The following is a 72,089-nucleotide window of genomic DNA, read 5'->3' on the forward strand; positions in this document are numbered from 1 at the left end:
ACTAGGGCTGCTGAGAAATATAGGAAACTCAAGTGCTTAAGGGGAGAGGTTCCAATAGAAGGTCTTAGACCCAAAGGTAAGTCACAAGCATCAACATCGAGGGAGCTTCCTGAGGTAACGGCGGAAGTAATTGAGAAGTTAAACGAATCTTTAAGCAGCCTGTCAATTCACCTTGCACAAGCTGTAGGTCCAAAGGGACAAGCAAAGAAGTCTGAAGAGCGAGATCCACGACCTAGGAGAGTCTTGCAATGTTGGAATTGCGGAGAGTCTGGACATGGGATGTATAATTGTCCTTGGCCCCGTGGAGAGCCAGGGAGACCTAACTTGAATTACCCAGTGATGAATGCAAGAGAAGGAGCTGGTCAACAACCAAGGCTTCTACAAAGGCCAAATGGACCAAGACCACCTCCACAAGGGGTAGAAGGAGTTCCACCTTTGCCAGATCCAAATGTGCATGTGGTAGAGGTGACAAACTCAAATGAGGTTGACATGGAAGCAAATGGCATTAAGCGTGGCCGAGGAAAAGGTAAAGAGAAAGAGGGTGTCCCATCACAGAGTGACCATGGACAAGGCAAGAAGGCAAAGGAGACCAAGGAAGCTAAGAGGACTCGACGTCGTATCAATCTCCAAGACTTCCCTCTTGGACATGGTATGGCTCCATACAACCTGTTGGAAGACATGCGAGGTAAGGGTCCTGATATCTCATGGCCTCAGTTTCTTGCATTATGCCCACAAGTTAGGAGGGATTTAACAAAGGCAGTTAGCACTAGGAGAAAGGTAAAAGAGAGTTTTCCTGTTGTAAAAATTGCACATGCTGAAATGAACGAGGATATTACACCTGTGCTAGATTGTTACATAAAAGGAAGATTGGTTAGGAAAGGTCTGGTGGATGGGGGTGCACAAATTTGCATCATGACAGAAGGGCTCATGCAAAGACTAGGCATGCACATCCATGAGACACCTGAAATCAAAGTGAAAATGGCAAACAATAGCAAGACTAGGTGCGTAGGCATTTGTAAAAATGTTTTTGTGGAGGCCTTTGGCATTAAGAAGGCAGTGGATTTCTATGTCATGTCGACCAAGGGAAGTGGTTATCCATTTATCCTAGGAAGACCATGGCTAATGAAAATGCGAGCTTTGCAGGATTGGGAGAGTGGAAAGCTAATTTGCAGGAATGACAATCACAAGAAGGTTGTCTTTGACATGAAGGAGCAACGCCAAGAGGAGCTCCATGAAGAATCATCTCGAAGTGAGACGGAAGAAGATTGGACTGAAAACACTTCAGAAGAAGAAAGTAGCGGCAGCATTACTGAAGAGGAGTCCTCCATTGAAGTCATGGGGGTAAGGTTTAAGCCAAACAACCAGGAGACCTCTTCTCGAGGTTTGGAAGAGGTAGGCTCCCAAGAGAACCAAAAGGTGGAAGATGAAGGAATGTTAGAAGGTATGTTGTCTACAACACTTACAAAGGATGAAAGAGAGGAGTTCAAATGTGTGCTAAGGAAATTTCCGAGGCTTTTTGCTAAAGACTACACCGATGTGCGTGGAGTAGATGTTGTTCAACACAAGATTGAGTTGAAGCCAGAGGCCACACCTAAGGCTCAAAAGCTACGAAGGCTAGGAGACATTAAGGAGCAGGCTCTACTCAAGGAGGTAAGAAAGCTTCTAGCAGCAGGTTTCATTTATCCAGTGGAGAATTCAGAGTGGGTCTCTCCCGTTGTTGTCACTCCTAAGAAAAACGGAAAGTGGAGGGTGTGTGTGGATTACCGTCCACTCAATGAGGCAACAAAAAGAGATCACTTTCCCCTCCCATTTCAAGATGAGATACTAAATGAGGTAGCTGGTCATGAGAAGTACACTGTGTGTGATGGCTACTCAGGCTACTTTCAAATAGGTATCGCATTGGAAGATCAATTGAAAACAACCTTTATCACTCCTTGGGGTTGTTATGCTTTTAGAGTCATGCCATTTGGTCTGACAAATGCTCCTGCAACATTCCAACGTTTCATGAACATGGTGTTTCAAGCATTCTTTGGAAAGTCAATTAGGGTGTTCATTGATGATTTCTGTATTTATAGCTCAAAATCATTGCATCTACAAAGGGTAGAAGAAGGTTTAAAGAAGCTCTACGACATGGGAGGTCAACTCAACCCCGACAAGTGCCATATAGGTGAGGATGAAGTAATCTTGCTTGGTCATAAAGTTTCTTACAAAGGCATTGAAGTGGATCCTTCGAAGGCAAAGGCTCTTATTGAGCTACCATCACCCAAGAGTCTTAAGGAGGTTATCTCTTTCATTCAGAAGGTGAAGTATATGTCACGCTTCATTCACTTAGCCTCGGAGTTTCTTCATCCTTTGCAAAAGTTGACACAACAAGTAGAATTTGCATGGTCTGATGAGCTTGAAGAGTATTTTTGTAACATTAAAGTCATTTTGTCAGAGCTACCAACACTCATGCCTCCTTGTTGGGAGTACACATTCTTTGTTAGCTCTAGTGTTGGAAGGGAAACAATTGGTGCTGTGTTGCTACAACAAGATCCCCACAGTACAAGGATGCGACCCATCTACTTTGCTAGTAGGGTCATGAATGCTTTGGAGAGAGACTACACAGAAGCAGAACTCATGATGCTTTCTCTCATGTTTGCGGTGAGAAAGTTTAGATCCTACTTACTACCAAAACCTTTTGTAATTCTCACTGCAGAAAATTTGTTCCCTTGGGTGTCTTCTCAAATGAATCTTAGTACTAGGATCTCAAAGTGGATTATGGAGTTGCAAGAGTTCCAATACTCTTTCAAGGTAGAAGATAGTGTGCGTGCACAATTGGCAGGGATTCTCACTTATAGGGTACATGAGAAGGAAATTAAGGTGCCTCAAGTAAAGACCCTACCATTGCCACCACCAAAAAGTATTCCCAATGCTTTTACCTTGTTCTTTGATGGAGCTTTTCGACGAGCCACAGGGAAAGCAGGGGGAGGGCTAGTGTTGCTCAACCCAAGTGGAGAGGTGGTCATGAAAGAGAAGGTCAATCTACCAGGTTCAACTAGCAACAATGAAGCAGAATACGACACACTACTTCATGGTTTGAAGATGTGCATTGGCCAAGGGATAAAACGTCTCATGGTAAAGGGAGATGCACTTCTCATTGTTAAACAGATTTTAGGCATTTGGGCATGCAAGAATGAAAGCTTAAGGACAAAAGTTCATGCCATTCGTAAGATGTTTAATCAGTTTGAAGAAGTGCAACTATATCATATTCCGAGGAAACAAAATGAAGATGCCGATTTACTTGCACAACAAGCAGTTACATGTGTTGAGAGAGAAGTGCAGGTCATCATGGTGGCAGCAGCTGTCAAGCAACCGAGATACCAGGGATTGGAGTCATTGGCTCCCATTATCGGCTACATTTTGGAGGGTGAGTTTCCACCAGACTTCACAAAAGCTCAGAAGAGGAGACTCATGAAGAAGGCAAGCGTCTATCTCTTCCTAGAAGGCTCCCTCTATCAAAAAGGGAAGGATCAAGTGTGCAGAAGAGTACCAACTATCGAGGAAATTCCAGCCATTCTAAAAGGTTTGCATGAAGAGGCATGTGGTGGTCATTTTTCCCAAGAATCAACTGTGAAGAAGATTTTGCTTGCGGGGTATGTTTGGCCAAGCTTGCATGTGGATGTTCAACATTGGTGTAAAAGCTGTCACAATTGTCAGGTAAATGGAAATAGAAGGTTGGTGCATGGCTCGAGGCAAATAGTGCTTGCAAATGGACCCTTTGAAAAGTGGGGCATTGATGCTATGGATCCTCTGCCTAAGACAAAAAATGGTAAACTCTACATTCTAGTGGCTGTAGACTATATGACTAGGTGGGTGGAAGCTCAAAGTGTGGCAAAGGTAAATGAGAAGACAGTGAGCAAATTCGTCTACACTCACATTTGTTGTAGATTTGGCACACCTTTGGAGATTGTTTCTGATAATGGTCCAGGGTTTAGAAAAGGATTGCTCACAGAAGTTTGTGAAGAGCTTCACATTCTACATCGTCATAGCACACCATACTACCCACAGTCAAATGGTTTGGTGGAGAAGGCTAATGGTGTCATTGCAGGAATCATTAGAAAGATGGTGCAAAACAAGACAAAATTATGGGATGACTTCTTGGATGGTGCCTTGTGGGCATATCGAACCACATATAGGGAAGCCACGGAGTTCACACCATTTCACTTGGTCTATGGTCAAGAGGCTTTGCAGCCTATCGAGCTCAACATTCCAACAATGCGACTTCATGGCAAAGGAGCACAAGATGATCAAGAGGTATGGATGGATCGACTTCTTACGTTAGTGGAGCTTGAGTGGAAAAGAGAAGCAGCATACGAGTGCTACAAGAGGAAAGCCACACAAGCGAAAGAAACGCACGACAAGAAACTGAAGGACAAAGGCATCAAGGAGGGAGAGCTTGTGCTAAGGTATGACAATCGACTTGACAATCGTTTTGATGCCAAGTTTGAAACTAGATGGCAAGGGCCATACATAGTCAAGAAGGCTTTCAATTCTAGTTACTATCAGCTTATGGACTTGAATGGTAAAGAGCACTCCAGGAAGGTAAACGGGTATCGCTTGAAGCCCTATTTGAGTCGCCTTCTACCAAAGGATCTACCAAAGATCTGTCCAAAGGCCGCTGTCTCATGTAAGTATTGTTACATGAAGCATGAGTGTAACTCCAGCCAAAATTCTGAGGGGCCAAACATTGAAGATCTCGTCAAGGACTCTGAAGCACTCTCTTTGGAAAAGATGCTCTATGATGGTACATGAATATACCATCATCCTGGGGGAAGGGCTAATGATAGCCATTTTTCGGCTCTCCATAATTGCCATACTAGATTACTCCACCCTACCAAATTCACCCAAACGCTATGGCTATCCCTACCATTTCACTGTACATAGACGTGTGTGAGTTAGGGGGCTTTTCCCATATCTTCTTAAAAACCCTCAGCTAGCTAGTCACTGGGCTAGTTGAGCCAAAAAAATTAAAAAAAAATTAAAATAAAAGTATATTATGGCCTCTTTGTGTGTAAATATTTCATTGTATATATGGCCTAAATATAGGGATTTTTTATAATTATTTTGATATTTTATTTAAATATTTCTACTTAGGTGTGTGTTTTATTAAACCTATGTACACCTTCTTTCATCCTCTTACACCATAATTATATTTTTTGCCAATATGTACATACTCTAACCTCATATTTTTCTTTTATACAAATCACTCTCACATTTTCACCCTCACCCTCGTGAAAACAAAAAATTGATTTCTACTCATTGGTTACTTTTATTATATTATTTACTTGCATACCTTTTCCTCTTTCACCCAAAATAATTCAAGGAGGGACCATATCATATGATTCCAATATCTTTCCATATCCATAACTCCTCCATATTTTTATTATTATTTTTACTCATTATTCTAACACCATGTGCTCATTGAGCTAAAGTCCATGAATAGTCCATACACTAGTCCCACCATGTATATATTTCTTATTTCACCAATAATCCTCCTCCATGCATGGGTCAAGGGCAACTTGAATGCTTTGTATTATAATATGACAAAGGAGGGGCTCACTCTTGGATGCATTGTACAAATTCAACAAAGGAGGGGGCCACTAAAAGACTTTTGCAGGCATAAAAAATAGGCTTTTTGGTGAGAATTTTGGCACCTATCTCCACTCCGAATTTGGAGCGGTGGTCAAAAGAGAAAATGTAGCCCACGCTCTGAAATATCATCTCAAATTTTTTCATGATTTTTGGAGCTACCAGCGGTGAGCTATGATTTTTTGAGTGGACCCCAGTCTGCCCACTTTTCTCACAAGTAGCCCTTAGTCTTCTCTCACCCTTCCACACACCTACTCACTCTTACACATCCCTCCCTCTCCTTCCCTCACTCAAACCTGCAATTTCCATGGCTTCTCCCACCCTCTTCACCATTACCCTTCTCTCTCATCCCTATAGTTCTTTTATGAACCTCTACATACATACACCCTCTCCATGTCTCTCTCTATTGCTTCTATGTTACAATTTCATTTACCTCTCCTAAAATATCTAAAATTCAGCATCTTAACCATGATAACTTCTGCAAATTGAGGAATTTTCATCAACAAATCCTCTTTTCATCGTGGTGGTCAACCGTGGCGGCGGCGTAAAGAAGCGAAGAAGAAGAAGAAGACCAGCGGTCATTTTTTCCACAATCTACACAAGGGTGAGTTCAAGCTTCTTCAAAGCTTCACTATCTCAATGATTCTCTTTTAATTCACCCTCTTCCTTCATCAAATCAACTCACTCTACCCATTGTAAATGTAACATTAACTTTCTAGTGATTACTAACGACTAACATACTAACACAAAATAGCATTGACCTAACCATAAAAGACACCTCACCTCAAGACATGTATAGTAACTCTCTCTCTCTCTCTCTCTCTGTCTCTCTCTCTCTCTCTCTCCCCTTCCTTAAAACTTACTTTCACCTTATCTACCATCAATAATGCTCTCTTTTGAGCCCACACCCATGACTCAAGCAGACAAAGAAGGCCCGCAATGTTTTGATATTCAAAAAAATCATAATCCTGATTTGTTAGCTTGTAAATTAGGATTTCCAATAATCTTAATGAGGGGTCTCCAACCTATAAATAGGCCCGTCTCCTTCTTGTAAAACAACCTCCAATATCTCACATAGCACCCCAACACTCTATGCGTGAGGAGAGACTTAGGTGTAGCAACCACTTGTGAGCTTCACTCTTGGTGTGAGAGAAGCCTTCAAGCTACACATTGTAAGTGAGAGAGCGTGAGTTCCACAAATCTCAAAACCACTATTGTATATGCTCCTTCATCATCAATAAATTGAGGTTTGGTGCATCAAAGGCGTGATTCGACGTTCAAATCTTCATCCTTCCATTTGTGCAATACGGTTCGGTGAATTCAAGGTGACTTGTGTATTTTGAGTTTTTATCGGTTGATCTTGATTTAGAAAGTGTTTTAGTGTGTTTTTTCATTGCCATTTTTTGTCCATTGTAAGAGGGTATTGTGGTGAGAGGTCTCCCACAAATACCCCCTTGAATTCACCAAACCGTATTGCACAAATGGAAGGACGACAGATAATGATTTGAACGTCGAATCACGCCTTGATGCACCAAACACCTCAATTTATTGATGATGAAGGAGCATATACAATAGTGGTTTTGAGATATGTGGAACTCACGCTCTCTCACTTACAATGTGTAGCTTGAAGGCTTCTCTCACACCAAGAGTGAAGCTCACAAGTGGTTGCTACCACCTAAGTCTCTCTCACCATAAGAGTGTTGGGGTGCTATGTGAGATATTGGAGGTTGTTTACAAGAAGGAGAGGGGTCTATTTATAGGTTGGAGACCCCTCATTAAGATTATTGGAATCCTAATTTACAAGCTAACAAATCAGGATTATGATTTTTTTGAATATCAAAACATTGCGGGCCTTCTTTGTCTGCTTGAGTTCATGGGTGTGGGCTCAAAAGAGAGCATATTGATGGTAGATAAGGTGAAAGTAGTTTTGAAAGTGAGAGAAGAGAGGAGCGAGAGAGACGAGAGAGAGAGAGAGGTGTTTACTATTACATGTCTTGAGGTGAGGTGTCTTTTATGGTTAGGTCAATGCTATTTTGTGTTAGTATGTTAGTCGTTAGTAATCACTAGAAAGTTAATGTTACATTTACAATGGGTAGAGTGAGTTGATTTGATGAAGGAAGAGGGGTGAATTAAAAAGAGAATCATTGAGATGGTGAAGCTTTGAAGAAGCTTGAACTCACCCTTGTGTAGATTGTGGGAAAAAATGACCGACTGGTCTTCTTCTTCTTCTTCGCTTCTTTACGCCGCCGCCACGGTTGACCACCACGATGAAAAGAGGATTTGTTGATGAAAAATCCTCAATTTGCAGAAGTTATCATGGTTAAGATGCTGAATTTTAGATTTTTAGGAGAGGTAAATGAAATTGTAACATAGAAGCAATAGAGAGAGACATGGAGAGGGTGTATGTATGTAGAGGTTCATAAAAGAACTATAGGGATGAGAGAGAAGGGTAATGGTGAAGAGGGTGGAGAAGCCATGGAAATTGCAGGTTTGAGTGAGGGAAGGAGAGGGAGGGATGTGTAAGAGTGAGTAGGTGTGTGGAAGGGTGAGAGAAGACTAAGGCTACTTGTGAGAAAAGTGGGCAGACTGGGGTCCACTCAAAAAATCATAGCTCTCACCGCTGGTAGCTCCAAAATCATGAAAAAATTTGAGGTGATATTTCAGAGCGTGGGCTACATTTTCTTTTGACCACCGCTCCAAATACGGAGTGGAGATAGGTGCCAAAATTCTCACCAAAAAGCCTGTTTTTTATGCCTGCAAAGTCTTTTAGTGGGCCCCCTCCTTTGTTGAATTTGTACAATGCATCCAAGAGTGAGCCCCTCCTTTGTCATATTATAATACAAAGCATTCAAGTTGCCCTTGACCCATGCATGGAGGAGGATTATTGGTGAATATAAGAAATATATACATGGTGGGACTAGTGTATGACTATTCATGGACTTTAGCTCAATGAGCACATGGTTTTAGAATAATGAGTAAAAATAATAATAAAAATATGGAGGAGTTATGATATGGAAAGATATTGGAATCATATGATATGGTCCCTCCTTGAATTATTTTTTGGGTGAAAGAGGAAAAGGTATGCAAGTAAATAATATAATAAAAGTAACCAATGAGTAGAAATCAATTTTTTGTTTTCACGAGGTGTGAGGGTGGAAAATGTGGGAGTGATTTGTATAAAGGAAAAATATGAGGTTAGAGTATGTACATATTGGCAAAAAATAATTATGGTGTAAGAGGATGAAAGAAGGTGTACATAGGTTTAATAAAACACACACCTAAGTAGAAATATTTAAATAAAATACCAAAATAATTATAAAAAATCCCTATATTTAGGCCATATATACAATGAAATATTTACACACAAAGAAGCCATATATATACTTATATTTTTAATTTTTTTTATTTTTTTGGCTCTCCTAGCCCAGTGACTAGCTAGCTGAGGGTTTTTAAGAAGATATGGAAAAGCCCCCTAACTCACACACGCCTATGTACAGTGAAATGGTAGGATAGCCAAGCGTTTGGTGAATTTGGGTAGGGTGGAGTAATTAGTATGGCAATTATGGAGAGCCGAAAAACGGCTATCATTAGCCCTCCCCCAGGATGATGGTATATTCATGTACCATCATAGAGCATCTTTTCCAAAGAGAGTGCTTCAGAGTCCTTGACGAGATCTTCATTGTTTGGCCCCTCAGAATTTTGGCTGGAGTTACACTCATGCTTCATGTAACAATACCTACATGAGACAGCGGCCTTTGGACAGATCTTTGTTAGATCCTTTGGTAGAAGGCGACTCAAATAGGGCTTCAAGCGATAACCGTTTACCTTCCTGGAGTGCTCTTTACCATTCAAGTCCATAAGCTGATAGTAACTAGAATTGAAAGCCTTCTTGACTATGTATGGCCCTTGCCATCTAGTTTCAAACTTGGCATCAAAACGATTGTCAAGTCGATTGTCATACCTTAGCACAAGCTCTCCTTCCTTGATGCCTTTGTCCTTCAGTTTCTTGTCGTGCGTTTCTTTCGCTTGTGTGGCTTTCCTCTTGTAGCACTCGTATGCTGCTTCTCTTTTCCACTCAAGCTCCACTAACGTAAGAAGTCGATCCATCCATACCTCTTGATCATCTTGTGCTCCTTTGCCATGAAGTCGCATTGTTGGAATGTTGAGCTCGATAGGTTGCAAAGCCTCTTGACCATAGACCAAGTGAAATGGTGTGAACTCCGTGGCTTCCCTATATGTGGTTCGATATGCCCACAAGGCACCATCCAAGAAGTCATCCATAATTTTGTCTTGTTTTGCACCATCTTTCTAATGATTCCTGCAATGACACCATTAGCCTTCTCCACCAAACCATTTGACTGTGGGATAGTATGGTGTGCTATGACGATGTAGAATGTGAAGCTCTTCACAAACTTCTGTGAGCAAGCCCTTCCTAAATCCTGGACCATTATCAGAAACAATCTCCAAAGGTGTGCCAAATCTGCAACAAATGTGAGTGTACACAAACTTGCTAACTGTCCTCTTCATTTACTCTTGCCACACTTTGAGCTTCCACCCACCTAGTCATATAGTCTACAGCCACTAGAATGTAGAGTTTACCATTTTTTGTCTTAGGCAGAGGACCCATAGCATCAATGCCCCACTTTTCAAAGGGTCCATTTGCAAGCACTATTTGCCTCGGGCCATGCACCAACCTTCTATTTCCATTTATCTGACAATTGTGACAGCTTTTACACCAATGTTGAACATCCACATGCAAGCTTGGCCAAACATACCCCGCAAGCAAAATCTTCTTCACAGTTGATTCTTGGGAAAAATGACCACCACATGCCTCTTCATGCAAACCTTTTAGAATGGCTGGAATTTCCTCGATAGTTGGTACTCTTCTGCACACTTGATCCTTCCCTTTTTGATAGAGGGAGCCTTCTAGGAAGAGATAGAAACTTGCCTTCTTCATGAGTCTCCTCTTCTGAGCTTCGTGAAGTCTTGTGGAAACTCACCCTCCAAAATGTAGCCGATAATGGGAGCCAATGACTCCAATCCCTGGTATCTCGGTTGCTTGACAGCTGCTGCCACCATGATGACCTGCACTTCTCTCTCAAACATGTAACTGCTTGTTGTGCAAGTAAATCGGCATCTTCATTTTGTTTCCTCGGAATATGATATAGTTGCACTTCTTCAAACTGATTAAACATCTTACGAATGGCATGAACTTTTGTCCTTAAGCTTTCATTCTTGCATGCCCAAATGCCTAAAATCTGTTTAACAATGAGAAGTGCATCTCCCTTTACCATGAGACGTTTTATCCCTTGGCCAATGCACATCTTCAAACATGAAGTAGTGTGTCGTATTTGCTTCATTGTTGCTAGTTGAACCTGGTAGATTGACCTTCTCTTTCATGACACACCTCTCAACTTGGGTTGAGCAACACTAGCCCTCCCCTGCTTTCCTGTGGCTCGTCGAAAAGCTCCATCAAAGAACAAGGTAAAAGCATTTGGAATACTTTTTGGTGGTGGCAATGAATGGTAGGGTCTTTACTTGAGGCACCTTAATTTCCTTCTCATGTACCCTATAAGTGAGAATCCCTGCCAATTGTGCACGCACACTATCTTCTACCTTGAAAGAGTATTGGAACTCTTGCAACTCCATAATCCACTTTGAGATCCTAGTACTAAGATTCATTTGAGATGACACCCAAGGGAACAAATTTTCTGCAGTGAGAATTACAAAAGGTTTTGGTAGTAAGTAGGATCTAAACTTTCTCACCGCAAACATGAGAGAAAGCATCATGAGTTCTGCTTCTGTGTAGTCTCTCTCCAAAGCATTCATGACCCTACTAGCAAAGTAGATGGGTCGCATCCTTGTACTGTGGGGATATTTGTTGTAGCAACACAGCACCAATTGTTTCCCTTCCAACACTAGAGCTAACAAAGAATGTGTACTCCCAACAAGGAGGCATGAGTGTTGGTAGCTCTGACAAAATGACTTTAATGTTACAAAAATACTCTTCAAGCTCATCAGACCATGCAAATTCTACTTGTTGTGTCAACTTTTGCAAAGGATGAAGCAACTCCGAGGCTAAGTGAATGAAGCGTGACATATACTTCACCTTCTGAATGAAAGAGATAACCTCCTTAAGACTCTTGGGTGATGGTAGCTCAATAAGAGCCTTTGCCTTCGAAGGATCCACTTCAATGCCTTTGTAAGAAACTTTATGACCAAGCAAGATTACTTCATCCTCACCTATATGGCACTTGTCGGGGTTGAGTTGACCTCCCATGTCGTAGAGCTTCTTTAAACCTTCTTCTATCCTTTGTAGATGCAATGATTTTGAGCTATAAATACAGAAATCATCAATGAACCCCTAATTGACTTTCCAAAGAATGCTTGAAACACCATGTTCATGAAACGTTGGAATGTTGCAGGAGCATTTGTCAGACAAATGGCATGACTCTAAAAGCATAAAAACCCCAAGGAGTGATAAAGGTTGTTTTCAATTGATCTTCCAATGCGATACCTATTTGAAAGTAGCCTGAGTAGCCATCACACACAGTGTAACTTCTCATGACAGCTACCTCATTTAGTATCTCATCCTGAAATGGGAGGGGAAAAGTGATCTCTTTTTGTTGCCTCATTGAGTGGACGGTAATCACACACACCCTCCACTTTCCGTTTTTCTTGGAGTGACAACAAAGGGAAGAGACCCACTCTGAATTCTCCACTGGATAAATGAAAACCTGCTGCTAGAAGCTTTCTTACCTCCTTGAGTAAAGCCTGCTCCTTGATGACTCCTAGCCTTCGTAGCTTCTGAGCCTTAGGTGTGGCCTCTGGCTTCAACTCAATTTTGTGTTGAAACATCTACTCCACGCACATCGGTGTAGTCTTTAGCAAAAAGCTCTAGAAATTTCCTTAGCACACATTTGAACTCCTCTCTTTCATCCTTTGTAAGTGTTGTAGATAGCATACCTTCTAAATCCTTCATCTTCCACTTTTTGGTTCTCTTGGGAACCTACCTCCTCCAAACCTTGACAAGAGGTCTCTTGGTTGGTTGGCTTTAAACCTTACCCCCATGACTTCGATGGAAGACTCCTCTTCAGTAATGCTGCCGCTACTTTCTTCTTTCTGAAGTGTTTACGGTCCAACCTTCTTCCGTCTCACTTTGAGATGATTCTTCATGGAGCTCCTCTTGGCGTTGCTCCTTCATGTCAAAGAAACCTTCTTGTGATTGTCATTCCTGCAAATTAGCTTTCCACTCTCCAATCCTGCAAAGCTCGCATTTTCATTAGCCATGGTCTTCCTTAGGATAAATGGTAACCACTTCCTTGGTAGACATGACATAGAATCCACTGCCTTCTTAATGCCAATAGGCCTCCACAAAAACATTTTTACAAATGCCTACGCACCTAGCCTTGCTATTGTTTGCCATCTTGACTTTAATTTCAGGTGTCTCATGGATGTGCATGCCTAGTTTTTGCATGAGTCCCTCTGTCATGATGCAAATTTGTGCACCCCATCCACTAGACCTTTCCTAACCAATCTCCCTTTTATGTAACAATCTAGCACAGGTGTAATGTCCTCATTCATTTCAGCTTGTGCAATTTTTACAACAGGCACACTCTCTTTTACCTTTCTCCTAGTGCTAACTGCCTTGTTAAATCCCTCCTAACTTGTGGACATAATGCAGAAATTGAGGCCATGAGATATCAGGACCCTTACCTCTCATGTCTTCCAACAGGTTGTATGGAGCCATACCATGTCCAAGAGGGAAGTCTTGGAGGTTGATACGACGTCGAGTCCTCTTAGCTTCCTTGGTCTCCTTTGCCTTCTTGCCTTGTCCATGGTCACTCTGTGATGTAACTCCTTCTTTCTCTTTACCTTTTCTCGGCCACGCTTAATGCCTATTGCTTCCATGTCAACCTCATTGAATTTGTCACCTCTACCACATGCACATTTGGATCTGGCAAAGGTGGAACTCCTTCTACCACTTGTGGAGGTGGTCTTGGTCCATTTGGCCTTTGTAGAAGCCTTGGTTGTTGACTAGTTCCTTCCCTGCATTCATCACTGGGTAATTCAAGTTAGGTCTCCCTGGCTCCCCACGGGGCCAAGGACAATTATACATCCCATGTCCAGACTCACCGCAATTCCAACATTGCAAGACTCTCCTAGGTCGTGGGTCTCGCTCTTCAGACTTCTTTGCTTGTCCCTTTGGACCTACGGCTTGTGCAAGGTGAATTGACAAGCTGCTTAAAGATTCATTTAACTTCTCAATCACTTCCGCCGTTACCTCAGGAAGCTCCTTAGATGTTGATGCTTGTGACTTACCTTTGGGTCTAAGACCTTCTATTGGAACCTCCCCCTTAAGCACTTGAGTTTCCTATATTTCTCAGCAGCCCTAGTTTCAGCTGCATCAAAGGTAGCAGGTGCACCCGCCTCAACTTTTACCTTAAGGTCAGGAAAGAGTCCGGCTATGAACCTCTCCTTCTTTAGAAATTCTGCAACCATCACCAGGGTTAGCAACATTTCGTATCCATAGAGCCCAAAGACGTAGGAACTCTTGCTTGTACAAGTAGTAGTCATCTAAGTCTTTTTTGCTTTATGAGAAAAATGTCTTGCCATAGTTTTGTGTGTTTTGGGGATCAAAGAAGTATCTCTTGAAACGATTCAAAACTTCCGTGTAATTCCCTTTAACTTCCTCAGGCAAAGAGTCAACCAAAGAGTCTTTCCTAAGGACCACCTCAAACATTTCTACACGTTCTTGATCAGTTACTATCCTCTTGATACGGCAAGACATCTTGAAATTCGCTAAAAATAATTCAGCATCCTCTCCAGGCTCTCCAAAGAAAAGAGGATATCCAGACATTTGGCGTTGGTTCTCCATTGAATTGATTTCAAAGTGACGCGTTTTGTTTTTTCTTTCTTTAAAAGATTTACACAATAATATTTTCTAAATTGCAATCTATTCTACAACAAAATAAAAATATTCACATCAAATGACCTATGATAATCAATAAGAGGTAGGATGACAGGGTTTGGTGACGCGAGATTTCTCCTACTCTTTGGGCACCAAACATGAACACCATACGTTGTTGAAAATGGATTTTTACTAATTGCAATGTTTATTCTAATGTGTGGAGTGAAATGAAAGGGGAAAACTCTATTCCTGGGCCATTATCATGGTCTATGCATGACCTTTGCTTAAAAACAAAACAAAAATATAGACGTCCAAACTAAGGTCGTACCTAATGAGAGGCAAAATAAAAGGATTTACTGATGCGATTTATCTCTGCCAACCTAAGAGGACCTAAAATTCTACGAATTACACGTTGAAATTGCAACTTAGTACTAACAATTATGTGTACCTTTTGCCTTGCAATGGGAATGAAGGGATCATACAAATTCTCGTGATTCATGCAAGCTACTTGATTATGCTAAAGGTTGAGCCTACACAAAACATACACAGCCTCGTCCTCAGTGGGGGCACCAAAATGAGGCGGTCCGGGGCGGGCAACAAGAGAGGCGACCTCTAAACACCCCTCAAGGCTCCCGTGCTGCTCAATTGCGGCTGGGGCAACACAAGCACAAAACAACAACAAACCCACAGCCAAACACAAACAAGATAGGGCACCACCTAGTTATGGTATGCGAACTAGGACGCAAGAGAGATTTGGCACAACCAAGAAGATGCACCACACAACACACACAAACAACCTCACACCAAGACACACACAAACTGGACCAGAGAGAGCTAGAGCAAAGGGAAGAGAGAGAGAAAGGATCTTGCGTAATACCTTATTTGTGACTTGCAAATGGAGATGGTTCGTTATGATGCTATCGTAGAACTTGTATAAAACTCACTCAATGCTTAGTGATTGCTAAACATTGCCAAACACACACACACACTGTCTTAGGGTGTGGGAGACCTCTCACCACAATACCCTCTTACAATGGACAAAAATGGCAATGAAAAAACACACTAAAACACTTTCTAAAATCAAGATCAACCGATAAAAACTCAAAACACACAAGTCACCTTGAATTCACCAAACCGTATTGCACAAATGGAGGACGAAGATTTGACCGTCGAATCACGCCTTTGATGCACCAAACCTCAATTTATTGATGATGAAGGAGCATATACAATAGTGGTTTTGAGATTTGTGGAACTCACGCTCTCTCACTTGCAATGTGTAGCTTGAAGGCTTCTCTCACACCAAGAGTGAAGCTCACAAGTGGTTGCTACACCTAAGTCTCTCCTCACGCATAGAGTGTTGGGGTGCTTGTGAGATGTTGGAGGTTGTTTTACAAGAAGGAGAGGGGCCTATTTATAGGTTGGAGACCCCTCATTAAGATTATTGGAAATCCTAATTTACAAGCTAACAAATCAGGATTATGATTTTTTTGAATATCAAAACATTGCGGGCCTTCTTTGTCTGCTTGAGTCATGGGTGTGGGCTCAAAAGAAAGCATTATTGATGGTAGATAAGGTGAAAGTAAGTTTTAAAGAAGGGGAGAGAGAGAGAGAGAGAGAGAGAGAGAGAGAGAGAGAGAGAGAGAGAGAGAGAGAGGAGAGAGAGAGAGAGAGTTACTATACATGTCTTGAGGTGAGGTGTCTTTTATGGTTAGGTCAATGCTATTTTGTGTTAGTATGTAGTCGTTAGTAATCACTAGAAAGTTAATGTTACATTTACAATGGGTAGAGTGAGTTGATTTGATGAAGGAAGAGGGGTGAATTAAAAGAGAATCATTGAGATGGTGAAGCTTTGAAGAAGCTTGAACTCACCCTTGTGTAGATTGTGAAAAAAATGACCGCTGGTCTTCTTCTTCTTCTTCGCTTCTTTACGCCGCCGCCACGGTTGACCACCACGATGAAAAGAGGATTTGTTGATGAAAAATCCTCAATTTGCAGAAGTTATCATGGTTAAGATGCTGAATTTTAGATATTTTAGGAGAGGTAAATGAAATTGTAACATAGAAGCAATAGAGAGAGACATGGAGAGGGTGTATGTATGTAGAGGTTCATAAAAGAACTATAGGGATGAGAGAGAAGGGTAATGGTGAAGAGAGGTGGGAGAAGCCATGGAAATTGCAGGTTTGAGTGAGGGAAGGAGAGGGAGGGATGTGTAAGAGTGAGTAGGTGTGTGGAAAGGGTGAGAGAAGACTAAGGGCTACTTGTGAGAAAAGTGGGCAGACTGGGGTCCACTCAAAAAATCATAGCTCACCGCTGGTAGCTCCAAAAATCATGAAAACATTTGAGGTGATATTCAGAGCGTGGGCTACATTTTCTCTTTTGACCACCGCTCCAAATTCGGAGTGAGAGATAGGTGCCAAAATTCTCACCAAAAAGCCTGTTTTTTATGCCTGCAAAAGTCTTTTAGTGGCCCCCTCCTTTGTTGAATTTGTACAATGCATCCAAGAGTGAGCCCCTCCTTTGTCATATTATAATACAAAGCATTCAAGTTGCCCTTGACCCATGCATGGAGGAGGATTATTGGTGAAATAAGAAATATATACATGGTGGGACTAGTGTATGGACTATTCATGGACTTTAGCTCAATGAGCACATGGTGTTAGAATAATGAGTAAAAATAATAATAAAAATATGGAGGAGTTATGGATATGGAAAGATATTGGAATCATATGATATGGTCCCTCCTTGAATTATTTTGGGTGAAAGAGGAAAAGGTATGCAAGTAAATAATATAATAAAAGTAACCAATGAGTAGAAATCAATTTTTTGTTTTCACGAGGGTGAGGGTGAAAATGTGGGAGTGATTTGTATAAAGGAAAAATATGAGGTTAGAGTATGTACATATTGGCAAAAAATATAATTATGGTGTAAGAGGATGAAAGAAGGTGTACATAGGTTTAATAAAACACACACCTAAGTAGAAATATTTAAATAAAATACCAAAATAATTATAAAAAATCCCTATATTTAGGCCATATATACAATGAAATATTTACACACAAAGAGGCCATAATATACTTTTATTTTTTTTTTTTAATTTTTTGGCTCAACTAGCCCAGTGACTAGCTAGCTGAGGGTTTTTTAAGAAGATATGGGAAAAGCCCCCTAACTCACACACGCCTATGTACAGTGAAATGGTAGGGATAGCCATAGCGTTTGGGTGAATTTGCTAGGGTGGAGTAACTTACTATGGCAATTATGGAGAGCCGAAAAAAACGGCTATCATTAGCCTTCCCCCAGGATGATGGTATATTCATGTACCATCATAGAGCATCTTTTCCAAAGAGAGTGCTTCAGAGTCCTTGACGAGATCTTCATTGTTTGGCCCCTCAGAATTTTGGCTGGAGTTACACTCATGCTTCATGTAACAATACCTACATAAGACAGCGGCCTTTGGACAGATCTTTGGTAGATCCTTTGGTAGAAGGCGACTCAAATAGGGCTTCAAGCGATACCCGTTTACCTTCCTGGAGTGCTCTTTACCATTCAAGTCCATAAGCTGATAGTAACTAGAATTGAAAGCCTTCTTGACTATGTATGGCCCTTGCCATCTAGTTTCAAACTTGGCATCAAAACGATTGTCAAGTCGATTGTCATACCTTAGCACAAGATCTCCTTCCTTGATGCCTTTGTCCTTCAGTTTCTTGTCGTGCGTTTCTTTCGCTTGTGTGGCTTTCCTCTTGTAGCACTCGTATGCTGCTTCTCTTTTCCACTCAAGCTCCACTAACGTAAGAAGTCGATCCATCCATACCTCTTGATCATCTTGTGCTCCTTTGCCATGAAGTCGCATTGTTGGAATGTTGAGCTCGATAGGTTGCAAAGCCTCTTGACCATAGACCAAGTGAAATGGTGTGAACTCCGTGGCTTCCCTATATGTGGTTCGATATGCCCACAAGGCACCATCCAAGAAGTCATCCCATAATTTTGTCTTGTTTTGCACCATCTTTCTAATGATTCCTGCAATGACCATTAGCCTTCTCACCAAACCATTTGATGTGAGGTAGTATGGTGTGCTATGACGATGTAGAATGTGAAGCTCTTACAAACTTCTGTGAGCAAGCCTTCCTAAACCTGGACCATTATCAGAAACGATCTCCAAAGGTGTGCCAAATCTGCAACAAATGTGAGTGTACACAAACTTGCTAACTGTCCTCTCATTTAACTCTTGCCACACTTTGAGCTTCCACCCACCTAGTCATATCTACAGCCACTAGAATGTAGAGTTTACCATTTTTTGTCCTAGGCAGAGGACCCATAGCATCAATGCCCCACTTTTCAAAGGGTCCATTTGCAAGAACTATTTGCCTCGGGCCATGCACCAACCTTCTATTTCCATTTATCTGACAATTGTGACAGCTTTTACACCAATGTTGAACATCCACATGCAAGCTTGGCCAAACATACCCCGCAAGCAAAATCTTCTTCACAGTTGATTCTTGGGAAAAATGACCACCACATGCCTCTTCATGCAAACCTTTTAGAATGGCTGGAATTTCCTCGATAGTTGGTACTCTTCTGCACACTTGATCCTTCCCTTTTTGATAGAGGGAGCCTTCTAGGAAGAGATAGAAACCTTGCCTTCTTCATGAGTCTCCTCTTCTGAGCCTTCGTGAAGTCTTGTGGAAACTCACCCTCCAAAATGTAGCCGATAATGGGAGCCAATGACTCCAATCCCTGGTATCTCGGTTGCTTGACAGCTGTTGCCACCATGATGACCTGCACTTCTCTCTCAACACATGTAACTGCTTGTTGTGCAAGTAAATCGGCATCTTCATTTTGTTTCCTCGGAATATGATACAGTTGCACTTCTTCAAACTGATTAAACATCCTACGAATGGCATGAACTTTTGTCCTTAAGCTTTCATTCTTGCATGCCCAAATGCCTAAAATCTGTTTAACAATGAGAAGTGCATCTCCTTTTACCATGAGACGTTTTATCCCTTGGCCAATGCACATCTTCAAACCATGAAGTAGTGTGTCATATTCTGCTTCATTGTTGCTAGTTGAACCTGGTAGATTGACCTTCTCTTTCGTGACCACCTCTCCACTTGGGTTGAGCAACACTAGCCCTCCCCTGCTTTTCCTGTGGCTCGTCGAAAAGCTCCATCAAAGAACAAGGTAAAAGCATTAGGAATACTTTTTGGTGGTGGCAATGGTAGGGTCTTTACTTGAGGCACCTTAATTTCCTTTTCGTGTACCCTATAAGTGAGAATCCCTGCCAATTGTGCACGCACACTATCTTCTACCTTGAAAGAGTATTGAAACTCTTGCAACTCCATAATCCACTTTGAGATCCTAGTACTAAGATTCATTTGAGATGACACCCAAGGGAACAATTTTCTGCATGAGTGAGAATTACAAAAGGTTTTGGTAGCAGGTAGGATCTAAACTTTCTCACCGCAAACATGAGAGAAAGCATCATGAGTTCTCCTTCTGTGTAGTCTCTCTCCAAAGCATTCATGACCCTACTAGCAAAGTAGATGGGTCGCATCCTTGTACTGTGGGGATCTTGTTGTAGCAACACAGCACCAATTGTTTCCCTTCCAACACTAGAGCTAACAAAGAATGTGTACTCCCAACAAGGAGGCATGAGTGTTGGTAGCTCTGACAAAATGACTTTAATGTTACAAAAGTACTCTTCAAGCTCATCAGACCATGCAAATTCTACTTGTTGTGTCAACTTTTGCAAAGGGTGAAGCAAACTCCGAGGCTAAGTGAATAAAGCGTGACATATACTTCACCTTTTGAATGAAAGAGATGACCTCCTTAAGACTCTTGGGTGATGGTAGCTCAATAAGAGCCTTTGCCTTCGAAGGATCCACTTCAATGCCTTTGTAAGAAACTTTATGACCAAGCAAGATTACTTCATCCTCACCTATATGGCACTTGTCGGGGTTGAGTTGACCTCCCATGTCGTAGAGCTTCTTTAAACCTTCTTCTCTACCTTTGTAGATGCAATGATTTTGAGCTATAAATACAGAAATCATCAATGAACACCCTAATTGACTTTCCAAAGAATGCTTGAAACACCATATTCATGAAACGTTGGAATGTTGCAGGAGCATTTGTCAGACCAAATGGCATGACTCTAAAAGCATAACAACCCCAAGGAGTGATAAAGGTTGTTTTCAATTGATCCTCCAAGTGCGATACCTATTTGAAAGTAGCCTGAGTAGCCATCACACACAGTGTACTTCTCATGACCAGCTACCTCATTTAGTATCTCATCCTGAAATGGGAGGGGAAAGTGATCTCTCTTTGTTGCCTCATTGAGTGGACGGTAATCCACACACATTTTCTTAGGAGTGACAACAACGGAGAGACCCACTCTGAATTCTCCACTGGATAAATGAAACCTGCTGCTAGAAGCTTTCTTACCTCCTTGAGTAAAGCCTGCTCCTTGATGACTCCTAGCCTTCGTAGCTTCTGAGCCTTAGGTGTGGCCTCTGGCTTCAACTCAATTTTGTGTTGAACACATCCTACTCCACGCATCGGTGTAGTCTTTAGCAAAAAGCCTAGGAAATTTCTTAGCACACATTTGAACTCCTCTCTTTCATCCTTTGTAAGTGTTGTAGATAGCATACCTTCCAGCATTCTTCATCTTCCACCTTCGTTCTCTTGGGAACCTACCTCCTCCAAACCCTTGACAAGAGGTCTCTGGTTGCTTGGCTTAAACCTTACCCCCATGACTTCGATGGAAGACTCCTCTTCAGTAATGCTGCCGCTACTTTCTTCTTCTGAAGTGTTATCGGTCCAACCTTCTTCCGTCTCACTTTGAGATGATTCTTCATGAAGCTCCTCTTGGCGTTGCTCCTTCATGTCAAAGACAACCTTCTTGTGATTGTCATTCCTGCAAATTAGCTTTCCACTCTCCCAATCCTGCAAAGCTCGCATTTTTCATTAGCCATGGTCTTCCTAGGATAAATGGGTAACCATTTCCTTGGTAGACATGACATAGAAATCCACTGCCTTCTAATGCCAAAGGCCTCCACAAAAACATTTTTACAAATGCCTACGCACCTAGCCTTGCTATTGTTTGCCATCTTGACCCTAATTTCAGGTGTCTCATGGATGTGCATGCCTAGTTTTTGCATGAGCCCTTCTGTCATGATGCAAATTTGTGCACCCCCATCCACTAGACCTTTCCTAACCAATCTCCCTTTGATGTAACAGTCTAGCACAGGTGTAATGTCCTCATTCATTTCAGCTTGTGCAATTTTTACAACAGGCACACTCTCTTTTACCTTTCTCCTAGTGCTAACTGCCCTTGCTAAATCCCTCCTAACTTGTGGACATAATGCAAGAAATTGAGGCCATGAAATATCAGGACCCTTACCTCTCATGTCTTCCAACAAGTTGTATGGAGCCATACCATGTCCAAGAGGGAAGTCTTGGAGGTTGATACGACGTCGAGTCCTCTTAGTTTCCTTGGTCTCCTTTGCCTTCTTGCCTTGTCCATGGTCACTCTGTGATGTAACTCCTTCTTTCTCTTTACCTTTTCGTCGGCCACGCTTAATGCCATTTGCTTCCATGTCAACCTCATTTGAATTTGTCACCTCTACCACATGCACATTTGGATCTGGCAAAGGTGGAACTCCTTCTACCCCTTGTGGAGGTGGTCTTGGTCCATTTGGCCTTTGTAGAAGCCTTGGTTGTTGACTAGTTCCTTCGCCTGCATTCATCACTGGGTAATTCAAGTTAGGTCTCCCTGGCTCCCCACGGGGCCAAGGACAATTATACATCCCATGTCCAGACTCCGCAATTCCAACATTGCAAGACTCTCCTAGGTCGTGGGTCTCGCTCTTCAGACTTCTTTGCTTGTCCCTTTGGACCTACGGCTTGTGCAAGGTGAATTGACAAGCTGCTTAAAGATTCATTTAACTTCTCAATCACTTCCGCGCAGAGCAATAGGCTTGCTCACAGAAGTTTGTGAAGAGCTTCACATTCTACATCGTCATAGCACACCATACTACTACCCACAGTCAAATGGTTTGGTGGAGAAGGCTAATGGTGTCATTGCAGGAAATCATAGAAAGATGGTGCAAAACAAGACAAAATTATGGGATGACTTCTTGATGGGTGCCTTGTGGGCATATCGAACCACATATAGGGAAGCCACGGAGTTCACACCATTTTCACTTGGTCTATGGTCAAGAGGCTTTGCACCTATCGAGCTCAACATTCCAACAATGCGACTCATGGCAAAGGAGCACAAGATGATCAAGAGGTATGGATGGATCGACTTCTTACGTTAGTGGAGCTTGAGTGGAAAAGAGAAGCAGCATACGAGTGCTACAAGAGGAAAGCCACACAAGCGAAAGAAACGCACGACAAGAAACTGAAGGACAAAGGCATCAAGGAGGGAGAGCTTGTGCTAAGGTATGACAATCGACTTGACAATCGTTTTGATGCCAAGTTTGAAACTAGATGGCAAGGGCCATACATAGTCAAGAAGGCTTTCAATTCTAGTTACTATCAGCTTATGGACTTGAATGGTAAAGAGCACTCCAGGAAGGTAAAACGGGTATCGCTTGAAGCCCTATTTGAGTCGCCTTCTACCAAAGGATCTACCAAAGATCTGTCCAAAGGCCGCTGTCTCATGTAAGTATTGTTACATGAAGCATGAGTGTAACTCCAGCCAAATTCTGAGGGGCCAAACATTGAAGATCTCGTCAAGGACTCTGAAGCACTCTCTTTGGAAAAGATGCTCTATGATGTACATGAATATACCATCATCCTGGGGGAAGGGCTAATGATAGCCATTTTTCCGGCTCTCCATAATTGCCATACTAGATTACTCCACCCTACCAAATTCACCCAAACGCTATGGCTATCCCTACCATTTCACTGTACATAGACGTGTGAGAGTTAGGGGGCTTTTCCCATATCTTCTTAAAAAACCCTCAGCTAGCTATTCACTGGGCTAGTTGAGCCAAAAAAATTAAAAAAAATTAAAATTAAAAGTATATTATGGCCTCTTTGTGTGTAAATATTTCATTGTATATATGGCCTAAATATAGGGATTTTTTATAATTATTTTGATATTTTATTTAAATATTTCTACTTAGGTGTGTGTTTTATTAAACCTATGTACACCTTCTTTCATCCTCTTACACCATAATTATATTTTTTGCCAATATGTACATACTCTAACCTCATATTTTTCTTTTATACAAATCACTCCCACATTTTCACACCCTCACCCTCGTGAAAACAAAAAATTGATTTCTACTCATTGGTTACTTTTATTATATTATTTACTTGCATACCTTTTCCTCTTTCACCCAAAATAATTCAAGGAGGGACCATATCATATGATTCCAATATCTTTCCATATCCATAACTCCTCCATATTTTTTATTATTATTTTTACTCATTATTCTAACACCATGTGCTCATTGAGCTAAAGTCCATGAATAGTCCATACACTAGTCCCACCATGTATATATTTCTTATTTCACCATAATCCTCCTCCATGCATGGGTCAAGGGCAACTTGAATGCTTTGTATTATAATATGACAAAGGAGGGGCTCACTCTTGGATGCATTGTACAAATTCAAACAAAGGAGGGGGCCACTAAAAACTTTTGCAGGCATAAAAAATAGGCTTTTTGGTGAGAATTTTGGCACCTATCTCCACTCCGAATTTGGAGCGGTGGTCAAAAGAGAAAATGTAGCCCACGCTCTGAATATCATCTCAAATTTTTCATGATTTTTGGAGCTACCAGCGGTGAGCTATGATTTTTTGAGTGACCCCAGTCTGCCCACTTTTCTCACAAGTAGCCCTTAGTCTTCTCTCACCCTTCCACACACCTACTCACTCTTACACATCCCTCCCTCTCCTTCCCTCACTCAAACCTGCAATTTCCATGGCTTCTCCCACCCTCTTCACCATTACCCTTCTCTCTCATCCCTATAGTTCTTTTATGAACCTCTACATACATACACCCTCTCCATGTCTCTCTCTATTGCTTCTATGTTACAATTTCATTTACCTCTCCTAAAATATCTAAAATTCAGCATCTTAACCATGATAACTTCTGCAAATTGAGGAATTTCATCAACAAATCCTCTTTTCATCGTGGTGGTCAACCGTGGCGGCGGCGTAAAGAAGCGAAGAAGAAGAAGAAGACCAGCGGTCATTTTTTCCACAATCTACACAAGGGTGAGTTCAAGCTTCTTCAAAGCTTCACTATCTCAATGATTATCTTTTAATTCACCCCTCTTCCTTCATCAAATCAACTCACTCTACCCATTGTAAATGTAACATTAACTTTCTAGTGATTACTAACGACTAACATACTAACACAAAATAGCATTGACCTAACCATAAAAGACACCTCACCTCAAGACATGTATAGTAACTCTCTCTCTCTCTCTCTCTCTCTGTCTCACTCTCTCTCTCTCTCCTCTCCCCTTCCTTAAAACTTACTTTCACCTTATCTACCATCAATAATGCTCTCTTTTGAGCCCACACCCATGACTCAAGCAGACAAAGAAGGCCCGCAATGTTTTGATATTCAAAAAAATCATAATCCTGATTTGTTAGCTTGTAAATTAGGATTTCCAATAATCTTAATGAGGGTCTCCAACCTATAAATAGGCCCGTCTCCTTCTTGTAAAACAACCTCCAATATCTCACATAGCACCCCAACACTCTATGCGTGAGGAGAGACTTAGGTGTAGCAACCACTTGTGAGCTTCACTCTTGGTGTGAGAGAAGCCTTCAAGCTACACATTGTAAGTGAGAGAGCGTGAGTTCCACAAATCTCAAAACCACTATTGTATATGCTCCTTCATCATCAATAAATTGAGGTTTGGTGCATCAAAGGCGTGATTCGACGTTCAAATCTTCATCCTTCCATTTGTGCAATACGGTTCGGTGAATTCAAGGTGACTTGTGTATTTTGAGTTTTTATCGGTTGATCTTGATTTAGAAAGTGTTTTAGTGTGTTTTTTCATTGCCATTTTTTGTCCATTGTAAGAGGGTATTGTGGTGAGAGGTCTCCCACACCCTAAGACAGTGTGTGTGTTTTGGCAATGTTTAGCAATCACTAAGCATTGAGTGAGTTTTATACAAGTTCTACGATAGCATCATAACGAACCATCTTCATTTTCAAGTCACAAATAAGGTATTACCCAAGATCCTTTTCTCTCTCTCTCTTCCCTTTGCTCTAGCTCTCTTTGGTCCAGTTTGTGTGTGTCTTGGTGTGAGGTTGTTTGTGTGTTTTGTGTGGTGCATCTTCTTGGTTGTGCCAAAATCTCTCTTGCGTCCTAGTTCGCATACCATAACTAGGTGGTGCCCCTATCTTGTTTGGGTTTGACTGTGGGTTTGTTGTTGTGTTGTGCTTGTGGTTGCCCCAGCCCCAATTGAGCAGCACGGAGCCTTGAGGGTGTTTAGAGGTCGCCTCTCTTGTTGCCCGCCCCGGACCGCCTCAATTTTGGTGCCCCCACTGAGGACAGGCTTGTGTATGTTTTGTGTAGGCTCAACCTTTAGCATAATCAAGTAGCTTGCATGAATCACGAGAATTTGTATGATCCCTTCATTCCCATTGCAAGGCAAAAGGTACACATAATTGTTAGTACTAAGTTGCAATTTCAACGTGTAATTCGTAGAATTTTAGTCCTCTTAGGTTGGCAGAGATAAACGCATCAGTAAATCCTTTTATTTTGCCTCTCATTAGGTACGACCTTAGTTTGGACGTCTATATTTTTGTGTTGTTTTAAGTATAAGGTCATGCATAGACAATGGATAATGGCACAAGAATAGAGTTTTCCCCTTTCATTTCACTCCACACATTAGAATAAACATTGCAATTAGTAGAAAAATCCATTTTCAACAACGTATGGTGTTCATGTTTGGTGCCCAAAGAGTAGGAGAAATTCTCGCGTCACCAAACCCTGTCATCCTACCTCTCATTGATTATCATAGGTCATTTGATGTGAATATTTTTATTTTGTTGTAGAATAGATTGCAATTTAGAGAATATTATTGTGTAGATCTTTTAAAGAAAGAAAAAACAAAACGCGTCACTTTGAATCAATTCAATGGAGAACCAACGCCAAATGTCTGGATATCCTCTTTTCTTTGGAGAGCCTGGAGAGGATGCAGAATTATTTTTGGCAAATTTCAAGATGTCTTGTCGTATCAAGAGGATAGTAACTGATCAAGAACGTGTAGAAATGTTTGAGGTAGTCCTTGGTTTGACTCTTTGCCTGAGGAAGTTAAAGAAAATTACATGGAAGTTGTCAATCATTTCAAGAGATACTTCTTTGATCCCCAAAACACTCAAAAGCTATGGCAAGACATTGTTTTTCTCATAGCAAAAAGACTTAGATGACTACTACTTGTACAAGCAAGAGTTCCTACGTCTTTGGGCTCTATGGATACGAAATGTTGCTAACCCGTGATGGTGCAGAATTTCTAAAGAAGGAGAGGTTCATAGCCGGACTCTTTCCTGACCTTAAGGTAAAAGTTGAGGCGGGTGCACCTGCTACCTTTGATGCAGCTGAAACTAGGGCTGTTGAGAAATATAGGAAACTCAAGTGCTTAAGGGGAGAGGTTCCAATAGAAGGTCTTAGACCCAAAGGTAAGTCACAAGCATCAACATCGAGGGAGCTTCCTGAGGTAACGGCGGAAGTAATTGAGAAGTTAAACGAATCTTTAAGCAGCCTGTCAATTCACCTTGCACAAGCTGTAGGTCCAAAGGGACAAGCAAAGAAGTCTGAAGAGCGAGATCCACGACCTAGGAGAGTCTTGCAATGTTGGAATTGCGGAGAGTCTGGACATGGATGTATAATTGTCCTTGGCCCCGTGGAGAGCCAGGGAGACCTAACTTGAATTACCCAGTGATGAATGCAAGAGAAGGAGCTGGTCAACAACCAAGGCTTCTACAAAGGCCAAATGGACCAAGACCACCTCCACAAGGGTAGAAGGAGTTCCACCTTTGCCAGATCCAAATGTGCATGTGGTAGAGGTGACAAACTCAAATGAGGTTGACATGGAAGCAAATGGCATTAAGCGTGCCGAGGAAAAGGTAAAGAGAAAGAGGGTGTCCCATCACAGAGTGACCATGGACAAGGCAAGAAGGCAAAGGAGACCAAGGAAGCTAAGAGGACTCGACGTCGTATCAATCTCCAAGACTTCCCTCTTGGACATGGTATGGCTCCATACAACCTGTTGGAAGACATGCGAGGTAAGGGTCCTGATATCTCATGGCCTCAGTTTCTTGCATTATGCCCACAAGTTAGGAGGGATTTAACAAAGGCAGTTAGCACTAGGAGAAAGGTAAAGAGAGTTTTCCTGTTGTAAAAATTGCACATGCTGAAATGAACGAGGATATTACACCTGTGCTAGATTGTTACATAAAAGGAAGATTGGTTAGGAAAGGTCTGTGGATGGGGGTGCACAAATTTGCATCATGACAGAAGGGCTCATGCAAAGACTAGGCATGCACATCCATGAGACACCTGAAATCAAAGTGAAAATGGCAAACAATAGCAAGGCTAGGTGCGTAGGCATTTGTAAAAATGTTTTTGTGGAGGCCTTTGGCATTAAGAAGGCAGTGGATTTCTATGTCATGTCGACCAAGGGAAGTGGTTATCCATTTATCCTAGGAAGACCATGGCTAATGAAAATGCGAGCTTTGCAGGATTGGGAGAGTGGAAAGCTAATTTGCAGGAATGACAATCACAAGAAGGTTGTCTTTGACATGAAGGAGCAACGCCAAGAGGAGCTCCATGAAGAATCATCTCGAAGTGAGACGGAAGAAGATTGGACTGAAAACACTTCAGAAGAAGAAAGTAGCGGCAGCATTACTGAAGAGGAGTCCTCCATTGAAGTCATGGGGGTAAGGTTTAAGCCAAACAACCAGGAGACCTCTTCTCGAGGTTTGGAAGAGGTAGGTTCCCAAGAGAACCAAAAGGTGGAAGATGAAGGAATGTTAGAAGGTATGTTGTCTACAACACTTACAAAGGATGAAAGAGAGGAGTTCAAATGTGTGCTAAGGAAATTTCCGAGGCTTTTTGCTAAAGACTACACCGATGTGCGTGGAGTAGATGTTGTTCAACACAAGATTGAGTTGAAGCCAGAGGCCACACCTAAGGCTCAAAAGCTACGAAGGCTAGAGACATTAAGGAGCAGGCTCTACTCAAGGAGGTAAGAAAGCTTCTAGCAGCAGGTTTCATTATCCAGTGGAGAATTCAGAGTGGGTCTCTCCCGTTGTTGTCACTCCTAAGAAAAACGGAAAGTGGAGGGTGTGTGTGGATTACCGTCCACTCAATGAGGCAACAAAAAGAGATCACTTTCCCCTCCCATTTCAAGATGAGATACTAAATGAGGTAGTTGGTCATGAGAAGTACACTGTGTGTGATGGCTACTCAGGCTACTTTCAAATAGGTATCGCATTGGAAGATCAATTGAAAACAACCTTTATCACTCCTTGGGGTTGTTATGCTTTTAGAGTCATGCCATTTGGTCTGACAAATGCTCCTGCAACATTCCAACGTTTCATGAACATGGTGTTTCAAGCATTCTTTGGAAAGTCAATTAGGGTGTTCATTGATGATTTCTGTATTTATAGCTCAAAATCATTGCATCTACAAAGGTAGAAGAAGGTTTAAAGAAGCTCTACGACATGGGAGGTCAACTCAACCCCGACAAGTGCCATATAGGTGAGGATGAAGTAATCTTGCTTGGTCATAAAGTTTCTTACAAAGGCATTGAAGTGGATCCTTCGAAGGCAAAGGCTTATTGAGCTACCATCACCCAAGAGTCTTAAGGAGGTTATCTCTTTCATTCAGAAGGTGAAGTATATGTCACGCTTCATTCACTTAGCCTCGGAGTTGCTTCATCCTTTGCAAAAGTTGACACAACAAGTAGAATTTGCATGGTCTGATGAGCTTGAAGAGTATTTTTGTAACATTAAAGTCATTTTGTCAGAGCTACCAACACTCATGCCTCCTTGTTGGGAGTACACATTCTTTGTTAGCTCTAGTGTTGGAAGGGAAACAATTGGTGCTGTGTTGCTACAACAAGATCCCCACAGTACAAGGATGCGACCCATCTACTTTGCTAGTAGGGTCATGAATGCTTTGGAGAGAGACTACACAGAAGCAGAACTCATGATGCTTTCTCTCATGTTTGCGGTGAGAAAGTTTAGATCCTACTTACTACCAAAACCTTTTGTAATTCTCACTGCAGAAAATTTGTTCCCTTGGGTGTCTTCTCAAATGAATCTTAGTACTAGGATCTCAAAGTGGATTATGGAGTTGCAAGAGTTCCAATACTCTTTCAAGGTAGAAGATAGTGTGCGTGCACAATTGGCAGGGATTCTCACTTATAGGGTACATGAGAAGGAAATTAAGGTGCCTCAAGTAAAGACCCTACCATTGCCACCACCAAAAAGTATTCCCAATGCTTTTACCTTGTTCTTTGATGGAGCTTTTCGACGAGCCACAGGGAAAGCAGGGGAGGGCTAGTGTTGCTCAACCAAGTGGAGAGTGGTCATGAAAGAGAAGGTCAATCTACCAGGTTCAACTAGCAACAATGAAGCAGAATACGACACACTACTTCATGGTTTGAAGATGTGCATTGGCCAAGGGATAAAACGTCTCATGGTAAAGGGAGATGCACTTCTCATTGTTAAACAGATTTTAGGCATTTGGGCATGCAAGAATGAAAGCTTAAGGACAAAAGTTCATGCCATTCGTAAGATGTTTAATCATTTGAAGAAGTGCAACTATATCATATTCCGAGGAAACAAAATGAAGATGCCGATTTACTTGCACAACAAGCAGTTACATGTGTTGAGAGAGAAGTGCAGGTCATCATGGTGGCAGCAGCTGTCAAGCAACCGAGATACCAGGGATTGGAGTCATTGGCTCCCATTATCGGCTACATTTTGGAGGGTGAGTTTCCCACCAGACTTCACAAAAGCTCAGAAGAGGAGACTCATGAAGAAGGCAAGCGTCTATCTCTTCCTAGAAGGCTCCCTCTATCAAAAAGGGAAGGATCAAGTGTGCAGAAGAGTACCAACTATCGAGGAAATTCCAGCGCCATTCTAAAAGGTTTGCATGAAGAGGCATGTGGTGGTCATTTTTCCCAAGAATCAACTGTGAAGAAGATTTTGCTTGCGGGGTATGTTTGGCCAAGCTTGCATGTGGATGTTCAACATTGGTGTAAAAGCTGTCACAATTGTCAGATAAATGGAAATAGAAGGTTGGTGCATGGCTCGAGGCAAATAGTGCTTGCAAATGGACCCTTTGAAAAGTGGGGCATTGATGCTATGGATCCTCTGCCTAAGACAAAAAATGGTAAACTCTACATTCTAGTGGCTGTAGAGTATATGACTAGGTGGGTGGAAGCTCAAAGTGTGGCAAAGGTAAATGAGAAGACAGTGAGCAAATTCGTCTACACTCACATTTGTTGTAGATTTGGCACACCTTTGGAGATTGTTTCTGATAATGGTCCAGGGTTTAGAAAAGGATTGCTCACAGAAGTTTGTGAAGAGCTTCACATTCTACATCGTCATAGCACACCATACTACCCACAGTCAAATGGTTTGGTGGAGAAGGCTAATGGTGTCATTGCAGGAATCATTAGAAAGATGGTGCAAAACAAGACAAAATTATGGGATGACTTCTTGGATGGTGCCTTGTGGGCATATCGAACCACATATAGGGAAGCCACGGAGTTCACACCATTTCACTTGGTCTATGGTCAAGAGGCTTTGCAGCCTATCGAGCTCAACATTCCAACAATGCGACTTCATGGCAAAGGAGCACAAGATGATCAAGAGGTATGGATGGATCGACTTCTTACGTTAGTGGAGCTTGAGTGGAAAAGAGAAGCAGCATACGAGTGCTACAAGAGGAAAGCCACACAAGCGAAAGAAACGCACGACAAGAAACTGAAGGACAAAGGCATCAAGGAGGGAGAGCTTGTGCTAAGGTATGACAATCGACTTGACAATCGTTTTGATGCCAAGTTTGAAACTAGATGGCAAGGGCCATACATAGTCAAGAAGGCTTTCAATTCTAGTTACTATCAGCTTATGGACTTGAATGGTAAAGAGCACTCCAGGAAGGTAAACGGGTATCGCTTGAAGCCCTATTTGAGTCGCCTTCTACCAAAGGATCTACCAAAGATCTGTCCAAAGGCCGCTGTCTCATGTAAGTATTGTTACATGAAGCATGAGTGTAACTCCAGCCAAAATTCTGAGGGCCAAACATTGAAGATCTCGTCAAGGACTCTGAAGCACTCTCTTTGGAAAAGATGCTCTATGATGGTACATGAATATACCATCATCCTGGGGGAAGGGCTAATGATAGCCATTTTTCGGCTCTCCATAATTGCCATACTAGATTACTCCACCCTACCAAATTCACCCAAACGCTATGGCTATCCCTACCATTTCACTGTACATAGACGTGTGTGAGTTAGGGGGCTTTTCCCATATCTTCTTAAAAACCCTCAGCTAGCTAGTCACTGGGCTAGTTGAGCCAAAAAAATTAAAAAAAAAAATAAATAAAAGTATATTATGGCCTCTTTGTGTGTAAATATTTCATTGTATATATGGCCTAAATATAGGGATTTTTTATAATTATTTTGATATTTTATTTAAATATTTCTACTTAGGTGTGTGTTTTATTAAACCTATGTACACCTTCTTTCATCCTCTTACACCATAATTATATTTTTTGCCAATATGTACATACTCTAACCTCATATTTTTTTCTTATACAAATCACTCTCACATTTTCACCCTCACCCTCGTGAAAACAAAAAATTGATTTCTACTCATTGGTTACTTTTATTATATTATTTACTTGCATACCTTTTCCTCTTTCACCCAAAATAATTCAAGGAGGGACCATATCATATGATTCCAATATCTTTCCATATCCATAACTCCTCCATATTTTTTATTATTATTTTTACTCATTATTCTAACACCATGTGCTCATTGAGCTAAAGTCCATGAATAGTCCATACACTAGTCCCACCATGTATATATTTTCTTATTTCACCAATAATCCTCCTCCATGCATGGGTCAAGGGCAACTTGAATGCTTTGTATTATAATATGACAAAGGAGGGGCTCACTCTTGGATGCATTGTACAAATTCAACAAAGGAGGGGGCCACTAAAAGACTTTTGCAGGCATAAAAAATAGGCTTTTTGGTGAGAATTTTGGCACCTATCTCCACTCCGAATTTGGAGCGGTGGTCAAAAGAGAAAATGTAGCCCACGCTCTGAAATATCATCTCAAATTTTTTCATGATTTTTGGAGCTACCAGCGGTGAGCTATGATTTTTTGAGTGGACCCCAGTCTGCCCACTTTTCTCACAAGTAGCCCTTAGTCTTCTCTCACCCTTCCACACACCTACTCACTCTTACACATCCCTCCCTCTCCTTCCCTCACTCAAACCTGCAATTTCCATGGCTTCTCCCACCCTCTTCACCATTACCCTTCTCTCATCCCTATAGTTCTTTTATGAACCTCTACATACATACACCCTCTCCATGTCTCTCTCTATTGCTTCTATGTTACAATTTCATTTACCTCTCCTAAAATATCTAAAATTCAGCATCTTAACCATGATAACTTCTGCAATTGAGGAATTTTCATCAACAAATCCTCTTTTCATCGTGGTGGTCAACCGTGGCGGCGGCGTAAAGAAGCGAAGAAGAAGAAGAAGACCAGCGGTCATTTTTTCCACAATCTACACAAGGGTGAGTTCAAGCTTCTTCAAAGCTTCACTATCTCAATGATTCTCTTTTAATTCACCCCTCTTCCTTCATCAAATCAACTCACTCTACCCATTGTAAATGTAACATTAACTTTCTAGTGATTACTAACGACTAACATACTAACACAAAATAGCATTGACCTAACCATAAAAGACACCTCACCTCAAGACATGTATAGTAACTCTCTCTCTCTCTCTCTCTCTGTCTCTCTCTCTCTCTCTCTCTCTCTCTCTCTCTCTCTCTCTCTCCCCTTCCTTAAAACTTACTTTCACCTTATCTACCATCAATAATGCTCTCTTTTGAGCCCACACCCATGACTCAAGCAGACAAAGAAGGCCCGCAATGTTTTGATATTCAAAAAAATCATAATCCTGATTTGTTAGCTTGTAAATTAGGATTTCCAATAATCTTAATGAGGGGTCTCCAACCTATAAATAGGCCCGTCTCCTTCTTGTAAAACAACCTCCAATATCTCACATAGCACCCCAACACTCTATGCGTGAGGAGAGACTTAGGTGTAGCAACCACTTGTGAGCTTCACTCTTGGTGTGAGGGAAGCCTTCAAGCTACACATTGTAAGTGAGAGAGCGTGAGTTCCACAAATCTCAAAACACTATTGTATATGCTCCTTCATCATCAATAAATTGAGGTTTGGTGCATCAAAGGCGTGATTCGACGTTCAAATCTTCATCCTTCCATTTGTGCAATACGGTTCGGTGAATTCAAGGTGACTTGTGTATTTTGAGTTTTTATCGGTTGATCTTGATTTAGAAAGTGTTTTAGTGTGTTTTTTCATTGCCATTTTTTGTCCATTGTAAGAGGGTATTGTGGTGAGAGGTCTCCCACACCCTAAGACAGTGTGTGTGTTTTGGCAATGTTTAGCAATCACTAAGCATTGAGTGAGTTTTATACAAGTTCTACGATAGCATCATAACGAACCATCTTCATTTTCAAGTCACAAATAAGGTATTACCCAAGATCCTTTTCTCTCTCTCTTCCCTTTGCTCTAGCTCTCTTTGGTCCAGTTTGTGTGTGTCTTGGTGAGGTTGTTTGTGTGTTTTGTGTGGTGCATCTTCTTGGTGTGCCAAAATCTCTCTTGCGTCCTAGTTCGCATACCATAACTAGGTGGTGCCCCTATCTTGTTTGGGTTTGACTGTGGTTTGTTGTTGTGTTGTGCTTGTGGTTGCCCCAGCCCCAATTGAGCAGCACGGGAGCCTTGAGGGGTGTTTAGAGGTCGCCTCTCTTGTTGCCCGCCCCGGACCGCCTCAATTTTGGTGCCCCCACTGAGGACAGGCTTGTGTATGTTTTGTGTAGGCTCAACCTTTAGCATAATCAAGTAGCTTGCATGAATCACGAGAATTTGTATGATCCCTTCATTCCCATTGCAAGGCAAAAGGTACACATAATTGTTAGTACTAAGTTGCAATTTCAACGTGTAATTCGTAGAATTTTAGGTCCTCTTAGGTTGGCAGAGATAAACGCATCAGTAAATCCTTTTATTTTGCCTCTCATTAGGTACGACCTTAGTTTGGACGTCTATATTTTTGTGTTGTTTTAAGTATAAGGTCATGCATAGACAATGGATAATGGCACAAGAATAGAGGTTTTCCCCTTTCATTTCACTCCACACATTAGAATAAACATTGCAATTAGTAGAAAAATCCATTTTCAACAACGTATGGTGTTCATGTTTGGTGCCCAAAGAGTAGGAGAAATTCTCGCGTCACCAAACCCTGTCATCCTACCTCTCATTGATTATCATAGGTCATTTGATGTGAATATTTTTATTTTGTTGTAGAATAGATTGCAATTTAGAGAATATTATTGTGTAGATCTTTTAAAGAAAGAAAAAACAAAACGCGTCACTTTGAAATCAATTCAATGGAGAACCAACGCCAAATGTCTGGATATCCTCTTTTCTTTGGAGAGCCTGGAGAGGATGCAGAATTATTTTTGGCAAATTTCAAGATGTCTTGTCGTATCAAGAGGATAGTAACTGATCAAGAACGTGTAGAAATGTTTGAGGTAGTCCTTGGTTTGACTCTTTGCCTGAGGAAGTTAAAGAAAATTACATGGAAGTTGTCAATCATTTCAAGAGATACTTCTTTGATCCCCAAAACACTCAAAAGCTATGGCAAGACATTGTTTCTCATAAGCAAAAAGACTTAGATGACTACTACTTGTACAAGCAAGAGTTCCTACGTCTTTGGGCTCTATGGATACGAAATGTTGCTAACCCTCGTGATGGTGCAGAATTTCTAAAGAAGGAGAGGTTCATAGCCGGACTCTTTCCTGACCTTAAGGTAAAAGTTGAGGCGGGTGCACCTGCTACCTTTGATGCAGCTGAAACTAGGGCTGCTGAGAAATATAGGAAACTCAAGTGCTTAAGGGGAGAGGTTCCAATAGAAGGTCTTAGACCCAAAGGTAAGTCACAAGCATCAACATCGAGGGAGCTTCCTGAGGTAACGGCGGAAGTAATTGAGAAGTTAAACGAATCTTTAAGCAGCCTGTCAATTCACCTTGCACAAGCTGTAGGTCCAAAGGGACAAGCAAAGAAGTCTGAAGAGCGAGATCCACGACCTAGGAGAGTCTTGCAATGTTGGAATTGCGGAGAGTCTGGACATGGGATGTATAATTGTCCTTGGCCCCGTGGAGGCCAGGGAGACCTAACTTGAATTACCCAGTGATGAATGCAAGAGAAGGAGCTGGTCAACAACCAGGCTTCTACAAAGGCCAAATGGACCAAGACCACCTCCACAAGGGGTAGAAGGAGTTCCACCTTTGCCAGATCCAAATGTGCATGTGGTAGAGGTGACAAACTCAAATGAGGTTGACATGGAAGCAAATGGCATTAAGCGTGGCCGAGGAAAAGGTAAAGAGAAAGAGGGTGTCCCATCACAGAGTGACCATGGACAAGGCAAGAAGGCAAAGGAGACCAAGGAAGCTAAGAGGACTCGACGTCGTATCAATCTCCAAGACTTCCCTCTTGACATGGTATGGCTCCATACAACCTGTTGGAAGACATGCGAGGTAAGGGTCCTGATATCTCATGGCCTCAGTTTCTTGCATTATGCCCACAAGTTAGGAGGGATTTAACAAAGGCAGTTAGCACTAGGAGAAAGGTAAAAGAGAGTTTTCCTGTTGTAAAAATTGCACATGCTGAAATGAACGAGGATATTACACCTGTGCTAGATTGTTACATAAAAGGAAGATTGGTTAGGAAAGGTCTGGTGGATGGGGGTGCACAAATTTGCATCATGACAGAAGGGCTCATGCAAAGACTAGGCATGCACATCCATGAGACACCTGAAATCAAGTGAAAATGGCAAACAATAGCAAGGCTAGGTGCGTAGGCATTTGTAAAAATGTTTTTGTGGAGGCCTTTGGCATTAAGAAGGCAGTGGATTTCTATGTCATGTCGACCAAGGGAAGTGGTTATCCATTTATCCTAGAAGACCATGGCTAATGAAAATGCGAGCTTTGCAGGATTGGGAGAGTGGAAAGCTAATTTGCAGGAATGACAATCACAAGAAGGTTGTCTTTGACATGAAGGAGCAACGCCAAGAGGAGCTCCATGAAGAATCATCTCGAAGTGAGACGGAAGAAGATTGGACTGAAAACACTTCAGAAGAAGAAAGTAGCGGCAGCATTACTGAAGAGGAGTCCTCCATTGAAGTCATGGGGGTAAGGTTTAAGCCAAACAACCAGGAGACCTCTTCTCGAGGTTTGGAAGAGGTAGGTTCCCAAGAGAACCAAAAGGTGGAAGATGAAGGAATGTTAGAAGGTATGTTGTCTACAACACTTACAAAGGATGAAAGAGAGGAGTTCAAATGTGTGCTAAGGAAATTTCCGAGGCTTTTTGCTAAAGACTACACCGATGTGCGTGGAGTAGATGTTGTTCAACACAAGATTGAGTTGAAGCCAGAGGCCACACCTAAGGCTCAAAAGCTACGAAGGCTAGGAGACATTAAGGAGCAGGCTCTACTCAAGGAGGTAAGAAAGCTTCTAGCAGCAGGTTTCATTTATCCAGTGGAGAATTCAGAGTGGGTCTCTCCCGTTGTTGTCACTCCTAAGAAAAACGGAAAGTGGAGGGTGTGTGTGGATTACCGTCCACTCAATGAGGCAACAAAAAGAGATCACTTTCCCCTCCCATTTCAAGATGAGATACTAAATGAGGTAGCTGGTCATGAGAAGTACACTTTGTGTGATGGCTACTCAGGCTACTTTCAAATAGGTATCGCATTGGAAGATCAATTGAAAACAACCTTTATCACTCCTTGGGTTGTTATGCTTTTAGAGTCATGCCATTTGGTCTGACAAATGCTCCTGCAACATTCCAACGTTTCATGAACATGGTGTTTCAAGCATTCTTTGGAAAGTCAATTAGGGTGTTCATTGATGATTTCTGTATTATATAGCTCAAAATCATTGCATCTACAAAGGGTAGAAGAAGGTTTAAAGAAGCTCTACGACATGGGAGGTCAACTCAACCCCGACAAGTGCCATATAGGTGAGGATGAAGTAATCTTGCTTGGTCATAAAGTTTTTACAAAGGCATTGAAGTGGATCCTTCGAAGGCAAAGGCTCTTATTGAGCTACCATCACCCAAGAGTCTTAAGGAGGTTATCTCTTTCACTCAGAAGGTGAAGTATATGTCACGCTTCATTCACTTAGCCTCGGAGTTGCTTCATCCTTTGCAAAAGTTGACACAACAAGTAGAATTTGCATGGTCTGATGAGCTTGAAGAGTATTTTTAGAATACAAAGTCATTTTGTCAGAGCTACCAACACTCATGCCTCCTTGTTGGGAGTACACATTCTTTGTTAGCTCTAGTGTTGGAAGGGAAACAATTGGTGCTGTGTTGCTACAACAAGATCCCCACAGTACAAGGATGCGACCCATCTACTTTGCTAGTAGGGTCATGAATGCTTTGGAGAGAGACTACACAGAAGCAGAACTCATGATGCTTTCTCTCATGTTTGCGGTGAGAAAGTTTAGATCCTACTTACTACCAAAACCTTTTGTAATTCTCACTGCAGAAAATTTGTTCCCTTGGTGTCTTCTCAAATGAATCTTAGTACTAGGATCTCAAAGTGGATTATGGAGTTGCAAGAGTTCCAATACTCTTTCAAGGTAGAAGATAGTGTGCGTGCACAATTGGCAGGGATTCTCACTTATAGGGTACATGAGAAGGAAATTAAGGTGCCTCAAGTAAAGACCCTACCATTGCCACCACCAAAAAGTATTCCCAATGCTTTTACCTTGTTCTTTGATGGAGCTTTTCGACGAGCCACAGGGAAAGCAGGGGAGGGCTAGTGTTGCTCAACCCAAGTGGAGAGGTGGTCATGAAAGAGAAGGTCAATCTACCAGGTTCAACTAGCAACAATGAAGCAGAATACGACACACTACTTCATGGTTTGAAGATGTGCATTGGCCAAGGGATAAAACGTCTCATGGTAAAGGGAGATGCACTTCTCATTGTTAAACAGATTTTAGGCATTTGGGCATGCAAGAATGAAAGCTTAAGGACAAAAGTTCATGCCATTCGTAAGATGTTAATCAGTTTGAAGAAGTGCAACTATATCATATTCCGAGGAAACAAAATGAAGATGCCGATTTACTTGCACAACAAGCAGTTACATGTGTTGAGAGAGAAGTGCAGGTCATCATGGTGGCAGCAGCTGTCAAGCAACCGAGATACCAGGGATTGGAGTCATTGGCTCCCATTATCGGCTACATTTTGGAGGGTGAGTTTCCACCAGACTTCACAAAAGCTCAGAAGAGGAGACTCATGAAGAAGCAAGCGTCTATCTCTTCCTAGAAGGCTCCCTCTATCAAAAAGGGAAGGATCAAGTGTGCAGAAGAGTACCAACTATCGAGGAAATTCCAGCCATTCTAAAAGGTTTGCATGAAGAGGCATGTGGTGGTCATTTTTCCCAAGAATCAACTGTGAAGAAGATTTTGCTTGCGGGGTATGTTTGGCCAAGCTTGCATGTGGATGTTCAACATTGGTGTAAAAGCTGTCACAATTGTCAGATAAATGGAAATAGAAGGTTGGTGCATGGCTCGAGGCAAATAGTGCTTGCAAATGGACCCTTTGAAAAGTGGGGCATTGATGCTATGGATCCTCTGCCTAGACAAAAAAATGGTAAAACTCTACATTCTAGTGGCTGTAGACTATATGACTAGGTGGGTGGAAGCTCAAAGTGTGGCAAAGGGTAAATGAGAAGACAGTGAGCAAATTCGTCTACACTCACATTTGTTGTAGATTTGGCACACCTTTGGAGATTGTTTCTGATAATGGTCCAGGGTTTAGAAAAGGATTGCTCACAGAAGTTTGTGAAGAGCTTCACATTCTACATCGTCATAGCACACCATACTACCCACAGTCAAATGGTTTGGTGGAGAAGGCTAATGGTGTCATTGCAGGAATCATTAGAAAGATGGTGCAAAACAAGACAAAATTATGGGATGACTTCTTGGATGGTGCCTTGTGGGCATATCGAACCACATATAGGGAAGCCACGAGTTCACACCATTTCACTTGGTCTATGGTCAAGAGGCTTTGCAGCCTATCGAGCTCAACATTCCAACAATGCGACTTCATGGCAAAGGAGCACAAGATGATCAAGAGGTATGGATGGATCGACTTCTTACGTTAGTGGAGCTTGAGTGGAAAAGAGAAGCAGCATACGAGTGCTACAAGAGAAAGCCACACAAGCGAAAGAAACGCACGACAAGAAACTGAAGGACAAAGGCATCAAGGAAGGAGAGCTTGTGCTAAGGTATGACAATCGACTTGACAATCGTTTTGATGCCAAGTTTGAAACTAGATGGCAAGGGCCATACATAGTCAAGAAGGCTTTCAATTCTAGTTACTATCAGCTTATGGACTTGAATGGTAAAGAGCACTCCAGGAAGGTAAACGGGTATCGCTTGAAGCCCTATTTGAGTCGCCTTCTACCAAAGGATCTACCAAAGATCTGTCCAAAGGCCGCTGTCTCATGTAAGTATTGTTACATGAAGCATGAGTGTAACTCCAGCCAAAATTCTGAGGGGCCAAACATTGAAGATCTCGTCAAGGACTCTGAAGCACTCTCTTTGGAAAAGATGCTCTATGATGGTACATGAATATACCATCATCCTGGGGGAAGGGCTAATGATAGCCATTTTTCGGCTCTCCATAATTGCCATACTAGATTACTCCACCCTACCAAATTCACCCAAACGCTATGGCTATCCCTACCATTTCACTGTACATAGACGTGTGTGAGTTAGGGGGCTTTTCCCATATCTTCTTAAAAACCCTCAGCTAGCTAGTCACTGGGCTAGTTGAGCCAAAAAAATAAAAAAAAATAAAAAATAAAAGTATATTATGGCCTCTTTGTGTGTAAATATTTCATTGTATATATGGCCTAAATATAGGGATTTTTTATAATTATTTTGATATTTTATTTAAATATTTCTACTTAGGTGTGTGTTTTATTAAACCTATGTACACCTTCTTTCATCCTCTTACACCATAATTATATTTTTTGCCAATATGTACATACTCTAACCTCATATTTTTCTTTTATACAAATCACTCTCACATTTTCACCCTCACCCTCGTGAAAACAAAAAATTGATTTCTACTCATTGGTTACTTTTATTATATTATTTACTTGCATACCTTTTCCTCTTTCACCCAAAATAATTCAAGGAGGGACCATATCATATGATTCCAATATCTTTCCATATCCATAACTCCTCCATATTTTTATTATTATTTTTACTCATTATTCTAACACCATGTGCTCATTGAGCTAAAGTCCATGAATAGTCCATACACTAGTCCCACCATGTATATATTTCTTATTTCACCAATAATCCTCCTCCATGCATGGGTCAAGGGCAACTTGAATGCTTTGTATTATAATATGACAAAGGAGGGGCTCACTCTTGGATGCATTGTACAAATTCAACAAAGGAGGGGGCCACTAAAAGACTTTTGCAGGCATAAAAAATAGGCTTTTGGGTGAGAATTTTGGCACCTATCTCCACTCCGAATTTGGAGCGGTGGTCAAAAGAGAAAATGTAGCCCACGCTCTGAAATATCATCTCAAATTTTTTCATGATTTTTGGAGCTACCAGCGGTGAGCTATGATTTTTTGAGTGGACCCCAGTCTGCCCACTTTTCTCACAAGTAGCCCTTAGTCTTCTCTCACCCTTCCACACACCTACTCACTCTTACACATCCCTCCCTCTCCTTCCCTCACTCAAACCTGCAATTTCCATGGCTTCTCCCACCCTCTTCACCATTACCCTTCTCTCTCATCCCTATAGTTCTTTTATGAACCTCTACATACATACACCCTCTCCATGTCTCTCTCTATTGCTTCTATGTTACAATTTCATTTACCTCTCCTAAAATATCTAAAATTCAGCATCTTAACCATGATAACTTCTGCAAATTGAGGAATTTTCATCAACAAATCCTCTTTTCATCGTGGTGGTCAACCGTGGCGGCGGCGTAAAGAAGCGAAAAAGAAGAAGAAGACCAGCGGTCATTTTGTCCACAATCTACACAAGGGTGAGTTCAAGCTTCTTCAAAGCTTCACTATCTCAATGATTCTCTTTTAATTCACCCCTCTTCCTTCATCAAATCAACTCACTCTACCCATTGTAAATGTAACATTAACTTTCTAGTGATTACTAACGACTAACATACTAACACAAAATAGCATTGACCTAACCATAAAAGACACCTCACCTCAAGACATGTATAGTAACTCTCTCTCTCTCTCTCTCCTCTCTCTCTCTCTCTCTCTCTCTCTCTCTCCCCTTCCTTAAAACTTACTTTCACCTTATCTACCATCAATAATGCTCTCTTTTGAGCCCACACCCATGACTCAAGCAGACAAAGAAGGCCCGCAATGTTTTGATATTCAAAAAAATCATAATCCTGATTTGTTAGCTTGTAAATTAGGATTTCCAATAATCTTAATGAGGGGTCTCCAACCTATAAATAGCCCGTCTCCTTCTTGTAAAACAACCTCCAATATCTCACATAGCACCCCAACACTCTATGCGTGAGGAGAGACTTAGGTGTAGCAACCACTTGTGAGCTTCACTCTTGGTGTGAGAGAAGCCTTCAAGCTACACATTGTAAGTGAGAGAGTGTGAGTTCCACAAATCTCAAAACCACTATTGTATATGCTCCTTCATCATCAATAAATTGAGGTTTGGTGCATCAAAGGCGTGATTCGACGTTCAAATCTTCATCCTTCCATTTGTGCAATACGGTTCGGTGAATTCAAGGTGACTTGTGTATTTTGAGTTTTTATCGGTTGATCTTGATTTAGAAAGTGTTTTAGTGTGTTTTTTCATTGCCATTTTTTGTCCATTGTAAGAGGGTATTGTGGTGAGAGGTCTCCCACACCCTAAGACAGTGTGTGTGTTTTGGCAATGTTTAGCAATCACTAAGCATTGAGTGAGTTTTATACAAGTTCTACGATAGCATCATAACGAACCATCTTCATTTTCAAGTCACAAATAAGGTATTACCCAAGATCCTTTCTCTCTCTCTTTCCTTTGCTCTAGCTCTCTTTGGTCCAGTTTGTGTGTGTCTTGGTGTGAGGTTGTTTGTGTGTTTTGTGTGGTGCATCTTCTTGGTTGTGCCAAAATCTCTCTTGCGTCCTAGTTCGCATACCATAACTAGGTGGTGCCCCTATCTTGTTTGGGTTTGGCTGTGGGTTTGTTGTTGTGTTGTGCTTGTGGTTGCCCCAGCCCCAATTGAGCAGCACGGGAGCCTTGAGGGGTGTTTAGAGGTCGCCTCTCTTGTTGCCCGCCCCGGACCGCCTCAATGTATGGGAATATGTGCACGTATTTTCAAGAGAGAGACAACAAGATAACAGATTTCACTGTGGTTATGTATGTGGAAGTGAGGAAGACGATGTGTGGGAATATGTGTATGTATTTTCAAGAGAGAGACAACAAGATAACAGATTTCACTGTGGTTATGTATGTGGAAGAGAGGAAGACGATGTGTAGGAATATGTGTATGTGTGTGGGGATATTTTTAAACTATGTATCTCTGTCTTTTGACGAGAGAGTGTGTGTGCAAGAAGAGTTACAGAGAACCATCTTCTCTATATGAAGAAAGACAGAGAGTGAGAGAGAGAGAAATACCTGTTTTTTCTCTATTCGTGAGGTGTGCAATGTCTCCTGAGAAGAAGCTATGCCCGATCCTGCCCTTCTGGAAAGTGTTGCGTACGCTGCTGTTTCTTTATCTTGTGCGCGAACTTTCAATCCTGTGCGCTCCACCTATGTGTTGTGTACGATGCCGGGCTTGCTCCTCTACGTGCGCGTATACTCCAACTGTGTACGATCCTTGTGCGCTTTCTGTGTGTTTGCTGCTCGCCTACTTTCTCTGTGTGCATTGCTCGTGCGCTCTCTCTGTGCCTAATCTTGATAGGGTTTATTAGAATGCCACGTATGCTACAAGTCCATGTTTTATCATAGGATTAAAAAAAACAAAAGCAATATAAAACATTAACCAATTCACACAACCAAAATTAAAGAAATCATGGTTGAAAATATGCAAAACATGCGTAACTCTATACTATGAATTCACTTTTTTAAAAAAAAAACTTTGGGAGCTGCCCCTAGCCCCGCGGGGGCGCTGCCCCTTGACCCCGCCCGGAACAATATCCCAAAATCAGCCTCCCAAGCCCCGCCATCGAGAGCGCTATATTCCACATCCCCATCAAGAGCGCTACCCCCAAACCTCACGTGGAAGCGCTGCCTTGTCACCCCATTGTGGAATTGCCCTAAGACCTCGCATCTGGAGTGCTAAATGGGAACATTCTTCATTAGTGAAATTTTGAACATAAATTATATTTAGCATATACTTAAATATAATACAAATATTAACATATTAACTATACTACTAATTTACTATAGCAGTTCTAGATTATGTCCCATACTATATTTAAGGTGCCAAAGGTTTGGCCTTATGGTCCTAGATTTAGCCAAGTGGTCAACACATATAGGACCAAGTGCACACTGTGCCAAAAAACTTGGCCACCACTTCACTTGCCAAAGTTTAGGCCACATGGTCAATCCTAAGTTTCCAATGTTCTTATTATGTCACCTTTGCCTCGTGGAAAACCTAGGCTTGTTTTCACATACTCAGGCACTTCAAGCCATAATAAATTTTCATAACTCTTCGGCAACCCTTTTGTTCAAGTCTTTGAAAAAACGTTGCTTAAGGCCACCCTAAACCATTTTCATTTAGGGGTGTCTAAAACTAGCTTTTTGGCAATTCGAGAAGAAAATGGTCAAAGTTTTATACTTAGTTTTAACCACTTGACCAATTCAAACATTGGAAAGCAAAGTCTTGTAATACTTTTCTTTGGACATCACACATTAAACTAGGTCCCTCACTTGTCCAAGCTATGCTCTAATACAATAAAGGGCTTTTGGTTTCAAGATGCACCACTTTCCCAACCTTGATTCCATTAAAGAAGCTAGCTCTACTTAGACATTTAACAGCAAGCTCCTGTAGCAGTTCACATTGAACATTTTCCATGGCAGCTAGCTCCACCACTTATCTAAGCTATGCTGTAATACAGTAAGGGGGTTTTGGTTTCAAGATCCACCACTTGTCCAAACTGGATTTGGGAAGCAAGGTCCTATAATAGTTTGCTTTGGACATTCACCATTACAACTAAGTCCACGACTTCTCCAAGCTATGTTCTAATACACTAAGTACGTTTTGGTTTGAAGGAGAACCACTTGTACGACTTTGTTTTTGCAAGTAAGGTCTTTACATAGTTCACCTTGGACCTTGGACATTAGATACTACAACTAAGCCCACCACTTGTCCAAGCTATCCTCTATATATAGCCAAAGGGTTTGGGTTTCAAGATTCACCACTTTTCCAACCTTTCTTCCATTAAAGAAAGGAGGGGCATTATAACTAGGTCCACCAATTGTCCAAGATATGCTCTGATATAGAAAGGGGATTTTGGTTTCAATAATCCACCACGTGTTCAACCTTGCAAGACTCAAGGGATACTTGGACATTGGAAAGCATAGTCCTATAGTAGTTGATAGGTGGCAGTGGGTATAACAACTAGGTCCAACCTATGCTCTCATATAGCAAAGAGGCTTTGGTTTCAAGGTCCACCACTTGTCCAACCTTGCTTCCATTAAAGAAATGAGGGGCTACATAAACATTGGCAAGCAAGGTAGAAAGGTCCTAAGGTATTTCACCTTGGATATTGGGCATTATAACTAGGTCCACCACTTGTCCAAGCTATGCTCTGATATAGAAAGGGGATTTTCGTTTCAAGGTCCACCACATGTTCAACCTTGCAAGACTAAGGGATACTTGGACATTGGAAAGCATAGTCCTATAGTAGTTGATAGGTGGCAGTGGGTATTACAACTAGGTCCAACCTATGCTCTCATATAGCAAAGAGGCTTTGGTTTCAAGGTCCACCACTTGTCCAACCTTACTTCCATTAAATAAATGAGGGGCTACGTAAACATTGGCAAGCACGGTAGCAAGGTCCTAAGGTATTTCACCTTGGATATTGGGCATTATAACTAGGTCCACCACTTGTCCAAGCTATGCTCTGATATAGAAAGGGGATTTTCGTTTCAAGGTCCACCATGTGTTTCAACCTTGAAAGCCTCAAGGATACTTGGACATTGGAAAGCATAGTCCTATAGTAGTTGATAGGTGGCAGTGGGTATTACAACTAGGTCCACCACTTGTCCAACCTATGCTCTAATATAGCAAGGATGCTTTGGTTTCAAGATCCACCATAATTTCAACCTTGCTTCCATTAATATAGCAAGGAGGATTTGGTCTCAAGGTTCACCACTTGTCCAACCTATGCAAACCTTTTCCATGTTGTAGCATGATTTTTTGTTTGAAGAGTATTTTTTCTATAACTATGGATTTAACAATGTAATCTTTTTTACTTACAGGATGGACTTTGAATCTGGGGAGAAAGTACATATGATACTTGACAATGAATTGTTGGTATTGTTTGTGTGTGTAGAACAGATCCAGATTCCACTTGTGGTGGTACAAAGATAGGGCAAGGAAATGTCTCCATACTAGTGGAGGAATGCTTGAAGGATGTGGTCCTACTTTTCCTACAATGGATACTTCATCTCTCCAAGGCTCATTATGGAGTGTTGTTCGATGGTCAAAGCTTCTTTTGCAATCTTTTGTATTAAATGGGAACTTAATTGATCCACAGGAAAGCTACAATGGTGATGAAGAACATGATCATTCTGATCCTCTAGTTACAGATGCAATACCTATGACAAGCCCAGAATTTGAAGCAATGATTCGAGAGTCTTGGAGAAATCAGAGGGTCCTTTTAAAAGATGACACAATGATGCAAACCATGAATGAAGGGACCATCTTATATGTATTTCACCTGATTATGTCAACTTTCAGGAACGTGGTCCTGTTGTGTGGGTGTGGGGTATTGAAAGAGAAAATGCAAGCATGTGATGATGTGGTTGAAGTGGGTAGCATCACATTGCTAAAGTGGCCCATCAAGCAGACAACAATGTTGAATGGGAGTCCATTACAACGATTTGTTCCTATTGATGGCATGCATGCTACATATGAGGATGTATCCAACGATGACAATGTTGGAAAAAAACTTGATGGGAGTAATGTTGTCCAGTTGTCAAGGAAGATACGATACACTTTCATGAGCAGGACTCAAAAATCAAAAGCAGCACCAGCTTCGACTGTTTACCTTTCAAACAAATCAATTCAAAGGGTATCATGCATTGATTGTTGTGCACAAAAATGTTGCCAGTTTGCAGATCGTGATATGGTGACAAGGTTACGACAACAGTTTTGGGGAGAGTCTCACAAATCACGCACTAATTATGTTTATGATGTTCTTTCTATATGTTATCAGAAATATGAGAAGTCACGATACCAATTCAGGCTAAATGGCTCTATTGTTTGTTGTAGAGCATGGTATGAGCTACATGGAATACCAAAGACATCATTTTATCGATACAAGGAGAACTTTGAAAATGGTGTGCGCCAATATGTACATGGGAACACATGTACATTGAGAAGGGGACTTCAACATACTAGTTTAGCAAGAGCACTACTAAATGAGTTTGTGGAAAACAACTCTGAGAAGATGCCACATAGAAGTAGAACACTGCTAGATGGCTCAAGAGAGACTCAATTGGTGATTCCATCAACATACAAACAAGTGGATATTTTATGTGAAATCAACACGACACTTGACCAAATGGGCTATGAGAAGAAGCTATCCCAATCTTCTTTTGTAGAATTTGGAACAAAGAGTACCCACATGTCACTTTAACAAAGACGAGTGAGTTCTCTAAGTGCAATATTTGTGCTCAATCAAGGCAAGGTTAGAAGCTAAACCTTCTCTTGAAGAGAGAGCTCTTCTCTTGAGGGAGAGAGAAGTTCACATGGCACAACAAAAGAGTTGCAGAAGCCTATATTATGCATGGCGCACGTATTCAAAACTCAACCACAAAAATATGTATGCATAATCCATGATAAGATGGATCAAAAGAAGACTGCCATTCCTAGATTACGCATTGTTCCCAAGGGTGTGGGATTCAGGATATAATCTGTAGGTGCATTGATTGGCATGATCACTCATGGACATGGAGAAGTCATTACAGACACTTTGTCTTGAAATGGTTTGTGGCCAGCTGATCCAAATCTTACAATTGGCTCAATTGCTAATTGTTTTACATAACCTAGAGAGGATAGATAAGCATCCTCTTGGTGATCTAGTAACAAATGGACTTCCAAGGAGCAATATTTCACTACTACATGCTTTGAACTCAAGGGATGCTTTGGACTACCATAACTTGAGTGATGGAAAAGAGCCCATTGTGCAGTCGTCAAAAATTGCAGAAGAGGAATTGGGGTCAACATTTCGCAGATTGCCAGAGATCTTGTTGCTACAATTGGATAATTGTGTAGGGGAAAACAAAAATCGATACTTATTTGCCTATTTGTCAATGCTTGTTGCAAGGGGTGTTTTCAAAACCATCCAGCTGGGATTTTTAATGGTTGGGCATACACATGAGGACATAGACGCCATGTTTAGTAGGTTTTCAGAGAAGCTGAGAGTTACACAAACCTATACTTTGCCACATTTGATGGATACATTACGAAACAGCTCATCTTCATCTCCAGCTCCATTTTTTCTCACAAAGATCCCCGATTTCAAGCAATATTGTGATGGCTATCTTTGTGATGGACAAGACATACTTGTTGGACATTCCAAACCGCTTCAGTTCAGGTTCTTTATGCAAGATGAGACACCAATGATGCAATATAAGGCACATGTAGGTGTATCAAGTTGGAGTGGAAGTATTCGCCTTTGGAAAACAAACACAGAAGGCAAGCCAATGTTACCACATGGAGATCCACCTCTAGTACAAATGGCGGAGTATGTCAAGGCCCACGAAGAAGTCATTTTGGGGCTAAAGAACTATATAAAATTTTGGAAAAATTTAGGGAATGGTTCAAGTATTCCGCGATATTATAGACCCGTGATAGATTATTGGAGTAAGGTAATTGAAGAGATTGGAAAATCAATCATATCAGAGGGAGTCTTGTATGAAATGTTTTGGCCAAAATTTCAAGAATATTCTCACCTACAAAGCACTACAATGAATTTTCAACAAGGAGCAAAAAGATTCCTAGGCCTTGAAGAGTTGAACGATCATTTTTGTGGGCCTCAACGAGATAGGCCAAGGGAAGAGTTTGACCCTATGTCGGATGTGCACCAAGGTGACTTTCTTATGCTTGTTTCGAGTGACACAGAAATCTATCCAGTGTGGCTTGCAATGGCTTTATCTGACATTGATAATGAGCCTACATCACCAAACTACAGAAAACTCTTGATTCAATATTAGGCACCTTGCGCGAGAAAAAGTGGGATGACAGATACTTAAGCTTACAGCAATTGTTGGAAGGGTTATTGGGCTATCAACTATAAGGACCCACAAGTGTGGGAAACTGTAGATGCAATTGTTTGGTCCTGGAGACCCAACAAAGAAGGACCATTTTCTAGAATAAAGATTCCAGAAAGGCATGCTCTAAAATCCAAAGAAGGCCTCACTCGTGCACATCAACCACACTTGGATCAAAGTTCAGATATGGTATCAAATGTGGAGTAGAATTATGTGGAGCTTCTATTGTGACTATACTAGTCAGTTTGTAAACAAATCTTTTTTGTATCTTCCTTTGTTTTATGTAATTTATAGTTATTATTCAAATCCATGTGTTGTACATCCTCTTGACTTTTGGTGTTTATCAACACCACAATCCTATGAGATTTTCACTTTATTTACTAACCACACACCTCAAATTTTCCCACTTTAAGTGGAAAATTCCCAAATTACATGAATTTAGTTGATTTGGAGATTCCCATAATGTGAGATTTTTACCAAAATACCTAATATGGTCTTTGTATTTTTGGACCAAATTTCTCTATAAGCTTGGATTTGGCTTTAGATAGGCTTATTCAGTGGATTTATGAAGTTTGGATAGATTTTGGGCTAAAAATGGCTCTGGAGACATCATACGCGTATGATGTTTTTTTCATCAATTTTGCATGGGTTTGGTTCTGTGGACTCCCCATGTACTAGTGAAGGACTGTCTCTACTCAAATCTGGGTTTGGACTTGAGTATGTTGGATTTGGGCCAAAAATAGGCTTTAGGTGAAGATTTTCCCTCAATTAGGCTATTGGGGTGATCCTCTTGACCAAATGGTTCCAAATTTCATATGTAGCATGTATTAGATATATATAATGGATGTATGATGACAAATGAGCAGTTTTGGCTCGGTAAGTGCAAATAGACATCATACGCGTATGATGTCTTTTGTGTCAAAATGGTGCTTTTTGGTTCCAGATAGCTTGTAGATGTGTTTAACAACAATCCTACAAAGTTTCAATGAGTTTGGAGTTATTTTGACAAAATTAGGACCAAAAATCAATTTTATGGCCTACTTTGCGTCTTTTTGGTTTTCCTTGGGTTTTCTAACTCCAATTCTCATGATACTTGGTTCATAGGATGTGATTAACATGTGGAATGAGGCTATGCACTCAAATGTTGAAATGGATGTGAAATTCATGCTGTGAGACATCATACGTGTATGATGTCTTTTCTTGAAATGTTGGTCCTTTTGTGCAAAGAATGCTTTGTGCTAGTGCCCTAAGCCCTGCTAACTAGTTTTCAACTTAAGAAGTCATCAGTTTAGCTAAAAAGCCGCCTTATAGGCATTTCAATCTCTGAAGTTGTCTTTTTGCCTTGGAGTTGAATCTCTTCAAATTTTCTTCTTGAGAGTTGCATTTCCAGCTCATTGGATATGTTGTGAAGCCATCTATTTGGTTGAACTTGACTTTGGCTCCCCGTTCTCTATCTTTCTCCATTTGGTTGCCCGAAAGCGTCTTTTTCACCATCGATAAGTGAATCAGCTTTCTTTTGGGTTTTGCTTGCAAACATAAGTCATCAATAGTTACTTGAAGGTGCTTGTGAAGTTTCATTTCATTCGGTCGTCAATTTCAACCGTTATGCCAAAATGACGCTTTGTGTGTCTGTCGTCGAATTGGTTGTTTTGACCCACTTTTGGTGGTCCAAACCTGGAGATACTCCATGGTTGCATTGCCCTCGCTGTTGTTAAGCTTCCTGAGAAGTTTTGTGTCGTTTCGACAACTTTTTCCTGTTTGCCTCTTGCAGGCTCTGTTGACCTAGGGTTTTTCCAGTCGTTCTTTCTCGAGCTTTGAGTGTTAGAAACCCATCTTCTATACTAGGGTAACCCACCTATAAGTTCTTGCAAGGTTTGGTTAGGCGGTTGTGCCACTACCTAGCATTCTACCGCATTCCCCGTCTGCTCTTGTTTCTTGCTTTTGCTCAGTTTTCGCGACAAAAGTTAATGATAAGCATCAAAGCTTATGGCAACAAGTCTACCTCTCATGTATGGTGTCCTCTGAGCTCTCGTAGCAGTCGTAGAAGGCTGTAGAAGGTTGGATGCTCCTGTGTGCTCTTTGCTCTCTCCAAGTGGGTAATAGTGCAAATGAGCTTGTAAGTGAAGTCAAAAATACTTAACTTTGGACTTCCTGGATCACTTGTTACCAAATTTGACATGTGCTCCTATCTCGTCGTGAAATGCACTTTAGGATTTGAAATTTCTCAATTTGGACTCCGTTTGACCTTTTTCTGAGAAATCTGTCCACTTTGCCAAAATTCTATCATTTCGGGCTTTCCGCAACTTTTCCTGAATTGTACTCAATTTTTACCATGGGTTGCCCTTGTCATTAGGATCATCACCATCTATTCTTTTCTTTTTTCTGATCTCGTTTCACCTGCTTTTTTATTTTTCTTTTACTTTTATCAAGAAAATCATAAAAAATAAAGAAAAATATCAAATTGAAGCCAAAAAATTCCAAACATACACAATAAATAGCCGGTAACCCTGTGTATATGAATATACACTTATTTGTGATTTCTGGACTTAGATTACCACTTTTTTCCACTTTTTAGCTCCAAAAACACTCTTATTCAGTGATATTTACGCGTCTAGAGACCCAAATTCATCATTTGATCTCTTCTTGTTGCAAAACAAGGTATATAAGGGCATAAATATTATCAATATCCGCAATCAAACATAAAAATTGCGAAATCATGTAAGACACTGCCCTTGTAATATAATTTTTGTTTTTCTTTGTTTTTGTCGCTTGTAGCTGCTTTGTAGCTCCTGTATACCTGTATACCTCCCCCCCTCCTAGTCTAAGTCCTCCTAGACGACTATGAAGTGTCTGTGGGTGAAGCATTGTAGTTGTTTTGGTCATAAGTTCCCAATGCAATTGTAGAGCGATGATACAACAATCTTTCCAATAAAGCTGCTCTTTGTTTGATTGAAGGATTGGTGGTCGGGTTTTGGGTTGGTTTTGGCACTTCGGTAGTAGAATCAATAGATGGATTCTTCTTTACCTTGTTGTTCTTTTTCACAATCCAAATTTGCTTCCACTTTGCTTGTGCTTGCCACAAACTCTTTGCGACCCAAACCTGCTTTGTTCTTTGTGTTGATTTCCTCGCCTTGAAATACCTAGGAGTTTCCGTGGATTGTACTGAAGGAACTTCCTGTTTACAAATCCTTGGGATCCAAATTTGCTTGCTATAGCTTTGTGCCGTCCTGAACTTCTTTGGAATCCAGATCTGTTTCACTGTCCTTGATTGTCTGGAATCACTCTGTTGTCTGGTATTGAAGACTTTGTTTTCCACCTTTGTGTTCTCTGGCACAACCTTTTTTGGTCTCCATACCAACTTTGACTCCGTTTTTTCCCAAGGTTGAGCTGTTATATTATTGCTTGTCTTCCTTATCCAATGTTGAGAGTTCCTCGTCGAAGAGCAATCCAGTTGTATAGAAACTTTTGGTTGCCATTGCTTCTTCTTTTTCTCTGGTTTTTGTTTACCTTTGTTCTTGGATTCTTCCTTTGGAGTTGGCTCTGCTCCTTTGGTGAACATAACTGATTGACTTTCACCTTCGTATTTGATAAGCACTGATTTGGAACTCCAGTCAATCATTGCATTGTATTCCTTCTGCCATGGTTGTCCTAGCAATAATGAATGTTGTGTAGCTTGGTCTTCAACCACGTAAAACATATGAGGATACACATACTGGTTAATCTGTATATGTAAAACTGTGCATCCGACAGTTTTGATTGAATTCTCAGAGTAACTCTTTAACTCTTGCTTGGCAGTCTGTAATTTAGTGTCATTTGTCAATTGTCTGTACAAACTGAGTGAAAGTAGGTGAGTTTGAGCTCTTGAATCCAATAGTGCTCTGGCTTTGATTTGGTTGGTTCCTACTTTGCATTCAATGATGGGTTCTTCTTTGTCATTATCCATTTTTGTTATACTGACTGCGTTTATTCGTATTGCTCCTTCATTGCGCTGTTTCTGACGCAGTAGTCTTCTTTTCTCCATTCTTTCCTTTTCCTCGGCTTGCGCTTCCTCCACAATCTTTTTCTTTTTCTGGACACGCAGCTTTTCTTGATGTATTTTGAGAAGCATGTCTAGGGTTAGCGGAAAAAGATACTTTTTCACTCTGCATCCACTAATCCAATTGGGCATTTCTTCTCCGTCTAATGTAGCAAGCTTGACGGCTCCACTTGGTGATAGATCTTTACTCACCAGAGGTCCCATCCCTCGCTTTTTAAGCTTCTTAGCATGTTGTTTTAGAGTGTAAACTAGGACATAGTCCCCAACCTTAAACTCTTTAGTCCGCACATGCTTATCAAAAAAATCCTATTGTCGCCTTTTTTGAGCGTAGATAGAAGCTACTGCTTTTAGGCAAAGCTCGTCGAGCTTTTCCAGGTCATCTATTCTATCAGAAAGCTCGTGCCCTGTCCACTCAAGATCCTTAGCCACCCTTAAGGTTGAAATCAAGAATTCTATTGGTAAGATAGTATTTAGTCCAAAAACCATGTTATATGGGGTCGTTCCTATTGATGTTTTATATGCTACCCTATATGCCCATAATGTTGAATGCAACTTCTGGTCCCAGTCAGTTCTCGACTCAGATACAATCTTCGTAAGGACCGTGCATATGGTTTTGTTTGTTGCTTCAGCTTTTCCGTTTGCTTGTGGATGATACGGGGCTGATTTCCTATGGATTACCATGAATTCATCTAGAAGGATCTCTATCACTTCATTTATAAAATGTGTGCCTCGATCACTCACAATTTCTATTGGCAATCCATATCGTACAAAGACGTATTCATATAGAAATTGTGTCGTGGTCCTGGCATCTGCTTTTTGAGTTGCCTTTGCTTCGACCCACTTTGTTAGATAGTCTGTAGCCACAACGATGTATTGTGCATGAGTCTTATATGAAAGAGGTGAAATGGGTCCGACATAATCAATCCCCCATTTTGCAAAAGCTCTTGCCCCCATCATTGGTCTAAGCGGCATATCATCTCTTTTAAGTGGTACTTTGGTCCGCTGACAGTCATCACACCGTTTAACGTATTCCTCAGCGTCCATATGTAATGTTGGCCACCATATTCCTGCGGCTAAGACAAGTTTTGCTGTCTTATCACCTGAGAAATGGCCTCCACCTACTCCTCCATGAGCTTGCTCTAGGATTATCACATACTTAGACTCTGATGCGCAAATCCTAAGCTGGTTGTCTTTACCTCTCTTATAGAGTTAATCTCCTATTAAAGCGTAATCTTTAGCTTCTGTCTCTACAGATATCTGATGAGCTTTTGACGTTCCTTCTGGGAAAGTTCTATTTGTGAGATATTCAACAATATACTAACTCCATTCCGGAGCGATCATTATCTGATATAATGTCGAATACTCTGCTGGCGGTTTTGATGAACATACAATACATACAGTGACATATTCATGTACGATTTCTTTCATTCCTGGCCAATAGACTCCCAATTGTAACAAATTCCTATATGTGTTCCTTCTTGAACAATGAAATGCACATTCCTGAACATGTGCTTCGCACAGATATATATTATATTCCTCAGGATTGATGCATAGTCGTAAAACATGATCATTTCCCAATTGATACAACCTTCCTGCAACCAATTGAAGATTCTTGGATTGCTGAATAGCAATATGTTTCTGGTTGTATTCTCTTCTATCAAACTCTCCTCCATAGGTTAATAGGCTAACGACATTTTGAGACCACTTCGGTATCATTTCTATGTTGAACAAGTACGCGTCTGGCATGTCGTCATCTACTCCTATAGGGTCTTCTCCATTCGTCAATCGCGAAAGATGATCAGCTCTAAGATGTGTTTTTCCTTTCTTTACTACTACCGTGAAGTCGAATTCCAGTAAGATAATGAACCATCTCACTATTCTCTCGGTATTGCATGGTTTATTCACTAGGTAGAGCAAGACTTGGTGATCCGTAAAAAACACAAACTTGTTGGCTAGAAGATAATGCCGAAATTTCTTCACAGCATATATCATTCCTAATCCTTCTTGCTCTATTGTGGTGTAATTCTTCTCTGCATTGTTGAGCTGTCGACTGGCGTAACAGATAGGAAAATCCATGTTTCCTTCTTCTGGCTGAGCCAGAATGCATCCTATTGCATATGCCGAAGCATCTATATGCACATGGAATATCTTCTCCCAATCTGGTGATTTCAAGACTGGAGCAGTAATGAGTGCCTCTTTCAATTTCTTGAATGATTCCTCACACTCCTCTGTCCATTCAAAGTTCACTATTAGCCTGTAAAGTGGTTGGCCTATTATAGCGTACATGTAAATGAATCGTCTATAATATCCGCAATGTCCCATAAAGCTCTGTACTTGTTTCGCATTGGTTGGTCTAAGCATATCCACTATAACTTTTATCTTCTCTAAATCCGTGGATATTCCGTTTTGTGAGACAATATGTCCCAGAATTCTGCCCTGTCGGACCATAAACACACATTTCTCAGGATTGAGACAAATGCGATATGTCCTACATTTCTCAAATACTTTTCTTAGGTGTTCTAGATGCTCATCTCTCAGAAGAGAATGTACACATAAGTCATCCATGTATATTTCTAGAAACAACCTTAAGTATTCTTTGAAAGCATGCGTCATCAGCCTCTGGAAGGTTGCGGGAGCATTGGTTAGACCAAAAGGCATAACCCGATAAGCATAAATTCCCCACTCCATTGCAAAATCTGTTTTATGTTGATCTGTCGGTGCTATGGCTAGCTGGTTATATCCTGAAAAACCATCAAGAAAGGAGTATGCTATTTTCCCTGATACACGCTCTAGAACATGATCAGTTATCGGCAGGAGATAATTGTCCCTGATTGTTGCAGCATTCACTTTCTTTAAGTTGACACATACTCGGAGTTTTCCGTTCTTCTTGGGTACCACCACAATTGGGGATACCCAATCGGTGTGTTCAATCTCGTATATGAATTCAGCTTCCATTAGCTTATCTATCTCTTCTTTGATTCGCTTAGCAAACGTATCATTATATGTGTATGGTCTCTGTCTGCTAGGCTTTGCATCTTGTTTTAGTGGGATTGTGTGTTGGCATATCGATGGGTCAACTCCCTTTAAGTCCTTATAAGACCATGCAAACACATCCCTGTACTCTCAGAGAAGACTCAAAAGTCTCTCTTCCTCGCCTGGAGACAAATCTGTGTCTATGTACACCGGTCTAGGTATCTCACCTGGAGCTGCTAAATCAACTTTTTTTGCATCCTCCGGTCCGTCATAAGATTCGTTCGCCTTTCTCTCTCGAATAGGTTGGGTTAATACCACCTTCCTATCCTCTATTGTGAATTTCCTGTAGTGAGAGGGAACATCCATGTTTTCCTTGATTTTGGCGTTTTCGTCCTCTCCACTCTCAATTTCTGTCGTCCAAACTTCTTTTAGAGTTTTCTTGAGCTCTCTGTACTTGTTTCTACGTTCTAACTTGGACTCCGTGTATTCTCTGTTGCGCTTGTTCTTTTCTGATTTTTCTGTTTCAGTTTTCGTTTCATTCCTTTGAACTTGATTTCTTGAGCTTCTTTTCTCTTTTCGTAAGCTCTTTTGATCATTGCCTCTCATTCTTCCAGAAATCTTGTCCTTAACACAATCTTCCGCCTTTACTAGAATTAGGAATTGATTTTTTCTTCTTATTCTAGGCATCGGATTGGTTCTAACCCCCTTTGTTTTTCTCTTTGCTCTATAGCGTTTTTGGCGTTGTTTAGTTTGGTTCGGAAAATCATAAAATCTGACATCCGTTATAGTTTCTTCGTTTCCGCTTGAATTGTCCGTTGACTCGTTGTTTGCTTCATTTCCCCACTCTGGATGATCGGGAATGTCGTGAAACACATCTTCTACATCTTCCTTTTCCAGTGTATCGTTCTTTTCAGTTTCTTTTTCGAGTACAGTTCTCAACATGAAGTACGGAACCACATCGTACCCGTCCTTGTTGCAAAATTTTGTTGTGGGACCATCCGGAATTGCACAAACATCTAGGGTTGCTAGAATGTGTGTCCATTCTAATGGTTCAAGCGTGTCCTCTGGAAAGGGTTCTCCTATATAAGTTTCGTCTTCGATAGCCCTTTCTAAAACATATTCTTCTCGCCTCAGACTTCCACATTTCGAGGCTCCACACATCCATAACTCCTTGGGCTTACCTAACCAAGTTGGAAATTCGGATCCCGCCAAAGTAGCTGAATCAAACTCCTCTACCGGTGTTCGGTTCACATCTTTGTAGCTATGGTCTTTCAGGTTCACACGTGTAGTGGTTTCCATATTTCTCAGGTATATGTGATCGTAGCCCCAATCCTAGACCATTTTCAACTGTCTCATGAATGGTCTTCCCAGTATGATATCATAGTTATTCTCCTTGCCAAAATCGACAATAGCAAAAGTATGTTCGTATTCAATGCCGCAAGAAGTCACTACGACTTTCTCTAATAACCCCATAGGTTTCTCCATGTGTCCATCTGCTAATTGGAGTTTCAACCTAGTCTTCCTTATTGCTGGTTTCCCCCATTTTTTCCAGATTTCTTTTGTAGCAATGGCTACCCCAGCTCCGCTGTCTAGTATTGCCATCGTGTTCACGCCTTGGAATTCAACTGGTAAGGTTGTATTCCCCTCTTCACCTTCGCAATACTCTCCGACCTTGTTTAAGGGTACAGGCTTAGCGTTCTTTTGTGGTTTGATCAGCTCTTGTATACCCTCTTGCAGTCTCGATGTTGGGTCTTTTATCCCAAATTTCTCCAAGCATTTTCCTACAGTGGTCCACTTATGTGGTCTTAGCCTCAAAAGCTCAACTAGAGTGATAGTGCATGTCACTGGTGTTGACAAGATCTCTATCAATCCTTGTGAGTCCATGACTTTTTTTGATGAAATTCTTCGTGAGGGAAGTGCTCTAATCTCGGATTTTGCTTCATACTCTCCTAAGTATGAAGGTAAGGTACTCAATGAATGAGGTTTGCTCTCCATTGTTCTAACAGAGCCCCCATCTCCCCAGTAAGATTGCAGATCCAAGTCCACTTGAGATCCTGCCTCAAATTCCACTATTGGAGGATTCCTGATGTCCTTTTCCCAATTTGTCTGATTAGCTTGGCAACTTAGCTCGTTTGCAAAGTTTGCCTCTCTCACTTGTTTCCAAAATTCATTGTAATCCTCATCTCTTCCGTAAGACCTCTGTATGACTAGATGAAAACTCTCTATCTCCTGATCGATTGTGTTCAATACTATGCGGTCATCCTTGTGTGTATTTTCAGGCTTTTGTGCACTGGGAGTTTTTTCAGCTACCCGTGAAATGATAGTCTCTTGCTGAATTGGGTTTTTCGTTCCACAATTCATTGTTTCTCTTGGTGGTTCTAATAAAGCTTGTGCAGTCTCGATCATTCTTTGGCACATTTTAAGTCTCTGCTTTTCCAATTCCGCGTTTGGGTATGTCATCCACCTCTGTTCTTGTGTTTGGTTGTTCTTTAACCTAGCTTCGTAAGCTCTCATCAGTGCATCCAATGCTTCGTGTACTTTGTCGACTAGCACTGATCCCCCTGAGCTTAAGATAGTTGTCTCTTTGATACTCTTTTGTTTCGTTCTTTCAGGGCTCATCTCTCGTTTCCCATTTTGACTCTCAAGTTTTTCTAATCTATCTGTAGTTTGCTTTAGTTCCTCAACTAGAATAGCGTCTTCACGTTCTTTTCTCAACTTCATGCGTGCTTTTCTAGCTTTCCATGTGTTTCTCTGACTCCGCGGTCCTTGACTAACCACTTCAGTCGCTAACTTTTCATTCTCAGGTTCTCTAGTGGTTTTCTTAGCTTGAGCTCTAGTAACAACTTGCGTTGGTATCAGAGTTTCATTTTCAGACCCACTGCTGGTAGGAATAGTTTCTAGAATATTCAATGTCGTCTTTTGCACTTTGTTTGGATTCTTTGAACAATCCTCAATGAAGTGAGTAACCCCACACTCAGTGCAATAAGCGTTAATTCTAATGATTTCCGTATGTGGACAAACATTCATCAGATGGTCACCTCCACACTTGTAACAGGGTCCTAGTGTTGGTCTTGGTCCCACTTGATTCGTCCTTTGTGGATAGGATGGTCTTTGTCCTGTTAACCCTCCATGAGCTATGAACATCAATTTTTTTGCGTCCAAATTGTATCTCTCTTCATCAGAAGCACTTGTAACTGTTGGTGTTCCAACATTCCCAATCATGCCCCATGGTTCTGGTTGTTTGGGTTCTTCTGGTGGGTAATACACAGTTGGAGACATGTGTGCACCACATGGCTTGAACAGGCACTAAGGCTTGTTCTTCCTGATTCTCTAAGGTTGGTGCATATCTAATGCCCACTGGTCTTGCTCCTGGTAAAGGTGGTTGTTGTGCCCATACCGGTTGCGGTCTTTCTATCCCCATAGGTCCTGGTACATTTCCCGTTGGGTATCGAGGTATTGGATGTACCTGAGGTGGTGCTAATTGAGCAAGAGGTGCATACTGACGCCTCCTTACATACCCTTTGTTGTAATAGCACTCCTCTGTTGGATGGTTTGTCCATTTTTGTTCAATAGCACACCATTTCAGTGGTTTTGGCAATGGTTTTTGGTATGGTGCCATCCTTTTTAGAGCATCTTCTATCATTTGCTCTACATTTGGCATGGTTGTTGTTTGAACATTCTTTTTAGTGGTAGTCTCGCTCGCTACGGAGGAAGAGCTACTGGATGCAAAATCTGTATCCGCTGACACCTCTCCATAAACCGTACAGTTATCCACTAAGTACAATGCTTCTCTCGTTACTTGCTCGAAACTTGTACAAGCTTTCAAGTGCAAGTCCTTCTTGAGAGTGTCGTTTCTCAATCCTTCAATAAAGAGAACAGATAGTCTGTCTTCTTGTGGTCGTTCACGTACTAGACATCTCTCAATGTATTGTTTGAAGCGAAGTGAAGCTTCCTTCACTTTTTCTTGTTCTCTCTGTTTAAAAGCATATATTTGTGAGACCGTATTGTGCTTAATCCCTCGTTTTGAGAATTCCTCAGCAAACTCTCTTAGCAAATGGTCAATGTCATGGAATCCCCCTCTGTTCAGTGGTTGAAACCATGTCAATGCCGTACCTTCTAGACTAAGACCAAATCCCTCGTATTGTGTATGGAAATCTGTTATCTGCTCAGCTCTTAAGACTTGCTTAAAGACTGACACATGTGCATACGGATCTCCTGAACCACCATACTTCTTTGGCATACACTTGGCTACTTGAGATGGTCTCATACGTCTATGGTCTGCTACCAATCTCATTGCTCCTGTGTCCCGGCTAAAGCTTTCTCTAGCATCATGGACTTCATGGGTTACCCTTGTCGGTTCCCCTGCCTTGAGTCTACTACTAGGAGGTAAATGTGATGGTTCCGCTTCGAACCTTGGACCTGGAGTGGTATACGCGGGGATTGGAACTGCACTACCTTGATTCGTATCCATTGACTCTCTGGAATGTAATGATCCCATTGGTTCGGGCTTCGAGTACTGAGGTTGACTGAAAGAGTCAGCGGCCTGAGTTCTTTGTCCTCCTGTTGTCATTGGGTTTTGCACTCCGTTTGTTGGGACTGGTGTTTGTGAGCTAGAAGTAATATAATACTGATGTAGTGGTCCCCCAAAGTATGTATATCTTTCTAATTCTTTGTTGCCCATTGTTGACTATTGCCTCCTATACTTGTCGTAAGCGGCAATTTTCACTTCCGATCCCTCTGTGTAGGTAAAGACATAAAGTCTTTTTTGGTCTGTCAACTCTCCGGTGTAGGGTTCTTCACATCTATAATAGAGATCTTGCTCCCCATTATTATATTTGTATAGCCCCACATAGATGTTATCAGTGTTGATCCTTGTAGTTTCATTCTCTCTTCTTAACCTCGCATCAGGGAAGTTCATTATTGGTGCTTTCTCCTCAAGTTCTTCATCTACTTTGGCTTTGGTGCCCATCAATCCCCACTTGTCCACAATGTTAGGGTTTAGGACTACCAAGTACATGGTGCCCTCGTCATCTAGATATCTATCTCCGCTATAGCTCACAAGCACTAAGTCCTTGAACTCACTAGGTCTATCTTCTATCTTTACACAATAGCGGTCCATTCCATCTTTGTAGATCTTGGCACCTTGCTCATTGTCGTTCTGGTATTTTATGAACAATAGCTTCATTGTGGCGAAAGGGTTTGATGATCCTGCTGCCATATTTTCTCTCTTGTTCAGGTTCAAGTGTTCCAAGTGTTCGGTGAAAATCTCGTAAGATCTCTCCGAAGAAGTATCAAAAACACTTCCTTCAAAGATCGGCTCTAATGGTTGCACCCAACTTTGGTTTACACTTCCCTCGGTTAATATGACACTTGCTTGTTCCCCTTGTTTTGGTTGGTTATTCTGGAGATTCCTGCCCGATCTCAAATTCATCAATTCCCCTAAAGGACTTTAACTTTTCCGTCTCGGCAATTTGTTTTCCCAAGTTTTTGTGGTCAGAATTGATCCAAACTGATTGATACTTGGTCAATTGTTTAATCTTGTCAGTTGGCAACTTCTGTTTCATCAAGTGAGAATTTTGTTGCAGTTATGCTGAAAAAGACATTATACGCGTATGATGTCTTTTTTCACAGATTTAGACTATTTTGGTTATGCTCACTCTCAGTAGCCCCCTTATGCTCTGTCCACTCACAAAATTCAGTTTGAACTCTGTTTGAGCAAGTTATGGCTAATTTAGACTTTTCTTGGCAATTTTCCGCTTTTGACTTGTTTTGGGTCAATTGTGATCCAAATGGGATGAAACTTGAAATATAACCTCTAGACAGCTATTACAATGGATCTGTGTTGGCAAAGTATCAAAATATGTCCAAAATAAGGTCAAAGACATCATACGCGTATGATGTCTTTTTCATCAATTTGGGTCAAGACTTGATATTTATGCTTTCTACAATGTTTGTAACAATCTTGTCAGGTCAGATATCAGAAATAAGCAGTGGATGTGCTAAAAGACATTATACGCGTATGATGTCTTTTGTCCCAGATTTTGACTATTCTTGGTTTTAAGCCTTCTCCAATGTTTATAATTGAGTTTCAAGTGTTTTTGTTAGGTTTGAATGTAAAAACAAGATCTGAATCCAAAATTTCCTATTCTTTGCGTTTCTTGGACTCCGGCTTGTCTTTTTGGGTTTCTTTGAGTGTTAATGCTCTTGTTTTAAGTTGAAATTAGGGTATAACCCCCCTTTTGAACAGTCTGGTAAAGTCAAAATTTCTGTGTTGGTCTCTGTTTGGTCATTTAGACATCATACGCGTATGATGTCTAAAGTTGCAGATTTCCAGTTTTTTGGCACAGAATCCTTCCTAAAGCTTTCTCAAGTGCTCAGCAACTCCCAGATACACAGAAAATTTCTCTGACTTTTGTTTATTGCAAGTTTCACTACTAACTCGGCGGTTTAGTGATCTAACATGCAATCAACCATATCAAGCAAATACTCCAATAATTACTAGCTCTAGATCAGGATCAAATGAAGTCCTACCTAAGCTATTCCTAATCATAAAATGGGTTTGGTAATTGTGATTTTAAAGAGATCCACTGCCACTCACGGACTAGCAAATTATTCTTCTATCAACAACTACTCAAACCAACAAAACAACAAACAAATCTAAGCTAAACTAAAAATACTGTCAACATGGAAGACCCAGGAATACCCCACTTCCTAGTATCTCTCAAGATCTTCGGAGTCCACCACTCCTAGATCTTTTCTAACTAAAGTATACAAAGTAGTTTATATGACTCACCTCGTAGGATTAGTCTAAGGTCACCTACTTAGGGCTCTCGTCCCCGACAGAGGCGCCAAATGTTAAGACGGTTACGCCGCTAGCGGAAGCTAAATAGCGAGAACTCAACCAACAACAGAATTTGTCAGACGAGGACGGAGATTGACCCACAGGCGCATGGAAACAACTAGGTGGGTGTCAAATCACCTACTCGACCTTCTAATGACAATCACTACTAAGGAAATCAAATCTAAGTTCTAAAATACGCAAGTGACTGAAATCCGTTCTACGAACGAATGCTATACGAAACAGGACCTAGAATCATTGAATCGATCTCAAACTCAAGGGGAAGTCTATACACTAGGTAAGAACAACACCCTAAAGACTTGAACTGCAAAATCAACCTATAACCACTCCGTGCGGTAAACGCATATGAAGACAGGCCGAAAAATACAGGTGATCGAAACTTGACCCCGATGGTACTAATGTGTAGCTCTACTCATTGTGGTTCTATAGATATGTTGCACGCTCCATTCCGACACCCGAGTTGGAAGAAAACTCACACCAAAGCTCGTAGGAACTTACCACACATAGAAGCCGATAGCGCGCACTCTTGGTATCTGTGCGTAGCTCTCGCCGTTGCTAACACAATGGCGGTGTCGCTTCTCCAATGGCGGCTCCGTAGCTCGCGTAGCAAGTAGATAAGACTCTCTCTCTCTCTCTCTCTCTCTCTCTCTCTCTCTCTCTCTCTCTCTCTCTCTCTCTCTCTCTCAGACACAGTCACGGCGCTCAAAAAATCACTTTGATTAATAATATGCCCCCCTTAGGTTACAAAAACTTTGGCTTATATACCTCAGCCTTGGAGGTGAGAACATCTCTAACTAATTACATCAGCAAGTGAAATTACTTCGGGATTACAAGCTGGAAACTCAATTGAGTCCCATTACTTAATGAATGGCTCAAATCAAAATTAATGTCGGAAAGACATTTATTACAATCAATGGTTACAAAATGATGAGTGTGAGCAAAAATGTGGGTGTGATCCTCTGCTGGCTCAACAGGCTCTGACCTAGCTAAGTCTCTATTCACAAAATGAATCGTAATTTCCTTTTGTCCATCTCATACCTTATTTCTTCAGGTCAAAACCTAGGAGGTGGAGGTTGTACCGGCCCCATCACTTCATGTGTTTCTCTCATCTTCTATCACTTCAAAGGGCAGTACCCACTTTGGTTGTTATAATACATTGCCGTTGGTACTATCTCTTGTTTGTTAGATGCTTCCATCATCAGCATGTATGTAACATTTAATGGCCTAATAACTTGAGTGTAGAGGAAATTAGCATGAACATAGTGGGCATTTCATTAGAATACATTCCTAATCAGAATTACAAGAGTGCTTGGGTGGAGAGAGAGCAACAAAAAGCATAACACCTAGTTAGATAACATCAAAAATACTTTCAAAATAGAGAGAAATTAAGCTATTGACAACAGTTGAGGACCGGATTTGCATGGAGCCGGTCCCCCCTCCAAAAGGCTTTGTATTATGGTTTCTCCCATCAAGACATTGTACAATACAATTCTTTGTGTTCCTTCAAGACTAGCTAGTTCAATGAAGATGAAAGCTTCATGCACTAAGAAAAACACTTAGCAAACACAACATCAATTATCCCCGGTCTCAAACAACTTCGAAGATGGTGAGAGCTAGCAGGGTATGAGAGTAGATTGAGAGGGAGAAGGAGTATCTTACGAGAAAGATGTACATCTCCTCACATAATTACTCATATTAGCATAGCTTAGCTTAGTAATTAGCATGGTAGAGGAGATGATCATGCATTGAAGCTTGGCTCTTGGTTGGATTTGCATCCACATGACAAGAGTATGTCGACATAGGCTTCTATCTCACCAGCTTGGAGTAGGTGATGAGCTCTCCATTAAAGCTTGGGAAGAGATAGTCTTCTCTTTCTTCACACATGAGATTGTGTCAGTGTGTGTGTGATATGCCTTGCACAAATCATCCCCCTCTCTCTCTTGGGCGAGCCCTCTTGCTATTTGCTCTTGCAGGCTCCCCATTGGACCTCCCCAGGGCTAGCCTATCACAATTAAGCAGCATAAGTGATAGCCTTCTGACATGTGTCCCCCTTTCCCTTTTTGTGAGAGCTTTAGGTAATTTAATAATTAAACTAAACTCTCATTGGACCCCTTTGCCTCCTGGCCAATAGGAATCAGGCAAGCCATTGGGCTCCTGAATGCTCATTGGACCCCTTGGGAGACTGTCCAATAGTCTTCTAGGAGACTTAATTCTCATTTGTTCTTTTATTAAGTGTTTTTAAATTAATTAAACTAGATTTACTCTAGCCTAATTCTCATTGGTCCACCTCCAAGGCCATCCAATAGGAATTGGGCACACCTTGTGGGCATCTGGGCTAAGGAGCTGACATGTGTCCCTCATTCCCTTTGTGTAAAGGGAGCTTGTGTGTGTGTGTGTGGCTTTCTCTCTCATCCCCTAGAAGAAAGGCTCGCCCCCTCCCATGTAGGGATATGCAAAGACTTTTTTGGTCACACGCAAAGCATCCAATTCCCTTAAGGTTGACCTTTGGACACAACCTTTGAATTTTGGAACCTTAGCATTTTGGAAGTCTTAATGGGCTGAACCTTAGGGTCTTTTTAGCCCATTCTTGCACACGGCTCTTTTGCAGATGCCCCCCCCCCCCCGCTTTGGATCTCTATTTTCCCTCCTTTGGATCCCTAATTTGGCCGGTTTGCTAGCTTAGCCAATATTCTATCTTTTTCTCCCCTCGGACTTCCCCATATTAAATGATCAGTTTAACATGAGAAAATCATTTAGGAGAATTAGATATTGATTATTATGACAATGTATCTCATCTCTATAGGCATTCTAGAACCTAGCAGTAGAGGTTGTTGTCCTAAGACAGGCTGTGGCCTTGTAACTCCTACTAGACTTGGCGCATTTTCCATAGCGTATCTAGGTGGAGTAGGTGCTACTAAAATAGGTTGTACATACCTCTACCAAGCAGATTCCATGCCAAAGTAACACTCTTCTCTCATATGGTTTGTCCATTTTCTCTCAATTTCTCACCACTTAGGCTCTCTTAGATTAGCATTTACAAGAGGAGCTAACCTCTTGACCATTTCGTCGATAAACTTTTCTTGACCAATAGGTGCTGCTAGTTTTGCCATGGACTCACTCATCTGTAAATCACTATGCTGAGAGGATGTGTCATCCTCTTGACTCTTACAATTGTTTTCTTTATATTCTTCACAGTTATCCACCATATAAAGAGCTTCTTTGATCAATGCGTTTAACGTCAGGCTCCTTAGCTCATATGCAGATCCTTTTGAAGACCCACATGTCTCATCCCTTGGATAAAGATCATCATTAATCTTGCTTGTGTAGGTAGTTCAACTCTTGGACAGAACTTGACATATCTCTTGAGCCGTAATGCCGCTTTAGGCTTGCTGGGAGATCTTGGTCTTTGAAATCAATTTGAAAATTGACTTTCTCTTCCTTCCCACTAGGATCCTTCATGCCTGCATAGATAACAAGCACTGCAAGTGACTCATCTTCTCTAAGTCCTAATGTTTTGGCAATGTCGTGAAGGAACAGAAACTGACCATCACCTCATCTCCCTCTATCATTCGATCTTCCTCCTCAGTGGCACTGGGATCTTGCATGAGTACGAGTGCAATAGATGCTTTGGCTTGCTCATATATCTCTTAGATAACTTCATTTGATTCCTCCACAATCCTCACAGGAGGTCTTTGGTTGACCTTTTCCTTTTATTTTCCCTTGTCCATGCCCTCAAGCACAAGTAATGTTAGAACCATGTCCCATGAAATAAATTGGGTGCCTATGCACCCCATGCCCAAATCAATGAGATCATCCTCATCCTCTGTCTTGAAGTCCCGTTCCGTGAGGCCTTTAATAAATCTCAATAAAAAAAACCAAAAGTTTTTGTCAGACGCATAGAGATGCCTCAAGAAATCCACTGGCAACCACGCCATGTCGGATCCCTCAAAGATTATGGCATATTCCTCCATGTGCTGCGCCATGTAGTCAAGAAAGCTTCTGAGTGCCTCTGCATGAAGGTTGGCACTGGCCTGCATGTCAATTATCCCCTCGAACACACTGAGTAGGTCATGTGCTCAATCTGCAAGTCCTACCTTTTCTAATTGTGTGAGAAGTGCATCAGTGACATTGCCATGGGTTCGTTCACGAAGAAGATGCGAAGAGAGCTTAGAGCTAGAGTTTTGTGAATGTGAGAAATGAAGCTTAAAAACTAGAAAGTCACTTATATATCCAAAGTTACTTTTTAAAAGCACTTAAATTAATGTCAAAATAACTTAAAACTTTTATTTTAAACAAAATCATGCGACAAAGCATTGAAAGACACCAACATTGAGAACATTTGTGCTCCACAACAAGTAAATTGCACGTTTCAATCGAAAACTTGAACAAGCTAAGAATAAACAAGTATGCACAAAAACATGATTCAAAACACCATGTGTATTAATGTGGACAAAATCTATGTCAGTTACAAGCTTTTACAAATATACATCGCGGAAACGGAATGTTCTCACACAGAACGCTCTTCTCTTTCATGGAGCGAACAATCTTTTCATTGATTACAAAGAGATATTGTTTGGGCAAGGTATATCTGAGATTAAGATACTTGCGAAGGTGACTAAGATGCCAGTCATTGTTCACTGTAATGTGGTGCACTGCATTGTCGTGGAGATGTATTTGCAGGTCAAATGATTCTCTAGCAACAACCTCAGAGTCTAGTGCCTCCCATTCTCCCATCGTCAGCTTCCATCTTTTATAGGGAAAGACCATCGACAAGATTTGCTTTGCAATATGGTATCTGAGCACCACCTTGTCAGCAACTACAGAGCACTTGATTCTATCTCCCTGGTGGTTGACCACCTGAGTTAGCCATCCAGCTACAAGAAACCCGTTGATTGCACTTCCCCCTTTTCAATTCCACATTGTTGGTGTCCTGTGAACACTCTGAAGTTGAAATATAAACACAAACACATGAAGAGACATAAACCATGTTACCGTGGCTTTATGGGAACCATAGGTACACTTCATTGCTGCTTGCACATCCACCTCGATTCTCCTTTTGGTTGCTGCGATCAAGGTACTGTCTGGCTTAGGCCATTCCAAACTCTCCAAGGTTGGCGCGTGAACCAGAGATAGATTACCATATCCATTGCTCCTAGGTGTGACATAAGTATGATCATTAAAAAAAAAAGTCACCTGAGGCAAGCTCAGAGGACTTACAACCAACATAGAGCAATTTGCCAAGCTCAGTGTGGATGGCCTCAAAAGTTCCAGTGAAGGACTCTATTGGCTCCCACTCTACAAAATCGGATGGAAAAACATCTCTAAACATGAACAAAAAGCAATGGAAATCTTACAGTCATCAAAAGCAACACACAAAGCAGAAGTACTAAATAGATAACTGAAAAACTTGCAAGAGGAGTAAAAATTACAATTTGCAGGAAACCTTGATGGAGCCACCGCTATCTCTAGCTTCAGTTATGAAGCAACATACACATGCTGCACCTTTGCAATCCTCTTGCCGTCTTGTGTTTGCTTGAACTCCATGATTCTTCCCTTCCAATGGTGTGCTCAAGAAGCCATGTGTCTCCTTGAGATCTTGTGTGCACCTCTTGAGCTGGGCTGCATTGTCACCCACATCATTCGTTTTAACCCCATCGTCACCCAATATCCATTGTTGTCTTATACATTGCTGCATGAAATGGAGTCAATGACACTCCTAGGTCATCAAGTACCTAATGATGTCATGGGAAATAGTGGCACAACCTACACACAAACACTTATGATTAGACATTGCACATCCATTTTCTCAGTTGTATAAAGAGCAAGAATCTTGATGGTACACAAAGGTGAAGGATGCCACTTACTGCTATACTGTTCCACCTACTTGTTGTTTTAATGTGGAAGAAATGTTGCAAAGCTTGAGAGGGAATTAGATCCTCTCTAGAGAGCTTAATGGAGAAGGAGCAAGAAACCTGTTGAGGAAAGAAAGAGGGATGATGTAGCAGAAGGATATGTTGTAGACTTCAGCTTTAGCTAGAGGTGTTTAGTGAAGCCCATGGAGTAATGGAGAACTTTAGTTTGAGGAGAATGTAGCCCTCAAGAATGCACTAAGCTTGAGGATGGAAAGGCCTAGTTCAAACTTCTACTGTAGAGCTTTTGGGAGGGAAAACTGAAAGGAAGGAAAGAGAAACAAGGTGAAGTGAAGAGAAGTGAGAGATGGTACAGTAGAGAGAGAGGGAGGGAATGATCAGCACGTTTTTGGAGGGGACCCCTTTTAGGAGAGATGGGAGGAGAGACTAGCAGCCAGTAGAGACAGAAAGGATTGGTTTTTACTCAACTATTTAGAGAAAAGTTCATTTTCTTGAATTTATAAGATATTTTCTCTTTGTATTTTATAAAAGAGTACAAGTTTGACCACTTACTTTTAGGCCCTGCCATACCCACCTTTTCAGTCCACATGGCATCCGCCCATTTGCCCCTTCCATAATCTCCTTTTTAATCCCATGGCAAATAAAGAGGCCCCCTTAGACACCATTCCCTTCCTAATGGCTACAACACTGTCGTTGCTTTGACATAGGAGGTCAGCAAGGGATTGTAGCATGCAACTTGGCTAAGGGTGAGAAGATGAAGCTCCCAATATGTAAGCACAAACTAGAGTATGAGTTGTAAATTGGAACTTAATTGAGGCATTTATTGGTTCACTGCAATGTAATGCCACATGTGATTCCTAATGCAAGTTCATAAATGATTAATTAGAGAATCCCAATGCTAATTAGCATTCAAACCAAGTTGGAGAGTAGTGGCTCAAGGGTATATTCCCAAAAACATACTCACACAAGATTATGGGTCACTAATTGGGCATAGGAGATTGAGTACAGAGAATAGAAACTACTAATCAAGGATCTCATGATGATTATGAGATACTAATAATGCTAAATTCTTTGATACCCATTGAAAGATTTTAGTGGATAGACAAAAGAACCACTCATATTGAAATGAACATAATGATTGTATTAGACGTAGAGAGGGGGGAATTACATGCTTTGCACATTGGTCATTTGTAGGCTCAAAAAATAAAAGTGGCATTAGATTCATCACATTTGGGAGAAAGTTCAAATGGCATGTGGCTATATCAAATAGCATGTGACTATAAAGAAGCATGTCTTTAGGGAAATCTATGCAGTAAGATGCATGCATGTACATAAGGATGTATGTTTGGTATGCTTTGCTTTAGAGGCTGTTCATGTACCAAGTATAAACCAAAGGCTTATCCCAACACCTCCACCATGTCTAGTGTGTTTTAAAAACTTGGTTCTTGCTTGGTAGTGGGACTTATCCATACCTTGAATAGACAAGATTTACAATCTTTCATATTTCTCTATAAATCAAGGAGTGTGATTGTAGATAATATGTTGCGCAAGAAAGGGAATTTCTTTAGCCATTTATGCAAGTGTTGAAGAAAATTAGAAAAATCATAATTCATAATTATTACCATGGAATGTGTGAACGGCTCTGAGCTCCAAGAATTTGTCATAGATTTCTTAAATCTATTGAGATCTTTCTTGAAGTTGGAGAGGACATTCTTCCCCCATTGAATTTTATCATAGTAAGAAAAGACTGCATCCAAGGCTTCCTACACTTTTGCCTTTTGGTTTTTTTCTCTACCATCAACTCCATGGTCGTTTACAGTATTTTGTAGAGCCATCCATTTTTTTATTGGACTCTCTAGTGTGGCCTAGAATTGGAGCTGATCTCTTCAGACAGCTAATTCCAGTGTTGAAGGATTTCAGCTTCTTATGTGGGAAGATTTCAGACAGCAGACTAGACTGAAATCAGAGACTAGACTGAAATATGGATACTGAATTGAGAATCAGACTTATATACTGGAATAAAATTCAGATTCAGAAGACTATTGAGAAATAAGTATCACTGAATGTATATTATGATTGAGATTACAGCGAATATGATTACAGAGAAAAGGTATAGCCAACAAGACTGTCACTGATGCTCAAGTACAATTATAGCCCAAAGTGCTAATACAAGTGATTACAAATGCCAACCCGATATCAAAGTAATGGGCCCTATTTATATGCTTCGGGTTTACCGTAGTAATTACTTTAGTAATTACTAAGTGATTCACTGCCCAACTTCTAAGAACACGTTCCCACATGGTGACGCGCCAACCGTCTACATCCTTCCCTTCTTTCTTGAATTTTGGCAAGATTCCAAAATTTTTGAAAAATCCATTGTCTGGTTCTGATGTTGAGCTGAGAAATCCATCGTCTGGTTATGATGTTGACAATCCATCTTCTGGTGGATTGTTAGAGTCTGACATTGAGAAGATGGTGAAGGATGCAGAGCTCTAGAAAAGAACACTATCTTTTCAAGAGACAGCTGAAAAGGCCAAGGTGGAGCTTTCATCTCTCCGTGCCTGCTGAGAAGAAAGGTCACCCCAGAATTCTGAGATAGAACTACCCAGTATCCTTCCATTGGACCGTCTTCCTTTTGCCCTTGCTCTTTGACCATGTTGGTGCCTGAGAAGTTCCAACATCAGCATTCTCCTTCTGAATCGGTCGGTAAATGGCCTCTTGCTCTAGCTGATCCCACCGTTCTGTGGTCATCTCTACCTCATAAGGTGTGAGAGAATGATAGGTTTTGGTGTCAGGATCATAGAGTGTACGCCTGCCCTTGGTTAGTCTGGTTCTGGCCAGTTTATGACAATGCGAAGCAGTATGGATCCATCCTTGTGGAAAAGGTTGATTTGTTTTGACGCACGCTTCGAATAGAATCTCATCCATCTCCCTGTACTGTGGTGCTAGACCCGGCTTTGCTGTAATGTCTTTCTTAGGCAGTTTGGAAGATTCGACTG

The sequence above is a fragment of the Adiantum capillus-veneris genome, chromosome 20 (assembly GCF_014529385.1).
Source record: "Adiantum capillus-veneris isolate H3 chromosome 20, ASM1452938v2, whole genome shotgun sequence".
In the NCBI taxonomy this organism is placed as follows: domain Eukaryota; kingdom Viridiplantae; phylum Streptophyta; class Polypodiopsida; order Polypodiales; family Pteridaceae; genus Adiantum; species Adiantum capillus-veneris.